Raw genomic sequence first — 62,689 nt, 5'->3', positions numbered from 1 at the left:
CTGGCCTGGAGTCAGGAAGACGAGAGTTCAAATCTGACCTCGGTCACTTACTAGCTATGTGACCCTGGGCAATCCATTTGAACCCTGTTTGCCTCATCTGTAAAATTTTCTAGAGAAAGAAATGGCAAATCATTCCCATATGTTTGCCAAGAAAACCTGAAAAGGGGTCATGGAGAGTCAGACATGATTGAAAAATGACTGAAAATTAATAAGAACAATGGAGCTTGAGATATCTTAATATGAGAGATGGAAGAAGAAAAAAAGGATGGTTAGAGAAAATGTCAAAAATAATTAACTGAAATAAAAAGGAAACCCAGCACAAAGTTACCAAGCCATCTATGATTTAATTTGCAAATATGCAAATATACACTAGCATATTAAATCAGGTCACCTGATTCCTCAGAGGTCAGTGACAAGGAGTGATTTGCAGAGTTGATTTTTAAAACAAAAAAGAGTAATAAAAAATACAGAAATGCAATTCAACTGGACAGGGCAGGTAACGTGTCTAATTAGCTTCTCCCGGCTTTCTTTTTTTTTTTTTTTTAATGCAATTTATTTATTTAACATATTTGGTTTTCAGCATTGATTTTCACAACAGTTTGAATTACAAATTTTCTCCCCATTTCTGCCCTCCCCCCCACTCCAAGATGGCGTATATTCTGGTTGCCCTGTTCCCCAGTCAGCCCTCCCCTCTATCACCCCCCTCCCCTCTCATCCCCTTTTCCCTTCCTTTCTTGTAGGGCAAGATAAATTTCTACGCCCCATTGCCTGTGTATCTTATTTTTTAGTTGCATACAAAAAGTTTTTTTGTTTTTGAACATCTGATTTTAAAACTTTGAGTTCCAAATTCCCTTCCCTCTTCCCTTCCCACCCACCCTCCCTAAGAAGTTGAGCAATTCAACCTAGGCCACACATGTATTATTATGTATAACCCTTCCACAATATTCATGTTGTGAAAGGCTAACTACATTTTGCTCCTTCCCAACCCATCCCGCTTTATTGAATTTTCTTCCTTGACCCTGTCCCCTTTCCAAAGTGTTTGTTTTGATTACCTCCACCCCCATCTGCCCTCCACTCCATCATCCCCCTGCCTTTTATTTTTTTTTTTATCTTCCTCCCTCTTCTTTCCTGTGGGGTAAGATACCCAACTGAGTATGTATGGTATTCCCCCTCAGGCCAAATCTGATGAGAGCAAGGTTCACTCATTCCCCCCTCACCTGCCCACTCCCCTCCTCTCCTAGAACTGCTTCCTCTTGCCACCTTTATGGGAGATAATCCACCCCATTCTATCTCTCCCTATCTCCCTCTCTCAGTAAGTTACTCTCTCATCCCTTAATTTCATTTTATTTCTTTTAGCTATCTTCCCTTCATCCTCAACTCACCCTGTGTCTGCTCTCTTTCTTTTACATATATATATATATATATACACATACATACATATACACATAGATACATGCATACATACACATTCACTTATATATATACATAAACATATATATATGCATATATATATATGCATATTCCCTTCAACTACCCTAATACTGAGGTCTCATGAATCATACTCATCATCTTTCCATGTAGGAATGTAAACAAAACAGTTCAACTTTAGTAAGTCCCTTGCAATTTCCGTTTCTTGATTACCTTTTCATGCTTCTCTTGATTCTTGTGTTTGAAAGTCAAATTTTCTATTCAGTTCTGGTCTTTTCACTGAGAAAGCTTGAAAGTCCTCCATTTTATTGAAAGTCCATATTTTGCCTTGGAACATGATACTCAGTTTTGCTGGGTAGGTGATTCTAGGTTTTAATCCTAGCTCCATTGACCTCTGGAATATCGCATTCCACGCCCTTCGATCTCTTAATGTAGAAGCTGCCAGGTCTTGGGTTATTCTGATTGGGTTTCCACAATATTCAAATTGTTTCTTTCTGGCTGCTTGCAGTATTTTCTCCTTGATCTGGGAGCTCTGGAATTTGGCAACAATATTCCTAGGAGATTTCTTTTTGGGATCTATTTGCGGAGGCGATCGATGGATTCTTTCAATTTCTATTTTGCCCTGTGGCTCTAGAATATCAGGGCAGTTCTCCTTGATAATTTCCTGAAAGATGGTATCTAGGCTCTTTTTTTGATCATGGCTTTCAGGTAGTCCAGTAATTTTTAAATTATCTCTCCTGGATCTATTTTCCAGGTCAGTGGTTTTTCCAAGGAGATATTTCACATTGTCTTCCATTTTTTCATTCCTCTGGTTCTGTTTTATAATATCCTGATTTCTCATAAAGTCACTAGCTTCCACTTGCTCCAATCTAATTTTTAAAGTAGTATTTTCTTCAGTGGTCTTTTGGACCTCCTTTTCCATTTGGCTAATTCTGCCTTTCAAGGAATTCTTCTCCTCATTGGCTTTTTGGAGCTCTTTTGCCATTTGAGTTAGTCTATTTTGTAAGGTGTTGTTTTCTTCAGTGTATTTTTCAGTATTTTTTTGGGTCTCCTTTAGCAAGTCATTGACTTGTTTTTCATGGTTTTCTCGCATCCTTCTCATTTCTCTTCCCAATTTTTCCTCTACTTCTCTAACTTGCTTTTCCAAATCCTTTTTGAGTTCTTCTATGGTCTGGGGCCAGTTCATGTTTTTCTTGGAGGCTTTGGTTGTAGGCTCTATGACTTTGCTGTCTTCTTTAGGCTGTATGTTTTGGTCTTCTTTGTCACCAAAGAAAGAATCCAAAGTCTGAGACTGGATCTGGGCGCGTTTTCGCGTCCTGGCCATATTCCCAACCAACTAACTTGACCCTTGAGCTTTTCAGTGGGGTATGACTGCTTGTAGATTACAGAGTTCTATGTTCTACGTTTGGGGGGGAGGTGCCAGCTCTGTCAGAGCCGCACTCCTCCTTCCCCAAGGACCCCCAGTCCAGACTGGGCTCAGATCTTCGGCAGGCTGTGCACCCCTGCTGTGATCCACCACTTAATTCCCCCCACCAGGTGGGCCTGGAGCCGGAAGTAACAACAGCTGTAGCTGCCCCACCTCCGCTGCCCCCGGGGCTGGAAGCCGAACCCCGAACTCCTTCCACTCCCGCAGCTTTTCCCACTAACCTTCTCCGCAGTCTTTGGTGTTTGTGGGTCGAGGGGTCTGGTAACTGCTCACGTATTCAGGGCGCTAGGGCCCCCTCCGCCCGGCTTCCGGTCTGGATCGTCCACGCCGCTCAGGCTGGGCTCTGCTCCACTCCGTTCCCAGCTCCCAGCTCCCAGCTCCGTGTGGAATAGAGCTCACCCAGAGACCATCCGGGCTGTCCTGGGCTGGAGCCCTGCTTCCCTCTGCTGTTCTGTGGGTTCTGCCGTTCTAGAATTGGTTCAGAGCCATTTTTATAGGTTTTTGGAGGGACTCGGGTACGGAGCTCACTCTAGTCCGTGCTTACCAGCCGCCATCTTGGCTCCGCCCTTCTCCCGGCTTTCTAAATCCTAGCCTTACAACTGGTGCTTTTTTGTAAACAGAAAGCATTTTGGGAAAGATGAACTTGTTATCAGTAATTAGTAGTCACCTTCCATCTTCCTTAGAATATTCCATTACTCAACTTGGACTCTAGCACAAGAAAAAAAAGGGAGCTGATCCACTAAGACTGGGAAGAGGAACTGCCTTTCCTCCAGCTTCCAGAAAGGGGAACTTGGCCTCTAGTCAACCCTGCTTTCTGCTAGAAAGAGAAACTTGGCCTTTCAAAAAAAACATAACCTTACAATTATTTTATTCTTCTAAATTATCTGCTACTAAGTGATAACATCTCAATCCATTCACTAAATCTATAGGTAACCTAGACTGAAGAGACTATCTCTTTTGATATGGCTTAGCAGTTAGGGCTAGCTTTTCCTAAAGAAGCAGGTTAATGTTATAATTAAACTAAAATATTGACATTGTGTTATATACTTTTCTTGTGTTGTCACCGTTATATTGTTGTGTAAAGTTCTGTTGATACCAGTTATCCCAAAATTCCCATTGTCCTATGTAATGGATAAGAAAGATCTTGGGGCTGAATGTAGTAGTGTATTGGTAATTAAGGAGGGATTTTAGCACTTATTCAATCAAGTGCCCTTAAAGAGTTTGGCCTTTGTTTCCTTGATTAAATTAGGAGTCTTTGATGACCTCCTTGCCTCAAGGGAAAGCCTAGTTTACATGGGTTTGAGTGACATGTTTGTGACATCAGGGGCTTTTAGACCACGTGGGTTTAAGTTGCATTTTTGTGATGCTTTTAGGTCATGTGGGTGAGTGGCATGTGTGACTCACCTTTGACCCTGAACAAGATATACAAACCCAGAGGTTGGCATTCTCCCTGGGGGCTCTCACTCTTGGAGGAGTACTGATGTGGAAACTCTAGGCAGCTGTAGTTAAGAGCCCCCCAGCTTGTAAACCTGGATGTTTGGACTTTGTTAAACCCTGGTAACTATGAATTGAGATTTGAAATCAGACAAGGTCAATCTGTTGATGGTTGTAATTTGTTTGTATGTTCGATTGAAATAAGTCTGTCAACCCCTTAATGTTGCTTTCCTTAGTAAAGCAGATCAAAAGAACCTGTGCTGGCAGTGTTCTTGTTTTTGGGCTTGTGTTGGTTTTTCACCCCAACAGCAGCTGCTAGCCAAATTGTTGAAACAAGTAGCAATTTAGATTTGAAGATCTTTCCCACCCATTAATAGCCCATGTGACCTGCTTACATCACAGGAAGCCTGTCATGTGTGGTGGGAGGAGCTTCCTGACAGGAAAAGGAAGTTATGTAACAGGAAATGAAGAGAGAGAGAAAGAGACAGCAGTTATGGCTGCTAATAGCAGCCAATGGCTGCCGTCGTGATAGTTAGAGCCGAAGAGGCTGACTTAGCTATACTGTGAGTTTGTTTTTGGGAAGATCACAGCAGAGGGTTGGAGAGGTTTTGGGATTGTGAGGCTCCATGTTGTAATATCATGTTTTAAGTTCCTTGATGTTATGATAAAGTAGGCTAACTGGCTGTGGGATCTGAACATTTGGTTATGGAATATGGTTCTCTGATGTCTGAATAAATGGTTTATTCTTCTACTTTCTATATGGAGAGTCTTGTATAATTTGAGATTCAGAACTATATAGCCATTTTGACAATTATCATCTACATTGTTATTATACATGATTTGGCATCACGAACAGGATCATAAGGTATAAGATCTCTATTTAGAGGTAGAAGGGCTTTAGAAGAAGAAATGGTTATCCCAAGATGGGAGGATGTAACTAGGGGAATGTCCTGAACTTTATGCTGCTGGAAAGGGAGACCAGGCAGCTGGAACTACAGGGAGACTGTCCCTCTATTCACTACAATATACATCTGATACATTCTGGACCCTTTGTGCTGGGCACAGATACTGATTTTGCATTCATCTCTGCAATGATATTTCTGTTGCTGGCTTCTGTCCATTTAGAGGTTAAACTGGCCATTTTTATTCTGAACCAATGTTATTCATTATAAGACCCTACATAAAACATGGATAGTTGTCCCTCTCAGTAAAATTAAGGGGTTAGCCTAAACAAGGAATTCTTAATTATTTTTTTATGTCTTGGATCCCTTTGGCAATCTGATGAATTGTTTCCTCCTCACAATATTGTTTTAAAATTCATAGATTAAAATATATCGGATAAGAAAGGAAAATCAATTATATTAGAAACAATTATTAAATACTTTTAAAAACAAATTCATGGACCCCAGGTTAAGAACCCCTGGCCCAGATGATCCCTAAGTCGATTTCATCACTTTATCCTTTGTGATGGATAATGTGGGAATTTGTTTTGCTGAACTATGTAGGTATGTATTGAGGCTATTTTATTTTTCAATTTGCTTATTGGGAGGAGGGTATGAATGGGACAGAAAAAAATTTAAAAACTTGTTATTAAAGAAATTTAAAAAAAAGAAATACAAATTCTATGCTAGATGAGAAATGAGTAAGACAGTTCTCTTTGACTTCTTCCCCCGTTTCCCGCTGAAGGCATTTATGAAGAGCCCAGTGAGCTTAGAATGCTTTTCCTTGAGTGTTCTCCCCATCTCATATAGAGCAATGTTGTTAGACCAGATAACAGCTACAGCTAAGCATTTCTGGTGCCCTTGGTATGATGCTCATGGTGCCAGTGCAGTAAATCTGTATCCTTCCCATTGTCTGATTTGTTCTAATTATTCTTCAGGGAATTTTTTGAGTTTGACCAGAAATCTTTCAAGAAATATGTCAAAATGTGGGGGTAATTATAAATATAAAAGATAGCCCCTGTCCTCATAGGGTTCACATCTAAGATGTAAACAGAGATAAAAATCTAACACAATATTACTGTCTAAATTCACTGGAGAGTCACACAGACAGCACTGTGTGAAAGACAAGGAGACATGTTGTGGTTTTTATAGGTTGGCAGGAAGGCAAGGAAAAGGTGATATTTTGGTTTCTCCTTAAGAGATAAGAAGGAATTCAATAAACAGATTATGCAGCTATAGAATGGCATTGTTGAAAAAGCACTGGATTTGAAGTCAGGCCCTTGGTTTGAATCCCAGCTCTATGTCTCATTGCCTGCATGACCATGGATAAGTGAACAGTCATTTACTCTCACTAGGCCTCAGTTTCCTGCTCTGTAAAATAAGAGAGTTTGACTAGATTCTCTCTGAGAACCCATCCATTGCTAAATCCTATGACTTATATCAGGGCTGTCCAAAATGTGGCCTGCATGATGCATGCGGCCCACGGTGTAATTTGTGGCTTGCCTACAAGCATAGAAATTTACATAAATGCTTTAGTAAACAAGCTGAGCTACCGCAAAGCTCTCACTAAAATGGCAAACCAAAATATACTGTCTATTGTTTCAATAAAAACCTAAGGTTGGACATCCCTGACTTATATGTTACAGGTGGAGACAGAGAGTATTTCTATATTAGTAAGAGACTTTAATCTTCCCCTCTCAGAACTAGATAAATCTAACTAAAAATTAGAAAAAAGTCACAGAAGCGAATAGAATTTTAAATAAGCTAGTTATGATAGATATTTTGAGAGAATTGAATAGGATTAGAAAAAATACCATTTTTTCCCAGTGGTTTACAGTAGTTTACAAAGATTGATCATATGTTAGGGCTTAAGAATTTTATAGTTAAAAGCAGAAATATTTAAAGCACCCTTTTCAGATCACAATGCAAAAAATATATGTTTAATAAGGGACCACAGAACACAGATTAAAAATTAAATACAGATTTAACAACCTAATCTTAAAGAATTAGTGGATAAAACAACAAATCATAGAAACAATCAATAACTTCATTAAAGAGAATGACAACAATAAGAGAATACATCAAAAGCTATGGGATACAGCAAAAACAGCCATCAGAGGAATATCTATGTCTCTAAACGTTTACATCAATAAAATAATGAAAGCTAGACCAATGAATTGAGTATGCAGTTTTAAAAAAACTAGAAAAAATACTTAAAATCTCCAATTTTGAACTAAGTTGTAAATCTTAGAAATTAAAGGGGAGATTAATAAAATTTATTGTAAAAATATCGAACTAATAAATAAATCTAAGAGTTGGTTTTATGAAGAAAAACACAAAAATAGATACACCATTAATTAATTTGATTAAAAAAGGGAGAGAGAAGAAAAACAAGTCAGTTGTATTACATAGAGAAAACCTTAATATACTATTAATGAACAAGAAACTAAAGCAATTGAGTTATTCTGCCAAATTATATGCCAATATATGTAAAAATTTAAGTGAAATGAAAGATTATTTATAAAAATTATAAATTGCCTAGATTAGCAGAAGAAATAGAATATCTAAATAGACCTATTTTAGAAAAAGAAATTGAACTGACCATCAATGAGCTTCCTAAGAGAAAAGGACAAGGAACAGATGGATTTACAAATTTATTTCATCAAACATTTAATGATCAACTAATTCCAATATTAAACCAATTATTTGGAATAATAGGTAAAAAAGGGATTGTACCCAACTCTTTTCATGAAACAAATATGATACTGATACCTAAACCAGGAAGAGTAAAAACAGAAAAAGAAGATTATAGACCAATTTCATTAACAAATATGGATGCCAAAATCCTAAATCAAATACTAACTGAAAGATTACAACAATATATTGTAAATATTATGCATTATGATCAAGTGGGATTTATGCAGGGATGATTTGACATAGAGAAAACTATTAACCTAATTGATTATATCAATAATAAAAATCATATGATTATATCCATAGATGCAGAAAAAAAATTTGAGTAAGTATAGCACTCATTTTTATTTAGAAAAGCACCTTAAAGTTTTTGGTATAAATGGATTTTTCATTACATTAATCAAAAGTATATACCTAAAACCATAAGCAAGTATTATTTGTAATGGGGATAAGCTAGAAGCCTTCCAAGTATGATCAGGTGGAAAACAAGGCCTAGTGGCACTGATCTTATTCAATAGTGTTTTGGAAATCTTAGCAATAGCAATTAATAGAAATAGAAGGCATCGAATAGGGAATGAGGTAATAAAATTCTCTCTTTTTGAAGACAGTATGATAATATACTTAAAAAGTCCCAAAGAATCAACTGAAACATTAGATGAAACAATTAATAATTTTAGCAAAGTAGCATGATATAAAGTAAATCCATACAAATCATCAACATATCTATATATCACAAACAAAATCTTGCAAAAAGAAATAGTAAGAGATACCATTTTGAAATAACTCTCAAGATTATTTGGGAGTACACCTTCCAAAAGAAACCCAGGAGTGACATGAAGAAAATTATAAAAAAAGGTCTTTTATTCAAATAAAATCAGATTAAAATAATTGGAACAATATTAAATGTTCATAGGTAGGCAGGGTGAATATAATACAAATGACAATTTTACCTAAATGAATTTACATGTTCAATGCCATACCAATTAATATATACAAAATTTTACTGAATTAGAAAAAAAAATTAATTTAGAAAAACTAAAAGTCAAAAATATAAAAGGAAAAATAAAAAAAATGAAGGAAGGAGGTTTGGCAGTTTTGAATTTTAAACTATAATATAGGGCTGCAATTATCAAAACTATCTGATACTTGCTAAGAAATAGTAAGGTTGATCAGTGGAACAGAGTAGAAATACAATTTATAGCAGTAAATTAACAAAATAACCTTGCATTTGACAAATGTAAAGAATAACGTTTTGGGGATAACAATTCATTATTTGGTAAAACTTATTGAGAAAACTGGAAAGCAGTCTGGTAGAAATTAGGCATTTGACAATATCTTAAACCATTTATCAAATAAGATAAAAGGAATATATGACCTAGAGATAAAAAGAGATATTACAAGAAAATTTGAAGAAAAAGGAATATATTACCTATCAGACTTATGGACAGGCAAACAATTTATGAATATACATGAGACAGAAAGAAGTGTGATGTATAAAATGAATAATTTCAATTACATTAAATTCAAAAGCTTTTTTAAAAATAAAATAAATGTAATCAAAATCAGAAGGAAAGCAGAAAATGGGGGGAAATTTTGTAGACAAACTCTCAGATTATGGTTTTGTATCTCAAATATAAAGAACTTTGTCAAATCTATGAGAATATAAGTCATTACCCAATTGATAAATGATCAAAGGATAGGAATGAGTAGTTTTCTAAGGAAGAAATCAAAATAATTTTTAATCACATAAAAATGTTCTAATTCATTATTGATTAGAGAAATGCAAATGAAAACTACTTTGAGATACATTTTTATACCTATCAGATTTTCTAATATGATTGAAGGGGAAAATGACAAATGTTGGAGGGAATGTGGAAAAATTGGGACACTAATTCACTGTTGGTGGAACTGTGAACTGATCCAACCATTTTGGAAAACAATCTGGAATTGTGCCTAAAGAATTATCAAATTGCCTATACCCTTTGACCCAGCAGTATCACTACTAAGCCTGTTTCCTAAGATGATTAGGAATAAAGGAAAAGAACCGCTATATTTTAAAAGATTTATAGTAGCTCTCTTTCTGGTTTCAAAGAACTGGAAATTGTGAGGATGCCTTCCGACAGAGGAATAGCTGAACAAGTTTTAGTATATGATTGTGATGGAATGCTACTGTGTCATAAGAAATGATAAGCTCGATAATCTTAGAAAAATATGGATACACTTGCACTAAATCATAAAGAGCAAAAAAGCAGAACCAAGAGAAAACATTGTAGACAGTAGCAACAATACTGTTTTATGAAGAAGTTTGAATGACTAAATCATTGTGATTATTACAAACCGCCAAATTAACTACAAAGGACAGATGAAGGAAGTCATCTGCTTCTAGAGAAAGTACTGATAAATAGAAGCACGCGCGGGCGTGTGTGTGTGTGTGTGTGCGTGTACGTATACACACATACATACATATCCATATTTTTGTCCAATGGTAGCCATTTCCAGGGCTGGGGGAACAAAAAGGGGAGGGAAGCAAGTTACATGGTAATTTTATTATAAATTTAAAAGGAATAGCAAGTTGTACATAATAGATTTGCAATTTCATATACGATCACCCTTTTTTTCCTCTTCTACCATGTTATGGAAGGCCAAGCAAAATGCACTGTGGAAGAAGGAAGGGCTCCAGGCAGAGATGAGGAGAGATGCCATTAGTTATGCCAACAAGTGAGGAGCCCTTACTGAGAACCACCACTTTGACTGGAACACAAATATTTCAGCAAAGGCCAGTTTTTATCTTTTAAAAAATGATTACACTTTGACTATAGCTCCATATCATCAGCCTGCCTTTGGTTGTGTTGCCTTTGCTGATGGAATGTACATTTTCTATAGCTCCCTGTACAGAGAAAATAAAATATCTTCAAAGCTAGAGTAAATTTTCAGAGATGTGTGCTGAGAAGTGCATGTAACCGGAGGTCAAAGAGTGCAAACTTATGGCAGAAACAGACAATAAGAATAAAAAGCACCAGCTAGCTATGGTCCTAGATATTTTCCAGGCTACCTGATTACCTCTGAAATACCCTCTGGAGTCATGGTAATTTTTAATAGGATCACTCAATTAATCAACAAGCATTTATCAGGTCCCCACTATGTGCCAGGCACTGGAGAAAACAACCAAAAAACAGGAATTGTAACCCCTGCCTTTGAGAACTTACATTTTTATCAATTTTAGGTTAATAGACTTGAAATTGGAATGATTCTCAGAGCTTATCTGGTCCAATCTCTTCATTTTACAGATGACAAAACAGACCCAGAGAGGTTAAGTAACTTGCACAAAGTAACACAGCTAATTAGTGTTAGAGTCAGAATTTGAACCTAGGTTAATCCCCTGACTTAAGTTCAAACACTCCTTCTGTGTCATCAATTTGAGGGCACCACCTCCATCTTTGGCATATCCTTTATAAGCAGTGGGGGAGTCCAGGCTCTAACTCTTACTAGTAAAGTGAGCCATGAACAAGTCCCTTTCCATTTTGCACCCTAATTTCTTCATCTGGAAAATAGGAATATTAGAGCTTTAATCACCTACTTCACAGGCTTCATGAAATCATAGATTTAGAGCCAGGAGAGACCTTATAGGTTATCTAGTCCAACTTACTAATTTTACAAATGAGGATCCACTTGCCAAAGATCATACAACTAGTATCATCAGAGATGAGATTTGAATTCAAGTCTTGTTACTCTTATGTTCAGGCCTTTTTTGTTTTTTTGAAACCTTAAAGGACTATGGGAATGAGAGCTATTTTTCTCTTAGAGTAGAGGGTTCTTAGCCTTTTTTTCCCATGGACCCCTTTAGCAGTCTGGTAAAGCCTATGAACCTTTTCTCATAAAAACATTTTTAAATGCATAAAATAAAATGCATGGATTGCAAAGGAATACAATTATACTGAAATACTGAAAAATTTTAAAATATGAAAATATTAAAAAAAAACAAATTAACAGAACTTAGGTTAAAAACCCTTTGGTTTAGAGGTCAACATGTGTGGTCATGGAAACAGAATTGAATCAGGGACTATGAGTTATGGACTCCTTCTGCTGATGACTATCGCCGAGCATTTGTAGTCTAGACTTCAAGCACCACAGTTCAGCAAGAACTGAAGGGGTTACAAGTAGAAAATATTTAAGAAGTCTTGGTCTACAGTTTGTAGTTTATTAGTCCATTCTAGTGTGTTAGAGTTGCCCTGGATGAAAAAAATCATCACCTGATAGCCAGTTCTTTGGTAACAGATAACAACGGTAACAACAATACTGTTTTATGAACAACTTTGGATGACTAAGTCATTTTGACTATTATAAACAGCCAACTTAACTACAAAGGGGATTTGACAGTGCCTGCATGTTGCTAGTAGTACAATTTGTCAGGAGCCTAGAGTTACCTTCACATAATGATGAAGATTAGTTGAATTATTATCATTACAGTATGGAGACATTGTGTACAGTGGAAAGAGAACTGGCTTCAGAGAATTCAGAGGATCTGGTTTCCACTCCTGCCTTTGAAGCATACTACTTCTTTGGCTTCAGGAAGTCAATTAATATATCTTTGCCTGAATTTCTTCATTCATAAAATTCAGGGGATTAGATTAGATGGCCTTTTTCTGAGTTTATTTCTAGCTCTAGAACTATGATCGTAAAATACATACTGGGACTGGGGTAGAAAGGAGGAAGGGGAGGGAAAGGGTAGTGGTGGTAGCTATTTTATCATCTAGCTCCAAGGGGATTGAGCATTCCAAAGGTAGATATTGTGATCTGTTGACTTAAGAAGCCCTCTTTCTGTGCAGATCTCTGAAATAAACTTTTAATTTTTTTCTATCTTGATGCTCTCAGTAGGCTTTATGATGGCAGACTGCCAATCTTAGCCATTCTCGATTCAGTTTTCATCAAAATAGTTCTAGTGAAAGAGTTTTGCACACTCTTTACTAACCATTGGGTAAGTTACTAGTGGGCAGAGGTACATCTGGATGCTTCTGGGCTTGATGTCATTCAAAAACCCTCTAGCCTGTTTTCGAATTCTTAGTGAAACCTTGGTGACTTTGCTTCAAAATCTTCTTTTTTTATTGTGTTGGCTGCATTACTTAAAGAGTAAAGACTGATCATGGTCTTGGGTGACTGAAGGGATCAATTATCAAAGTCCTTTCTAAACAGTTATATCTTACTCTAGTGGCTTGATCCACCATAAAGAACATGGCCAAATACTTTAAAAGGAAGCCAGAATTAGAGCTTGTGCAGCAGCATTTGGGAACTAGCAAATTTTTAGAAAGTAAAGCATGTCCTTATATCTATATTACAAAACAATATTCAGGTATGGAAAGAATGTCAGTATTTTGGTGAAAATAACGACTTCTACTGACTAGAGCAGGTTACATGATAAAGGTAACACAATTGAATCAGCTTAATGTGAGGGTTCCATGGCCAAGGCGTCATCACTTTTTAAAAGATAAAAATTGACCCTTGTCCAAGTACTTATGCCACAACACAAGTGTTGTTAAGTCATTCTACCCATGATGCTCTTCAAGACATAGTACCCATATATCATAGTCTGTTGGGCACCAGGAAGGTTATCTTCTCCCATTTACTGAATATCTTTCCTCATGCCTCCTACATCAATGTCCAACATTCTATCATTTATGATTTATGATTATTTCCTTCTGGTCTTGAAGGCCTTTCCATTTTCCAGAGGGTCTCTATTAAGATTCACAAACTGCTGCTGGAACAGTGGAATACCTGAAGCCATATCAGTTAATAACTTATTGAGGATTGATTGGCAGCTAGCTAAAATAAAGACCCAGTAGAAATTGGACAGAGTATCAGTGCCTGAGGGAGAGAAGAATACTGAGTTGAGAGTGAGGAAGGTACTACAGAGAAAATTTTCTGTACTTTGTAATTTTGCCCTGGGCCAGCCCTACATGTGATAGAAACATTAAACAGACTTTGAAAAATTTTGGATGCTGAATTATTTTCTAGAGAGTTTAACCCATGCAAAATTTATCAGTTTTTTGCTCAGCTGTCTTCCTTGTGGTCCAGTGAAAAGAATGCTGGGTGGGAGTCAGGAAACCTGTGTTTCTGTCTCTGCTCTTTGAGACCTTTGGACACTTATATAATCTCTCTCTGTCTCAGTTTTGTCCAACGGAGATAGTTATACTAAGTCTACATTGCAATGGTGGAAAGAACATTCGAATATCCGGGGATACTGGAAACTCTTATAACAATGTAAATTGTCCTACAAAATTAAAGTCAGATATATGTTAAAGATAACGAGATACTTGATGGTTTTCAAACTGCATCAATAAGCATTAACTGAACACTCACTATTTCCTGACTGCCAAGGATACAAAAACAAAATTTAACCATTTCCTGGCCTCAAGGAGCAGCTATTATATGGGGGAAACAACGTGTTTACATTTAAATATATACAATGGAAACTCATGGTAATTGGCAGGGTTTGGGAGTGGGAGGAGGCATGATCAGCAAAGGAGATTAGAAAAAGTCATTCAAGACTCATTCTAATTGGATGTTTATGAGTCTGTCAATAAGCATTTTTAAGTTGCCTTCTGAGTATTAGTCTCCTTGCTAACCACTGGGGATACAAAGAAAGGCAAAAGACAGTACCTACTCTCGAGGAACTTACAATCTAATGGGTATCCCTATGATAAGACGAAAAGATAAATCTTATTCATATTTTTTGAAAGGCTGTGTGGTGTAGTGGAAAGATCATCAGACTTGCAGTCAAGAAAGAGCCAGTCTTAAGTCCTACCCAGAACTCTAGTAGTGTGATTGTAAGTGTCACTTTTCTCCTTTCAGCACCTGTTTCCTCATCTCTTTTTCAGTCTTTCAGTCACGTCTGACTCTTTGTGACCCCATTTGGGTTTTGTTGCCAAAGAGACTGCAGTGGTTTGCCCTTTCCTTTGCTAGCTCATTTTACAGATGAGGAACTGAGGCAAACAGGCTTAAGTGACTTGCCCAGGGTCACACAGCTAGTAAGTGTCTGAGGCTAGATTTGAACTCAGAAAGATGAGTCTTCCTGATACCATGCTCAGTATTCTATCCCCTGTACCATCTTGCTGCCCTTTTCTCATCTGTAAAATGGGGGTTGCATACAATGTTAAAAATTTATATCCAAGGATGATCCTTAAAACCCAAGGTTTGGTGAGAGTTTTAAATAAGATGAAGAATGTAAAGTGCTGTATAAACCTTAAAGCCTACATAAATATCTATCTATTTATCGTCATCATCATTACTCATAGGTTTATTCACAGGTTCAAGTGTCCTCTTGGCAATAGTTCAGTCCTCCTTCTATATCCTAGGCCCTTTTTATGTTGATAACTGGGCCTTTCTTTCAGGGGATTTCTTTAGAAAAAATTTTTTGAGTTTTTTTTTGTTTTGTTTTTTAATCAACTTTACTTTCAGATCTATTTCCTTCCTCCCAACCTCCTTCCCTATCCAGTGTGACTATGAGGGATAGGCCTAGAACAAAGACATGAAACCTTAGGAAATAGCTTCTTAACCTAAGGTATGTGGGGCATTGATAGGTTTCAGGTGATTAATGGACTTGAGAGAATTTAAAAAAAAATTTCAATGTTGGGGGCAGAGACAAGATGGGAACTTGCTTAAGCTTTTCTGAAGGTCCCTCCAAACACCTATAAAAATAGCTCTGAAAAAATTGTAGAGCTGCAGAACCCATGAAATAGCACAATGAAGCAAGGCTCCAGCCCAGGATAGCCTGGATGGTCACTGGGAAGGGTCTATTGCACAGAGCTGGGAGTGGAGCGGACCAGACCAGGAGCCAGGCAGAACAAGCCATAGGGCCCTGAGTCATTGAGCTGTGGCAGTTACCAGACTTTTCAACCCACAAACGCCAGAGACAACAGAGCAGGTTAATGGGAAAAACTTCTGGGACAGAGTGAAAGGAGTTCGTGGTCAGCAGTAGAAGTGGTGCAGCTCTGAGGTGACTTCCAGAGCTAGAGCTGCAGTTGCTTCCAGCCCCAGGCCCACCTGGTGGGAAGAATTAAGCAGCAGATTAGAGCAGGAATGCAAAGCCAGCTATGCCCTGCCCACATCTAGGCCACAATCCTGGTTGTCAGTTCTTGGGGGAGAAGCAGTGCTGGTGTGGCAGAGCTTGCTGTGTAGAAGTAGCTTTGAAAATAGCAGCATAGCCCTTCAAGCTTGGGACAAAGCACTCTATACTCTACAAGGAGTAATACCTGGTCAAAAAGCTTAAGGGTCAAGTAGTTGGCTGGGAACACGGCCAGGCAGTGAAAAGGGTCTGAGATTCAGACTCAGACTTCGGAATATTTTTTTTGGTGACAAAGAAGATCAAAACATAGAGCCAGAAGAAGGCAACACAGTCAAAGAGGCTACATCAAACCCTCTAAGAAAAATATGAATTGGTCTCAGGCCATGGAAGAGCTCAAAAAGAATTTTCAAAAGCAAGTTAGAGAAGTAGAGGAAAAATTGGGAAGAGAAATGAAAGTGATGCAAGAAAACCTTGAAAAACAAATCAATGACTGGCTAAAGGAGACCCAAAAAAATACTGAAGAAAATAACACCTTAAAAAATAGACTAACTCAAATGGCAAAAGAGCTTCAAAAAGCCAATGAGGAGAAGAATGCCTTGAAAGGCAGAATTAGTCAAATGGAAAAGGAGATCCAAAAGACCACTGAAGAAAATATTACCTTAAAAATTAGCTCGGAGCAAGTGGAAGCCAGTGACTTTATGAGAAATCAAGATATTATAAAACAGAACCAAAGGAATGAAAAAGTGGAAGACAATGTGAAATATCTCATTGGGAAAATCCACTGACCTGGAAAATAGATCCAGGAGAGATAATTTAAAAATTATTGGACTACCTGAAAGCCATGATCAAGAAAAGAGCCTAGACATCATCTTTCAAGAAATTACTAAGGAAAACTGCCCTGATATTCTAGAACATGAGGGTAAAATAGAAATTGAAAGAATCCACAGATCACCTCCTGAAAAAGATCCCAAAAAGAAAACTCCTAGGAATATTGTCACCAAATTCCAGAGCTCCCAGATCAAGAAGAAAATACTGCAAGCAGCCAGAAAGAAACAATTTGAGTACTGTGGAAACACAATCAGAATAATACAAGATCTAGCAGCTTCAACATTAAGGGACTGAAAGGCTTGGAATGTGATATTCTGGAGGTCCATGGAGCTAGGATTAAAACCAAGAATCACCTACCCAGCAAAACTGAGTATCATGCTTCAAGACAAAATATGGATTTTCAATTAAAATAGAGGACTTTCAAGCTTTCTCATTGAAATGACCAGAGCTGAAGAGAAAATTTGACTTTCAAACAGAAGAATCAAGAGAAGCATGAAAAGGTAAACAAGAAAGAGAACTTGTAAGGGACTTAATAAAGTTAAACTGTTTTGTTTACATTCCTACATGGAAAGATGATGTGTGTAATTCATGAGACCTCAGTATTAGGGTAGCTGAAGGGAATATTTGTAGACAGAGGGCACAGGGCAAGTTGAATATGAAGGGATGATATCTAAAAAAATAAAATCAAATTAAGGGATGAGAAAGGAATATATTGAGAGAGGGAGAAAGGGAGAGATAGAATGGGGCACATTATGTCACATACAAGTTGCAAGAACGAGCAGTTCTGTAGGAAGGGAAGAGGGGGCAGGTGAGGGGGGATGAGTGAATCTTGCTCACATTGGATTTGACCTGAGGAGCGAATAACATACACACTCAATTTGGTATCTTACCCCACAGGAAAGAAGGAGGCAGGATATAAAAAATGGGGGAGATAGAAGGGAGGGCAGATAAGGGGAGGAGGCAATCAAAAGCAAATACTTTCAAAAAGAGACAGGGTCAAGGGAGAAAATTGAATAAAGAGGGATAGGATAGGAAGGAGCAAAATATAGTTAGTCTTTCACAACATGAGTTTTGTGGAAGGGTTTTGCCTATGTTAAATTGCTTGCCTTCTTAGGGAGGGTGGGTGTGGAAGGAACAGGAGAGAGAATTTGGAACTCAAAGCTTTAAAAACAGATGTTCAAAAAAGTTTTTGTGTGCAACTAGAAAATAAGATATACAGGCAATGGGGTATAGAAATCTGTCTTGCCCTACAAGAAAGTAAGGGAAAAGGGGATGGAGGGGAGTGGGGTGACAGAAGGGAAGGCTGACTGGGGAATAGGGCAATCAGAATATATGCCATCTAGAAATGGGGGGAGAGTCGAAATGTGGAAAAAATGTGTATTTCAAACTCTTGTGAAAATCAATGAGGAAAACTAAAAATATTAAATAAATAAATAATAAAAATGCTCAGAAGAAAAAAAAGTGGCAAGAAAAAGCAGTTCTGTTGGAAGGGAAGAGGAGGCAGGTGAGGGGGAATGAGTGAATCTTGCTCTCATGAGATTTGACTTGAGGAGGGAATAACATACACACTCAGTTGGGTATCTTACCCCACAGGAAAAAGGGAGGAAGGGGATAAAAATGGGGGGATGATAGAAGGAGGGCAGATAGGGGGAGGAGGTGATCAAAAGCAAACATTTTTGAAAAGGGACAGAGTCAAGGGAGAAAACTGAATAAAAGGGGACAGGATAGGAAGGAGCAAAATATAGTTAGTCTTTTACAACATGAGTATTGTGGAAAGGTTTTGCATAATGATAAGCATGTGGCCTATGTTGAATTGCTTGCTTTCCTAGGGCAGGTGGGTAGGGAGGGAAGAGGAGGGAGAATTTGGAACTCAAAGATTTAAAAGCAGATGTTCAAAAAAAAAGTTGTTTTTGTATGCAACTGGGAAATAAGATATATAGGCAATGGGGCATAGGAATCTATCTTGACCTACAAGGAAGTAAGGGAAAAGGAGATGCAGGGAGTGGTGTGACAGAAGGGAGGGCTGACTGGGGAACAGAGCAATCAGAATATATGCCATCTTGGAGTTGGGGGGGAAGGTAGAAATGGGGAGAAAATTTGTAATTTAAAATTTTGTGGAAATCAGTGCTGAAAACTAAAATTATTAAATAAATAATAAAATTTAAAATAAAATAAAATAAATTTCAATGTCATTGGTTTCCTTTGTAATCTTACGTATTCTAGGAAAGGGTCCATAGGTTTCACTAGACTATCTATCTGATACATGACACACATGCAAAGATGAAAAACCCCTGCCCTAAAGTATTATGTTCAAAATGTTGAAGCCTAGAATCATTGCCTACCACCATCTTACTACCTAGTCTCCTCCTATACCTCTAACGATTCTTCTGAGAGAAAAAAATTTCTATTTTTGGTATTTATTGGAATTTTAAAATTTGTTCATTTTCTATTCTTTTGTTTTAAAAGAATCTAGAAATATAAAATTTCCCCTAAATACTGCTTTTGCTGAATTCTCCCAATTATTGTATTTTCTCATTGTTTTCATTATCTTTGATTAAATTAGCTATTGTGTCTATGATTTGTTCTTTTAACCACCAATTCTTTAGGATTATGTTATTTTGTCTCCAATTAACTTCTAACTTTTTCCTCAGTGGCGTTATGTTGAATATAATTTTGATTTCAATATGACCAGTAAATGATTTATTTATTGCTTCTGCTTTTCTACATTTGTTTATGACTGGCCCTCACCCCAATATCTGCTAAATTTTTATAAGGGTACCATAAAATACTGAGGATTTGTATACCTTTTTCCTTATCCATTCAGTAATCACCACAATTTATCATATCTGGTTTTTCTAAAGCTTTTTTGGAGGTCTTTAATTTCTTTATTGTCTATTTTTTGTTAGATTTATTTGATTTTGAAAGGAGTACATTTAGGTTCCCCATTATTATATTCTTACTTCCTATTTCTTCCAATAACTAGTTTCATTTCACCATTCAGTATATATGTGAGGTCGGTGTGGGTGTGGGTGTGTATCATCTAGGTGGCACAGTGAACAAAGTGCTGAGCCTGGAGTCAGGAAGAGTCACTTTTTTGAGTTCAAATCTAACCTCAGACACTTACTGGCTGTGAGACCATCGGGCAAGTCACTTAACCCTGTTTGCCTCACTTTCATCATCTGAAAAACAAGCTGGAGAAGGACATGACAAACTATTGTAGTATCTCTGCCAAGAAAACCCCAAGTGGTATCATTAAGACTGAAAAACAGCTAAAATGCATGTTTATGTGTGTGTATGTACTGATATTAATTTTCTATGGTACCTGTAAACATAATACTACTCTGCTGTCTCTTTTAATCAAGTCTGCTTTTATTGCTGCTTCATCTGAGACCATGTTTACTGCAACAGCTTTTTTCTTAGTTCATCTGAAACAAAATAGATTTTGCTCTATCTCCTTATTTTAACTATGAGTAAATCTTTAAGTTTCAAGTGTGGTTCTGTAAACAACATATTGTTCGATTCTACTATTCCTATTCTCTTTTTTATGGGTGAGTTCATCTAATTGACATTCATAATTATGATCATTTATTGTGTATTTCCCTCCATTCTATTTTCTTATACATTTTCCTCTTTTTCCTTCATGCTCTCTCATTAAAAAAAAAAGATGGGGAAAAAGGTGTACACTCAGTACCAATCGTATGTGCTTAACGAAGTTTGGTTGCCCTCCCCTGACCGTTTTCTCACCTCTTTATCTAGACCCCATTCATAAGGGTGATAAAGAGATGCTCAATATATGGTAAAGAACTCAAATTTATTTCTTGAATTAGGACTCTGCACACTTCCAGAAGGAATACTATGGTTTTGATGTATATTATTTAGGACCTGCTTCTTTTTTCTCTGGGCATTTGTAACAACAATGCTACTTGCAGCTGCTGTGGAAGTGTAAGACCAATAACACTAGCACACAGAAGGGCTGCTAGCACAGGTTCTTTGATCTGCTTTTCTAAAGGAAAGCCACTTTAAGGGGGTCAACAATCTACTTTAATTAAGCATATATATCATTCACTTAGTTCAGGCAAAAAGTCAGTACCCTGAACTTCAGAGAAAATACAAACAGAAATTACAAGTAGAAAAAATGCAAACAGAAAAAATAGAACATATCAACAGACAAGGATTCTATCCGTCTGAGAAGTTAGTACAGCTCAACAGACATATCCAACTGTCTGACTAAGGCAATGCAGACATAGTTACCAGAGAGGGAAGCACCATCATCGAGGTTTTCAAAGCTGTGTGTGGTGGGGTCCTCCTTAACAACTACCCAGAGTCTCATCGGGCCAAATTACATGAACACTCTTCTAACAAGTGAGCCCCAAAGCAAAATGCTATCCTCAGAGTATGTATACACTTCTCAGAGTCAGAGGGCATCAAAATCCTCCTGACCCAGTGCCTAATTAGAAATCAGCAAAAAGTGTGAGTCTTCCTACAAAACAAGCCTTCTCTAATCAAGCTTCCCTTATTGAGCTCTACATGAGGCCTATTAATAGGCAGGGAAGATCTTCAATCACATTAACAGTAAATTCAGCCCCAAGATCTTTCATGTCCATTAAATAGGCGACTTGTATCTGAATAGGCATTAATATCTCTTAAGTAAACACAACATAATTCCCACAAAATAAATACAACATGAACTTCACATTTGCAAAATAGATAACAACTCATTACCAGAATGGCCTTAAATAAACACAAAGGTATATACAGAACATAACATCACATCATTCTTTGGGGGTCAAAATCTTTGGGGGGTGAGCAAACAACTCCTCCTTCCTCAATCCAAAACAAAAATGTCCAAATAAATTCCTTCTTGGGGTGTGTCCTTCTCCCCACACTACTCCAGCCCCTGCTTCCAAGCCCTGAGGGGTGACTGGGCAGCAAAGCCAACAGGGTAGGTCCACAAGGGTCCACAGCACTTCTTCCCATCCTCCATAGAACATTGAGTATTCAGTTCTTCAACAATTTCAGGGTCAATTCAGGTCAGAGAACCACAAAATTTAGGAGGCCCTAAGTAGTCTTAATTAGGAAGGAGCCTCATATCACCGCCTTTCTAGACTTAGCTTTGTAATTTTCTAAATCTGTCTTAGGTCTGGGAAACAACTGTGAGCCTGCTCATGGTTTTAACTGCAGTAGACAGCTGCAGTCTCAGCAGGAAAGTATACTTAGACTTTTTGTAGAGATTTGTAAGGATAAGAACTGAAACAAAGGTGGCCTTCTGGGTCCTTAAAGACAATTAATGAAAACATCTTCCTCATTCTATTAAGAATAACTTCTCTTTTCTTTAATATAGTGAATTCAGATTCATTGCAAGATAAACCCAAGTGCCTAGCATCATCAGAGCTTTGTGCCCTACTGTACACTCTAGTAGTTATGGATTGTTGACTTTGGGCAGTTTTTCAGATGTTTCCTATTATCAGACTTTGTGGAGATGTTCTGATACAAAACATGAAGAAGAGAGTGGCCAAAGATGAGTCTCTGTGTGTGAAGGAGTAAGTATGATCATCCAGGGTTTGCAAGAAAAAACATAAACAAAAAACAAAACAATTGCCATTGCAAGATTTTAGTGGGCTAGATTAAGGGATTCAGGTTGAAGACCCTTCTCTTTGAATAAAATAGAGTTTAAGCTAATGTAGGCATGGGTCTAGAAAGTCCACCTCAGAGTCATGAAGACCATGGTTCAAATCTTGCCTCTGATGTCTACTGACTCTATGACCTTTGACAACTCACTTAACCTCATATATCCAAAGACAACTAATTGACAATTTGTCAGTAGAGAGAGTTTCCTCATTTGAATTCCCTCCACCAATGAAGTCTTAGGTCTAGGAGAGAGAGAGAGAGAGAGAGAGAGAGAGAGACACACACAGAGAGACAGAGATAGAGACAGATAGAGAGAGAGAGAGAGACAGAGACAGAGACACAGAGAGAGAGACAGAGAGAGAGACAGAAACAGAGAGTCAGAGAATGGCAGACATAGAGATAGAGACAGACGTATGTCTTTCCCTAGACATGTAGACTACCCAAAGCCTATAGGCCCAGAGTTCACATTAAATTGGAGTGGATTTAAAAAAGACATTAGGAAGAATTTTACTGTGAGAGATAATAGGATCATTGTCCTCAACTACAAAGAAGGCAGCATGGCATGAAGGATGTAAGCTGGCTGCAGTGCCAAGAAGACATAGGTTCAAGTCTTGCTCCCCGTATATATTTTCTCTGTGACACTGGGCACCTTAATTAATCTCCTAATGTTCCAGGAAAAATTTAGAAAAGTTGCCATTTGCATTGGAAAAAAATGTCCACTTAGGCCCAAATAAAGATCTTTACCAAAAAAAAAAAAAAATAATGGAACTTCAGCTGTAAGGGAAGCCTCTACCTACTTAGCCACAATCTCTTCTACAAAATCCCTGCTGATTTCACCAGTAGCCCACATCATTATTTGTACTAAGTGTGATAAGGCTTGGAAGCAGGGCTTCCTTATGAATCAGATCTTTCAGTTGTGTTAGCAAATTTCTTCTTCAATATCCTCCACTCTCCCCCTGCCCCCAATAATCATAAAATTGTGTTTATTGACTTAAATTCTACTTAAAACCCCTCAATCTTATAACTTAAGGCTTTGATCCAAATTAGAATGAAATCTGCCTGGAAGAGGCAACTAACTTATGAACAGTCATTCTTCATCTACTGAAAGATTGGGCTTTGACTAGGTAAACCAGAGTCTCCTTACAGCTCTAAAATTACACTTTCAGGTTCAAATACTGACTCTTCCCACTTACTAACTATGTGACCTTGGCAAGGCTTCTTTGGACATTGGTTTCTTTGTTTCTAAAATGAAGTGGTTGGATTAGGTTAGTAATTCTTAATCTAGTGTACACGAATCCTTAAGAGGACTGGGGCTAACTTTAGAGGGGTCCATGACTGTGGCTGTAAAATGATTATATTTTTACTTTCACTAATGCCCCACTGAAATTTACCATTATGAAAATGAGCATTATGAATGAAGGCAACAAGCATTATTTTAAATTGGGATCTATAAGTTTCAACCAGACTGCCAAAAACATTCATCACAAACAAAAGGGTAAGCACCCTGGACTAGGTGTCTCCTAAAGTCCCTTCAGCTATATATCTAAATATTTGATTCCATGAAATGACCAACTTCATTATTTGATCCATAAGAAGGAAGAGCGTTAGGCTGACTAGGAGTTAGGATGACAAGGTTTTTCACTCTGATTTGACCAGTTATATTTAGGGTGTTTGACTCTGGGCAAGTCATTCCATTGATCAAAGATCCCATTTCCTCATCTGTAAAATGATAATAATGCTTTACCTCACAGGACTTTTGTGAGAAAATCTTTTTGAACCTTTCTTGTAAACTTCAAGCTGCTATATAATTACTGGCTATTCTTATGATGTGTGAAAATATTTTTGTAATGGTAAAGTAATGGGCAAATATAAGTTCGTTGTATTATTGGCATGGGGAACTCCCCATATCATGATAGTTTGTAGATTAATAAATGAGTCAGAGAGAGTTACAATGGACAGACATAATAGAGGTCAAGTAACTTGCCCAGAGTTACACAGTGTCTGAGTTAGAATTTGAACCCAGGCCTTTGAATTTTTAAGCGCAGCATCATATTCAAGGCAACAGGGTTGTCTCTGACCTCAAGTAGCAGAAAAAACTTATCCTTGCAAAGACTTTTTCAGTCTTCAGAGAATGGAGCAAAGTGGCTGTTTTTTTTTAAATTTTCTTTTGTTTCCTCTCAGGAATGGACACAGCAGTATGATTAAGAACACATAGGGCATCCCTTTTTGTGGTTTTTCACAGCTTTAAGACTGAAAACATTTTCATCTGTGAGCATGCCTGGAGGTTCTTAGGACAGGGTGGTTGTCTTAGAAATCAAGTGACTCTACACAATTCCAATCTCAAAAACATGTCCACCTTAATGAAGCTTTTTAGCAGAGACATGTTTTGGTATATTTCAGAGAATTTTTTATGGCCCAGCAGAAATGGATATCATAGACAGGCTGGAGTGGGAGTGGAAAGACCACTGAGACTGCAGTCAAACTAGACATAAGTTTGAGTTTCAATCACTTCTCTGACAATTCCTAGTTGTGTGACCCTAGACAAGTCACCTAACCTCTCTAAACTTCACTTTCCCCACCTGTAAATTAGGCATAATATTATTTGTAGTGTCTAACTTTCAGGGTTGTCATATGGGTCAAATAAGATAAGATATAGTATATACTTTGCAAACCTTAAAACAATATAACAATTTCATCTGCAGTTATTATTACTCTAAAAGGCTATGAATTCATATGCTCCAAATCGATTTCTTGAAATTTAAGACACATTTATGAAGGAAATATACACCTAATCAGCAACATTCTGTAACAGCATGGGAAAGAAAAGTACAGCATTTTATAGGAGAAGGGGAAGGGAAAGAGGGGCATCAACCAGGGGAAAAGAGGGATTATTTGGAATGCGTGTGTCAGGATCTGTTAATGGAATAAAAAAACATCCTTTGTTCAAGGGCAGGAGACAAGAGGAAGAGAACAAATACTTTTACATGTCTAGAAGAAGGTTTTTTTTTACAATAGTGAAGGAACTCCTTTTTTAAAAAAATATTTTATTATTTCATAATTTTAGTTTTCAACATCGATTTCCACAAGATTTTGAGTTACAAATTTTCTCCCCATTTCTACCCTCCCCCCACTTCAAGATGGCATATATTCTGATTGCCCTGTTCTCCAGTCAGCCCTCCCCTCTGTCAACCCACTCCCCCCCCCATCCCCTGTCCCTTTACTTTCTTGTAGGGCAAGATAGAGTTCTATACCCCATTGCCTGTATATTTTATTCCCCAGTTGTATGCAAAGACAACTTTTTGAGCATCTACTTTTAAAACTTTGAGTTCCAAATTCTCTTCCCTCTTCCCTCCCCACCCACCCTCCCTAAGAAGGCAAGCAATTCAACACAGGCCACATATGAATCGTTATGCAAACCACTTCCACAATGCTAATGTTGTGAAAGACTAACTATATTTCCCTCCATCCTATCCTGTCCACCTTTATTCAATTTTCTCCCTCAACCCTGTCCTTTTTCAAAAGTGTTTGCTTTTGATTACCTACTCCCCCTATCTGCCCTCCCTTCTGTCATCCCTCCTTTCTTATCCCCTTCCCCCTACTTTCCTGTGGGGTAAGATACCCAATTGAGTGTATATGTTATTCACTCCTCAAATCAAATCTGGTGAAAGCAAAATTCACTCATTCCCCCTCACCTGCCTCCTCTTCCCCTCCAACAGAACTGCTTTTTCTTGCCACTTTTATGTGAGATAATTTATCCCATTTTATCTCTCCCTTTCTCCCTCTTTTAATATATTTCTCTCTCATCCCTTAATTTTATTTTATTTAGATATCATCCCTTCATATTCAACTCACCCTGTGCCCTCTGTATATATATATATATATATATATATATATATATACATATATATATACATATATATATGTATGTATGTATGTATGTATATTCCCTTCAACTACCCTAATACTGAGAAAGGTCTCATGAACCACAAACATCATCTTTCCTTGTATGAATGTAAACAAAACATTCAACTTGAGTGTCCGTTATGATTTCTCTTTCTTGTTTACATTTTCATCCTTCTTTTGATTCTTGTGTTTGAAAGTCAAATTTTCTATTCAGCTCTGGTCTTTTCACTGAGAAGGCTTGAAAGTCCTCTTTTTTATTGAAAATCCATATTTTGCCTTGAAGCATTATACTCAGTTTTTAAAATTTTTTCGTTTGTTTTTTTATTTTTTCATTATACTCAGTTTTGCTGGGTAGGTGATTCTTGGTTTTAATTATAGCTCCTTTGACCTCTGCAATATCATATTCCAAGCCCTTCACTCCCTTAATGCAGAAGCTGCTAGACCTTGTGTCATCCTGATCGTGTTTCTGCAATACTCAGATTGTTTCTTTCTGGCTACTTGCAGTATTTTCTCCTTAATCTGGGAATTCTGGAATTTGGTGACAATATTCTTAGGAGTTTTCTTTTTGGGATCTTTTTCAAGAAGCTATTGGTGGATTCTTTCAATTCTATTCTATCCTCTGGTTCTAGAATACTAGAGCTGTTTTCCTTGATAATTTCTTGAAAGGTGAGGTTGAGGCTCTTTTTTTGATGATGGCTTTCAGGTAGTTCAATAATTTTTAAATTATCTCTCCTTCTCCAGGTCAGTGGTTTTTCCAATGAGATATTTCACATTGTCTTCCATTTTTCATTCCTTTGATTCTGTTTTATAATTCCTTAATTTCTCATAAAGTCACTAGCTTCCACTTGCTCCAATCTAATTTTTAAGGTGGCATTTTCTTCAGTGGTTTTTTGGATCTCCTTTTCCATTTGGCTAATTCTGCCTTTCAAGGCATTCTTCTCCTCATTGGTTTTTTGGAGCTCTTTTGCCATTTGAGTTAGTCTATTTTTAAGGTGTTATTTTCTTCAGTATTTTTTAGTATTTCAGTATTTTTTAGGTCTCCTTTAGCAAGTTGTTGACTTGTTTTTCATGATTTTCTTTTATCACTCTCACTTCTCTTCCCAACTTTTCCTCTACTTCTCTTACTTGCTTTTCCAAATCCTCTTTGAGCTCTTCCATGGCTTGAGACCAATTCATATTTTTCTTAGAGGCTTTTGATGTGGGCTCTTTGACTTTATTGACTTCTCCTAGCTGTATATTTTGATCTTGGCACCAAAAAAGATTCTATACTCTGAATCTGAGTCTGAGTCCTTTTTTGGTGCCTAGTCATGTTCCCAGACAACTATTTGACCTTTAAGCTTTTTTTCAGGGTATGACTGCTTGTAGAGTAGAGAGTACTATGTCCTAAGCTTTAGGGGCTGGAGCGGAGCCAAGATGGCCACATAAAAACTGCAACTTACTGGAGCTCTCTCACAAGTTCTGTCAGATTCCTATAAAAAAAGTGAATTTGAGCAGATTTGAGAGAGTTAGAAACCACGAGCAGTCTGAGTGGGGCACATTTCCCAGCCAGGAGAGTCGGAAAGGCCGAAGGAATGAATCTGTGGGCTAGGAGAGGGCTTGGCATGTGGAGCTGCTCCAGATGGCACCAAAGCGGGAGTGATTGGCAGGAAGACCCATGTGGGAGACAGCTGGGCGCCCAAAACCAGTGGAGATCCCCAGCCTCCCAACATAGGATGCCAGTTTGTGGAAGCAACGAGAGGCAGAGCAATGCCACTGGCTGTGAGACATCAACTCCTGAGGCTTGCAGCCCAAAGGTATGAAACATGGCTTCTTGAACTTCCAGGAGACATAATAGCCAGGTAAACGGCTCTAATCCCTCCCCTTCCCACCCAGAGAATTCCTCAGAAAAAAAACAAAAACAAAAACAAAAACGCTGGAATAGAGGAGACAGAAGTGAGGCTTCAGTGGCTGAGTAGTGGGAGTACCTGAGTCCCAGAGGGGCAGAGCCAGCAGGGGTCAACACCAGGAGCCCAGATGTACTCTTGCTCCCCCAGGGGAAGGGCCAGACTCCAGCTCAAACAACACAGAGCTGAGACCATTGCTGAAGAGCAACAGTGCTGGAGAGCAACCCCAGGGCAAGAGGAGATTTCGGGCAGCCAGGCCCCCTCCTCCACACCTCAGGAAACTGAAGGCTATAATTCACAAAGCCAACAACTAGACTCACAATCCCCAGAATAAGAAAGCTGGGACAGAGAGCGCTGAACCCCAAAAGCAGAAATTTATTGTAAAGACAGGAAAAGGCTAACCAACATGAAGAACACACACACACACACACACACACACACACACACACACACACACACAAAAACCGAGGACCATTGATTCTTTTTATGGAGACAGGCATGATCAAAATACCAATTTGGAAGAGGATAACAATGACACTATACCAACATCTGATACCTCAAAAGGTAGTGTGAACTGGTCTCAAGCCCAAAAAGCATTACTGGAAGAGCTAAAGGAGGATTTTAAAACCCAAATTAGGGAGGTAAAAGAAAAAATGGAAAAAAAAATGGAAAAAAAATGTAAAAAAATCCACTGATGAAATCAAGTCCCTAAAGAATAAGCTTTAGGGGCTGTGCTGCTCTTTTCAGAGCTACTTCTATTCCACTGTCACTGCAAGCTGTGCCACACCCACACTCTTCCTCCCACAAGAACTGCCAACCAGGACCATGACCCAGATCCAAACAGTGCAAAGCAAGACAACCCTGCCTCTGCACCAGCAAAATGCTCCCTGCACTCCTGCTCCAATCTGCCACTCAATTTCTCCCACTGTGTGGGCCAGAGCCTCTGGAAGCAGCTGACACTGGATCTCTGGAAGTAGCCACAGGAGCTTTCTGCTGTTGCCACCATGCTACCTCCACTTCCCCCCCTCCACCCTGGGCTGGGGCCAGACCATGCACCTCTCCTTCTCCAATTCCAGCAGTTTTCCCACTAACTTTCTCCATTGTCTTTGGTGTCTGTAGGTTTAGAAGTCTGGCAATTGCCACGGCTCAGTGATTCACGGCCCTACAGCCTGCTCCACCCAACTTCTGGTCTGGTTGGTCCTGGTGCAGTCCATGCTGGGCTGTGGTCCACTCCCATCATGGTGCCATAGACCCTTCCCAGTGACCATTCACTCTGTCCTGGGCTGGAGTCTTGCTTCCCTCTGCTATTTCATGGGTTCTGCAGCTCTAGAATTTGTTCAGCCATTTTTTCCAGGTGTTTGGAGGGACCTGGGGGAGAGCTTAAGCGAGTCCCTGCTTTCCAGCTGCCATCTTGGCTCTGCCCTCAGGAACTCTTCTCCAAGGTGAAAAATTGGTTGTTGAGACCAACTGCTTAACTGTGTCCTTACATAGCTTTATGATATTTTATTTTATCTAACTTTCCAGTATTATGCCACCAGTGGTCAGGTGATTTCTACATTATTAGGTCATTAAGGTGCTGCAAAATAATTGTAGCTCCTACTTTTCTTCTACATATCTATAGTACCTTGTAAGCTATATCACAGAATCATAAAATCCTGGAATGTCAGACATGGAAGAAACTTTAGGCAACACAGAGTTAAAATGGGAAGGAAACCTCAGGACCATTGAGTTTATACTTCTCATTTTCCAGATTACGAAACTCAAGCTCAGAATGGAGAAGTGACTTTTTTAATGCCGCTCAGCTAAACAGTGACAGAACTAGTACTGGAACCTGAGCCTCTTGATTCTTAGTCCCTTTGGATCAATATAAATTTTGTGATCAAGCCATCAATAGTTACTCTTGTTTTTATCTCCCATAGTTCCTAGCACAGAAATGAGTATAGAGTGAGTGCTTAAGAACAACTTGAGAGATCATCTGAGAATATTTAATTCCTGCCAACTTTTGGTTTTTTAATCAAAGTTCTTTTTCTCTCTGAAGTTCTCTGGGGCCTATAGGCTGGATGTCATCACCACCACTTTTTTTTGGCTTGGACATTGACTCCATTAACAACCCCAATGACTCCTCTCTTATCCACATGAAGAAACTACTGCTCTCTTTCAACTCTTTGAACCCTTTGCATATGTATAGGATCTATCCCTCATCAAAACACCTATATCAGTGGTCACTCCCAACTTTAGGCTTTTTGTAATTCCACAATAATAAATCAATTTCTCAAGATTGGGAAAGGACTATATTTCATGCTCCAATATTTAAATAAAATTAAAGACATTTGAGGGCACTGTCCCAAGCAAAAAGGACAGAATATATTTTTCATGTCAGGGAATAATCCTCAATTTCCTGAGCCAGCTGGTTGGCTCAGTGGAGTGACCAGAGTGCTGAACCTGTGGTGAAGAAAAACTGATTTCAAATTCTGACTCAGACTACCTGGGTATGTCAACCTAAGTTTCCATCTATGTAAAATGGTGTATCAGCAAGGCAATAATCACAACATTGATGATAATTGTAAATATGCCTGTGTAGTTCTGTGTGACAAAATATAAGAGACTCTCCATATAAAACATAGAAGAAGTAAAACATTTATTCAGACACCAGAGAACCAAATCCCTAAACCAGTAAGTCCACTTTATCATAACAGCAAGGAACTTAAGACACAACATTACACCATGGAGCCTCACCATCCCATTAGCCTTCCCCCCTGTTGGGGCCTTCCCACAAACCCTCACAAATCCTAGCTCACTCTTTGCCTTCTCCTCCCATGGTTCTAACTTGCTCTGAGCATTTCCTGCTCCACCCTTCCAGTTCCACTTGTTCAGCAAGCTCCTCCTACTGTATGTGACTTAGGCTTCCTGTGACATAAGCAGGTCACATTGGCCTATTGATGGGTGGGAAGGATCTTCAAATTTACATTACCATTACAAATGGTTACAATAATAGCCCCTAGGGCTATTGTGAGAATCAAATGATAAATATATGCAAAGTACTTTGCAAGTCTTAAAGCACTATGTACCTGCTAGCTATTATTATTATTATAAAGCTGTATTTTGGTAGAACATTGGGACTGACAAATTGGGATATTAATCCAATCTAATAAACATTATTAAAGGTCTACTGTGCAAGGCACTATGGGAGGTGTTGTGGATATAAGGACAAAACCAAACTAAACAAAAAAAGTCTCTACCTTCGAGGAACTTTCATTCTACAAAGGACTGTTGTTATTTTTCAGTCATGTCTGACTCTCTGTGACCCCATGTGGTGTTTCCTTGGCAATGGTTTGCTATTTCCTTGTCCAATTCATTTTACAGATGAGGAAACTCTATTTTAGGTCCTTAATAGCTTGTTGAATGAATATGCATGATGAGAGGCAAGGGAGACCACTCACACATGTGGCAGAGTGATCAGAAGAGGATTTACATAGGAGATGGAATATAAATTGAGCCTTGAAGGAAGCTAAGGATTTTCAGAAATTGAAATGAGGAGGAAGTGAATTCTGGGAACCAAGGGACATACGGGCATGGAAGTGGGAGACGGGGTGCCAAAATTTAGAAAATGGATTGAAATCCAGGCTAGTTTGACTAGAACTTTGGACCCACAAACCACTCAAAACCAGGGCCATGGTTTTGCAACCATCATTCCCTTTTAGAAGAGATACCCCATATAGAGAAAGAAAGAATTCGGGGATGGTAGATAGGCTCATTGGAAAAATCATCTGCTGGACCTTGGATCACTTTATAGATGAGGAAATGGGTCCAAGGACTGGAAATGAGTTATCTAAGGACACAAAGGAATAAAAGTCAGGATTTTCTGATTCCAAATTCAGTGCTCACCATGATGATTCACTAACATTTAGAACCTGATAGAGTCATTTTGCAAGCTTATAGAATATTTCACTCCTTGTCCTTCTCTAGCTTAACTCTCCAAGGGTTATTTCTTTTTCTCTTTAGGTACAGTTAGGTCTCTCTTAGCCTAAAAACTTGAGACCCCCAGGCATGCTTCCATCATTTTTCTTTGCTAAACTCCAAGCCGACATTCACTTTCTCATCATGTACTTGCTTATCAGCACATTGTAAAGAAGCTTCACTGGGATTCTTCTCAACCAGGGTCTCCCTTTGAATTCTTGAGAGCTCTGTACTTCTCACACACACTGCTATACTTTACTTAGAGCTATAGTGATTTCTGTAAATCTGATATCTCCCCTACTCCCCTTAAGATTCTTCAGTGCATTTCAATTCCCATATTAAGCACCTGTAGTATAAGGCTTTCTCCTAGACTCTGAGGGACATTTGAAGTGTCTATGAGTTATTTACCCTGCCTTTATGTAACTTACCATCTAATTGGGACATAAGATACACATACAGTATAACACAACAATCACTAACAAGATATAAAACAAAGTAATATGTATGGTCTGAAGGGAACAATTTTTATTGCTTGGGAATAAAAGGAAAGATTTCCTGAAAGAAGTAACATTCGAGTTGGACTTTAATGGGTGGATAGGAATTTAACTAGGGAAGGAAAAAGACAGGATGTTACAGGCAGAGCCAAGGTATCATGGCAAATCACATAAAGGAGGAATAGCACACAGTGTATTCAGGGGATAGCAAACAGTCTAGTTTGGTTAGTAAATTAGGTTTGTAGAGGGAAGTTGCATAACAGATAAGCTGTATAGGTGACAGATTATGGAGGGCATCAGATGTTAGGTAGAAGATTTGGAATCTGTAAGCAGTTGGGAGACACTAGAGAGGTTTGAGCTGAGGAGTGACCAGGATACAAGGAAAATTACCTTAGCAGCAATGGGAAAGATGAATTAGAAGATGGGGAGGTAGAATGAAGGTGGAAATACTTATTGGGAGACTACTCCAGTAGTCCAGATGCTATGTCTTATTCTTCTTTGTACTCCTATAGACTAGAAATTCTTCATATGGTGTCCATGAACTTTGTTGTCATTGTGGTTCAGTTAATCAGTCATATCTGATTCTTCATGACCCCATGGACAAACTGTTCATGTGATTTGTTTGTCTTAGATACTGGAGTGGTTTGACATTTCCTCCTCCAGTGGATTCAATGGATCCTTTTTTTCAGACAATCAGAGGTGAAGCGACTTGCCCAGAGTTACACATCTGGGTTGTGTGTGATGCTGGATTTGAATTCAGATTTTCATGACTCCAGGCCCAGTGCTTTATGCACTGACCTACCAGGTGCATCATGGACTTCATTTAAAACAATTGATAACTACATTTCAATATAATTAGTTTCCCTTATTTTAATTTTATACATTAAAAATATTATTTTGAAAAAGACTTGTAGGTTTCACCGGACTGTCCAAGGGGTCCATGACACAAACAAAGTTAAGAACCCCTGCTGTAGATGCTTAACAGGGAAAAGGCACCATAAATGTTTTTTCCATTGAATAGTATCTCATTCAAAGTCAGTCCAGTAATTCACCAAATTTCATGGAATTAAAAGATTTCTTAATAGTCATACATACTGACATAAGTCAGAGGATTCTAGGATCATGGATTTGGAGCTGGAAGGGACCACAAAGGCCATCTAGTCCAACACCTTCATTTTACAGAAAAGAACCTGAAACCCAAAGGGGAAAATGAGTTATCCAAGGTCACAGAGGCAGTAAGCATCAGAGGCAAGATTAGAACCCAGGTCCAGAACCACTGCTCTTCTTCTATACTGTGCTCCTATAGTATTAAATGACTTTGGATTTGGACCAGGATTGGTCTCATAATAATAATCTCCCTAGTGTTTTCTCCCACTTCCTATTCAGCGCCATGTCTCATCATTGTCCCTAGGAAGGAACTCTGAAAAGCTTCCTTCTCCCTTTTTATATTATACTGATAAGTTTCTTTTGCCTTTTTCTCTCATGGTGGTTGCTTCTCTTGTGCCTATATTGGAAAAAAAATAATGTCTCTTCCCTAAAAATATTCAAACCTTCTTGTGAATGCAACATGGCATGTTGTGGCAGGCTGGCAAAAAGCAACAGCAGGGTAGGTCTAACCATAGAGTAAATGGATCCAGCTTTGCTGAAATTTAGGCCTGAGAAAATATCCTGGTCAAAAAATAAATTTTGTTTGTTTTTCATAGGATCCTTATTTTAGAGCTTGAAGGAGACTAAGGATTTATCTAATCTAATTCTTTCTCTCTCTTTTTTTTTTACAGCTGAGGAAAGTGAAGCAGTGAATTTAAATGATTTGCCCCATGTCAGAGTGGTGGAGGCATTCAGTAAATGTATTTCAGATCTGGTATTCAAGGCAGCATTCATATACCTGTTTAGGTTTTGGAGTTTAGAAGAACTGAGGTTGTATATGTAGTTTTGGTGGCCTTACAATGTAAAAGACAGGAGTCAGGTGACCTGGGTTGTGTCCTGCATCCTGCCAATAAATAGCTACCTATGTGACCTTGGGCAAATTACCTAGTTTCTCTGGAGCCTGGTTTTCTCATCTGGAAAAGGGGAGGTGGGGGATTGAATGAAATTATCCCAAAGTCTCTTTCTAACTTTAACATCTGATGATTATGTGCAATGTGTTTGTGTGCCTGTATATGTGAGTGTGTGCATGTGTGTGTGTGTATGTGTGTGTGTGAGAGAGAGAGGGCGGGGGAGAGAAAGAGAGAGAGAATATCTTCTTCATTGGACTCTGCTGTCAATTAAACTTAACACTCCAACACTCTACTAGTCAGAAGCATAAAGCAAAGGACAGAAGGGAGACAGAAAGGTCTTTAAACTATTAGTCCTGAAAGTCCTTTGTAGTCCCTTCCAGACCTGATACCAATCCCAGCCATGTCTTTTTCATAATCAGAGTCTTGATTCAATATCTGGGGCTCACTACACATCTCAAGGTTTTGCATGAGGTGCAAACATAAGAGAATAACTTAGCAAAGTTATTCTCTTAGGGAATGATTTATGAGGAGAATAACGAGGAGTACCTTTCTCAGATCCTGTTATTGCCATCCAAAATCACACCTTTAGAGATTCATTCTTAAGCTAGTAGTTTTGTCCTATTGTTGATTAATAAACAATTAATTTTTTACTATCTCCTTCCTCTGGACTGGAACAACAACAACAAAAAAGAAAACAAAAAACCCTTGTGACAAATATTCACAGCCAAGAGAACAAATCTTGATATTGTCCATGTCCAAAACCACATGTATCTTTCTATACATAGAATCATGGTTGATCATGGCATTGATCAGGGTTTTTAAGGCTCTAATGGTTGTTCATTTTTTTCCAGTGTTGGTGTTATAGTAGAAAGACTAATATGTAGTAGAAATTCTTCTGGTTTTCCTCACTTCACTCTGCATCGTCAAACTGCAACCTATTCAAGGCCAAGTGTGAACTATTTGTAAAAGTAATAATTGTAAAGCTTTTAGTACAGTGCCTTGGCACATAGTAGGCACTTACTAAATCCTTGTTCTCTTACCCTTTCTCCTCCTTTGCCTTCTGAATGTGAGCAACAGAGCTGTCCAGACTCCTGCCTCTTGGTTGCATTTCTCTCACTTTTCAATTATTTGCTCCACAAAACTATGGTTGAAAAGGAGATTTCTGCCCAGGCTATTACTTTCCTTTTTGCTGGCTACAAAATTACGAGCATGTTCTTCAACTTCATCACTTGCAATTGGACCACCCCTTCCTTGGAAGAGTAATCAGTTGTTGACACTTCAACGTGAATTAGTTCATTCGATCTTTTCCAGCATAAAAGTCGGTTGAGCATATTTTGAAAACTTGTATAAGAGAGCGTGAAGTCTTGGAGAGGAACTAGAAGGAGGGGAGCTGAAAATCAAGACTTCTCTACACTACAACGGTTTTGCCTAGAGCCAGCTCAGTGTGGTTAGTGTTATGAGGATATGACTCAACAGAGGATCAAACCTGGGAAAATCTATTATGTGTTAGGGAGGTGGGGAGAGACGAGGAGAGCACCCTCTCCCTGTGAAGTTTTAGTGAATTCTCAAGGTTTTTTTTTTAATCACATATTAAAAATCTCTAAGAAATATTGGCCTCCTTTTCTACCAGTCTTTTCAATATGAAAATTTTATGATTAAGCCATAGAAAAAGATGGAGTTCACAAAAAGAATGATGTAGCTTATGTGACTTTAGTCATTTCCACCTGATTTTCACCTTTCTTAACCTGGCTCTGTTCCCAAGATTGGATGGATTTCCTACTATTAATGATTGATTCCAAGGCTATGAGTGACCTGGATATAAAGAGAGGAGTAACTCTCTAAAAGGCAATGATGTAATGAGAGTGGCTGAATATCAGCAGAAGCATAAACTCAACAATTCTAATGATGGTCCATCATAGTCAAATCATGATTTCAAAAGAAATATTATTGATACAAAATCAGAGACAAAAGAATTTTTCCAAAGAATATGGACTGTAGAGTTTAGAGACTTGGTTCCTAATCCTAGATTTATGAGTAGCTGTGTGACCTTGGACTACTTACTTAAATATTCTGACCCCCAGTCTCTTCCTCTATAAATGGGTATGTTGGTCCCATTCAGATTAAAAGTTTTACAATTTTTTTAATACTGTCCTCCCATAAAAAAATACTTACCAGGCAATTATTGTAATGCTGTACTCAACTGAATGACTTTATAAAATATCTGTGCACAATGGGATTTGGCTTCCAACTAATTTCATCTATGTCAGATGGACATTTCATAAGGACTAGAGAGAAACAGTAAACTTAACATGACATTTTGCTTTTATTAGTCAATGACCAATGCTGCTCTCATCCAAGACCAGAGTGAAATATTTTCTTTTGGCTATGAATTTGGGTACTATCCAGAGTCCTGGCCATTGATTTTTTTTCTCACATGTATAGCTTGGTTCTCTCCCTAAAGCTCTGACTGAAATGGAGATTGTTTCTCAGGTGGTTTTCTTTCTTCTTGCTGGCTATAGTTCTACAAGCTCAACCCTCACCTTCACCTCTTATAACTTGGCCACTCATCCTGAAACCCAGAAGAAATTCCATGAGGAGATAGAGAGCACTCTACCAAACAAGGTAAAAGGGCAAATAATGTTTATTTGCTCAATTTAATCAATTAATTCAATCTAATAAATGTTTAGTAACCAACATGTTTACTGTTGTTCATTTACCCAGAATGAAAACTATCTTTCTCTCTGTGTCTCTCTGTGTCTCTGTCTCTGTCTCTGTCTCTCTCTCTCTCCCTCTCTCTGACAATGGGAAGATAAGGTCATTAGTACAGAAATGGGAAGGCACTTCTTTTCAGCCCACCCCCATGTCTTCAAGGCCAATAGTACTGACAGATTCTCCCAAAAGTTAATACTGTTTATTATGTCCTAACATTGGACTCAGTCTAAGCAAGGGAAGGATGAGGAGTGAACCTGTCATTTCAATGGTACACTACTAGTGAATAGAGATTCTAGGAGGGAACTTCCTCTACCCATGTAGATCATTACCATCACTACAAATCATAGTCATGGATTGCTGCCTAAAGCTTTGAGAGGTTAAATAAATTGCCCAGGGTCCCACAGCCAGTGTGTGTCAGGCTGGCTACTTGAATTCCGGTCTTTATATCATCAAAATCTATTCTACAGAAAATTTGCCATGATGCCTCTAAAGCCTATGTATACTGTATAACATAGGGTTTCCCAAGCCTGGAAATAGGTGAGATATGTTTATGCTATCAGCAGACAAAAGGAATCAATTAACACCATCCAATAAATATTTACTAATCAAGGAGTCTTTATTGAAGGTCACTATGGATCAGAAATGGTGAGAGAAACAAGGAAGAACAAACAAAAACTAAGTGTCATTACACAGACCACAGGAGATATGAACCCATAAAGGGTGGAGGACAATCAAGTACATGCCAGAAATAAAGCAAACATTCCTGGAAAAGCAACACTTCTGGAAGTTGCTGCAAGAGAGATAGAGGAATCAGCCAAAAGTTCTCTTGTGCTCCAAGTAAGAACCTCCCAATACAATACTATCTGCCATGGTAAATATATAGCACCAATGTTGTCTGTTTAACCCAAAGCAGTCAGGCCTTACTGATTCAGACCAAGGGGTCCAAAAATCAATCTGAATGCCTATTTTCCAAGAAGTATTAGTTTATTCTTTTGCCATGAATGTAGCAACTGCTAATAAGCTAGCAATTTTGTCCAGTGAAGGTCCTAGGAGGGAATGTTTAATGACCAGATAATGATTCATAATTAGCACAGCAATTGTAAGTGAATGAGGGCTTTTAAATTACTTGAAAACTGTTTATTCTTTCCAGCCATTGCAAGCATTTTCTTTATAAACTCTTTTACACCATTCATTTGCTTAGGAACCCCTTCCTTCACAGACAGCTTACAGATAAGCTGTGTCTCTACTCTTTGTCCAAAGTATCACAAACTCCAAATTGCATCTGAATTGATGACATTTTATAGCACAGTGGCTTGAAACTTGCAACTTGTTGCGAAAACAGTCCCTCAAAGCTGATGGAATGGATGGTTTCAGAATTTCATCATCTCTCCATCCACATAAATACTCAAGATTTGCTTTTGATTGAAGGACAAGAATGAATGGATGACCAATGAATCAATAAAAGAACTACGAATGAATGAATGAATGCATGAATGTCTTGTGGGATCCATCTGCCATATTCGTGTTGTGCTATTATACTTGCACTGAGGTTAGAAGTAAATATCTATTCTAGCAGGGAAAAGCCAGTATTTAGCATTAATTTTACTAATTTGGTAATGATCATGTATTCATATATAATATACATATATGTATATGTATTCTTATATATGATTCATATATTCTAGAATAATATTTTGAAATACTTAGTGTCTCCCAAAGCATGGACCCTAAACCTGAGCTCATGGTATGCTCTTGCTTCCTAAATAGCTAGGTCTCATATATATATAGCACTTTAGGTCTTGCAAAATTCCTTACAAATAGTATATAATTTTGTCCTGGTGATAATGTGAGAGGTTGATGCTATTTTTAATCATCATTTTCTAGATGATGAAGCTGGGGCATATAGAGGTTAAGTGCCTTGTTAGGAGGTGTCTGAGACTGGATTTGAAATCAGATCTTCCTGACTCCAGGTCAATGACCTGGCTGTCAAATGAGTCATTGTTTATCAAAAATGATTAGTCTGGATTATTCATTTGGGTTCCCATCATTTCTCCTAGAGCACTGCCTTACATGTAGTAAGCATTTGAGAGACATTTGCTGATGGATTTCATTTCTGCCAATAATGACTTCTCTCCTTAGGTAGCCCCCACCTATGACATCATCTTCTAGATGGTGATGAATGAGACGTTCACTCTCTTCCCTAGAGGAGGACACCTAGAGAGAATGCTCTAAAAAACCAAAAAGATCAATGGGATAACCATTCTCAAGGGGACAGCAGTGATGATCTCTGTCTATACTCTGCATCATGACCCAGAGTACTGGCCAGAACCTGCAGAATTCCATCCTGAAAAGTATGTGAAGGGGAGACAATGGGCTGGTTAACTTTAGAGGGCCACTTGTTGAGACTATCAGGAAAAGGTAATCAGGATGCTTCCATGGGATATGGATCATAGACACTTAGCCGTCGCATCTCCAACCAGGGAGCCTTTATGATATGGGGCCATATACTGTGCATGGAATTTAATTAACTGCATTGAAGAAAATGACAATGAGACTAGCTTTGAGCAGCTGTAACACAGAGGGGTTTATAGCCAGATATTAAAACCAGAGCCATGGGGATACTGGCCCAGAGCCAGGCAAATCAGCAACGAGAAGGGCAAAGATAAGTTGAAAATAAAATTTAACTTCCCAGCTGTGGTTATGAGCAAGTCTTATTCTGGCATCACTGTCGGGTCAAAACCTGACAAATGAGGCAGGAACCAGTGATGGCATTAGAGACTTTGGCAGCAGGGAGCTGAGAAAGATTTAGAAGCCACAGGTGTGAGTTGTAGTAGTAGTATTAAGTGTACCTTGAGTCAGGGACAAGCCCTCAAGGTTGGGAAAATGTCAGTATCTTTTCTGTACAAATCCATCTGTTAGCAATAGTGATCATGGTGATACTAAAGATGGGGACTGGACCTTTGACTTCACTGAGATAAAGAACTGCCTCTATCAATGCAGGTAGGCATCTCCTCTGCAATCTAATGTCTTAGAGTGCCTAGAGCTTTGAGATGTTTAAAGACTTGCTCAGTCATACAACCAATGTGTGAGAAGAGCAATTTACACTTGGGTTTTCCTGGCTTTGAGGCCAGCCCTCTATTCTCTATGCCAGGCTGATTAATAAGAATAAATAATAATGATAATGATGATGATGGTGGTGGTGATGTTGCTGTTTTTGTTATAAATTAATGAAAAGAAATCAGCCTGTGTTTCCCTCAAACAGAGTTTTTCACTCAACACATTCATGGGGGATAAATAAACAGCAGAGCCTGAGTGCACAGCAAATTCTGAAAGGAATTCTCGCCTCCCAAGATAGCTGAATCATGACCCACCTCCCTCTGCTTAACAGCCAAGTCTATACCTAGAACTAACCCAGGTTGCATTATGACAGGTGGCAATGGCATTGAGTGCCTGCCCTATGGTATGTAACTAGGGGAATTGTCCTGAACTTTATGCTGCTGAAAAGGGAGACCAGGTGGCTGGAACTACAGGGAGACCACAAGATTTAGAGAAGGAGGTAGTGGCATCAGCTGGTGCTAAGACCTGAGGTGCTTATATACATATATATATATATATATGTATATATGTATATATATATATATATATGTATGTATATGTATATGTATGTATATATACATGTATATATGTATATATATGTATGTATATGTGTGTATATATATACATATATATATATATATATATATATATATATATATATATATATATATATATATATACACACGTACACACACACATATATATGTATGACCATATTTCAAAGGGGGGCACAAGAGTCTGCTTTCTGGTTGCCTGCTCCATCTCCATTTATATACCTTGCATCCCTTCTCCTTCCCCTCAAGTTACGTGCAGTACCAATGTCTTCTCTCCTTCAAGATTGTTCTGATGTTCATTTTAACTCAATTTTCAACTATTTTTTTAAGTGACAACATGGACATTGCTGTCTGCAATCACAGAGACTGCCTGTCTTGGAGGGAGAGCTGGTTGTTTCCTGCTCTACTCACCAATAACAATCCAGGGAGCTTCATGCTTATGTGACCCCAAGAACCTCTTCTGAATACAATCCATAGCAAAATGGAAAGAATGCTGGGTTTGGAGTCAGAAGATCTGGGTTTGAATCCAGGCCCTGTCACTTACGAGGTTGTATTAGGAGGGCAGAGTTTATAATCTCAAAGAGGATCATAAACATGTCTGAAAGGTTCGGAACCGCCGGATATAAGAAACTCTCAAAGTAGAAGGCAGAAGAATCAAAACATATATTTAGGCTCCACAGTAACCAACCCATGAACCAGCAACCCCATTTTGATATATTGATCAAAAGCTTCCAGGCCTAATAAGTACGCCTTGAAAGAGTAACCAGGAGGCTACAGAGAAGCATGATTGCATAAAGCAAAATCATGCTTCCCCCTCTATGGTAAAAAGATTACCCACTGGCCTGAAGTCCTTGTTCAGCTTCCTCCCATAGGTCAGCTCTGCCACTGGCAGCTCCTGCTTCGGCTGTGGCTGTGGCTGTGGCTGTAGCTGTGGCTGTGGCTGTGGCTGTGGCTGTGGCTGTGGCTGTGGCTGTGGCTGTGGCTATAGCAGCCTCTGGCTCCAACGGGAGCTGCTTTTAACCATCCGGCTTCTGCGGGGGTGTAAGGTATGCCGGGGAAAGCACAGGTTCTTTCAATCTGCTTAAGCAAGGTGAAGAGGTTGACCAGGAAAGCACAGGTTCTTTCCATCAGCTTAAGCAAGGGAAGCAAGGTGAAGGGGCCAACAAGCTTACTCCAGTCCAACATACAAACAGCATTCAGTTCAGGGGAAAAAGCCAAACTAGTCAAGGACACTTGTTGACTAAGTGCTAAGGAGCCCATTTTTGGTTGCCAACACAGAGGTGTAAACCTTAGACAAGTCATTTAACTCAGAGTGGGGCTATAAAATGAGCTGGTTGGATTGGATGACCTGTTAGGTCCCTTCCAGTTCAGACATCCTATGATTTATGTATATATGACCACTAAGTATGTGGTGTCTTGATTAAACCTACTGGGAATTAAAATTTGACATATGTAGTCTGAGAGACTGACAGCCTTCTCCCCTTTTATTCATTTTCCTTGGAAAGAGTATACTGAAACACAACTTGTCTGTAATGAACTCTGCATTTCCCATACCAGTGGCCCAATGTGACCTTTCTCACTCCATACTTAGGCTCTGAAGCCTCCCAAGCTCAGGGACCAGTCTTCCATAAATTAATTACCACATTAGCCAGTCTTACACATACTGCCTTGGGTGAGCATCACTTCAAGATTGGATTCTCAGTAAACTTCCATCTCCCAGAACATGGGTTTGGTATTGTTGATGAATCCTCTAAATGTGGAGGGTAACAGAAAAGAGAAAGTGGGAACGATAGAGGAAAAATCCATGGAGTATGAATGCAATTCAAAGAGCAAGTAAGTTTTTACCTTTCTCTTGTTTCTTCTCTTCAACTTATTCTTTGGGACCAGGTTTGATCAAGAAGAAAAAAAAATCCATTGACCTATATGCTTTCCTTCTCTTTGGAGCTGGTCCACAAAACTGCATTGGAATGAAGTTTGTTATGCGGACTATGATGACTGCCTTGATCATGCTTGTACAGAATTTCTCCTGAGAGCCCTGCAAAGTAACCCCAGTGAGAGAAATCTTGATCCATCTTTGCAAGTGAATTTTTGAGGGGCTTTGACTCAAGATCTCTGGACTTCATTTTTAATATGCTAAGTCAGTATAGCGAGTTTTGTTTTCATATTAAATTCATCTCCAAATATATCCCACCATCCAGTGAACATTCCTTTGTAGCAAAGATTGAAGGTAGGGGCAAAAACAGTTCAGCAAAAACACTGACATCGATCACATCTGACCATGTATGCAACATTCCATATTTATAGCTCCCCGCCTTTTCAGTGGAAGAAGGGAAGTGCTTTTCTCTCAGTCATTATAATTACTCACTATTCAATCGTCTCATTGTTGGTTGGAAGGGAAATTTGCATGTTATTTCTCCTTATTTTATATTCTGAATTATAGAAGCTATTAAGGCTATTGTTAAATAGTCAGTAGCAAATCCACTTTGGTGGCACCCCTCTGCCTACTAAACTGACCTTCAAGGCCCTCAATATGGCATCATTCTGTCTTTCCAGACCTTTCATTCACTAGTCCTCTATTCTCTAATCAAATATGATTAATTGACATTCCTGGATGCCCTCCTGTGTTTTCCCACTTCTGTGTCTTTGTTTCGTATCCTTTTTATCCTTTTTACCTGTAATTCCCTTGTCCTGGCCCCTTGACCCAGAGCCCCATCTGTGGAAATGACACAAATATTTCAAGGCTTCTCAACCAAATACCTCGTTTATGAAGCCTTTTCTGATAACCACACCCTTCATACACATACACACCTGCACACATATACACACTAATGATTTTGTTTGTATTGCTCTCATGGTGCTTATCCCATAGTGTCTTAGAGTAATGTGTTTATAATTGTGTTGTCCTGTGTATTAGATTGTTCTTGGTGGAGAGGGAGTAGTCATCATCTTTGGGTGCCCCATAAGTGCCTAGCACTATGCCATATGCATCGTAAGCACTCAACTAAATATTTATTGGATTGAATTGAATGGAAATTTAGAACTACAGGGAACCTTTAAAACCACAGTCACAGATTGTTCACATGAAACCTTCTCTTATTCTTTCATCAGAGTCCCTAAGCTGGGCTCTATTGACTGGGGAGAGCAGTGTTCAAGTCAGAGAGGGATTTGGAGCATAGATGTCAACACAAGGTCCATGCAACCTGCAACACTCCTTCTGAATATCAGATTAGAGAATGTACTTGGGAAATATTTGACAAAATAAATAAAATATGTATAAACTTCAGACCAAAACACACTCAGAAATTATTTAACTCAGATTAAAATGTAATCGGGAAATATTTAACAAAATAAAATATATGTGTATGTGTGTATATATATGTATATACACACATATGTGTGTATATGTGCATGTACACACACACAGACACAAACACATATATGTCATGAATTAAAAAGTACCTGGGAAATATTTAGCAAAATAAATAAAAATGCAATAAAGCATAAATCATATTATAGCTATGGTTTAGTTTCTTTTTTAATTTGACCATGCTGGTTCAGAGGTAGAAGGAACCTTAGGCAAGAATGTCATGAGAGTCAAATTAAAGGGTAGTTCTTAAGCATTTTGCAAACCTTAAAATGCTATGTAAATGTCAATTGTAATCATTATCATTGTTATGTATGTAATATATAATGTATGACAACATGTGATCATCATAATAATTATGATTATTATAGTTAGCCTATAGTCACTAGGCCTCCAATCTGGTGATGATTTTATTCCCTGAGCCCTCTACTACACACTGCTTACTCAAGTCACATTTGTACAACAAAAGAGGGGCATACTGCGAAATGTTTAATAACTGGGTGGGAACAGGAGGCAGAATATATGCACATCATTTTCAAGTTTAATCTTCATTATTAACACTTTCATAAATCTCTAGACCATCCCCAAAATAATAAATCAAGTCCTGATTGGTAGCAACTGCTGATTGCTGAGGTGTAAATTCTCACACTGAAAATTTCACAATCATCAGAGCCAGTGAGAGCAGGCTCACAAACCCTTGCTCAGGCTATCAACCACATGCTATTTCTCATCCCTGATATGCACAACCTCTTCAACTCTACCTCTTAGAATCCCTAGATTCTTTCCAGGTTTATCTCAAATGATATTCTTATTTGAGGGCATTCCTAATCCCCCTCCTCAAATTGTTTGTGCTCTCTTTACCATCGGAATTAGTTCACATTTTCTTCCTGTCTGTCCGGACACATAAATATATTTGTATTTACTTTTCTGTGTACACATTTCCCTTCAATAGGGTGAAAACTCCTTGAGGGCAGGGACTGTTAAACTTTGGTCTTTGAATTCCCTAGCTCTTAGCATATCTCGTCATCCTAGGGCCTTGCATATAGTTGGTAAGCACTTAATAAATGTTTGTTGAATGAATCAAGTAATTCAGTACATTCTCTTTGTTTTTCTCCACAGATTCCCTCAGAATAAGACACAAAGAAGCCAGTAATTCTAAAGCTTGTTCATGGACCAAGAAGAGATGCTGAGGAATAGAACCAGGCACCTAATGACATAGGAAGAAGATTTCACTCTCCCTTACCCTCTTATCACTCTCCCAAATTGATTAAAAAAAGAGTAAGAATTGGAAATTTTTTTATGAAAATGCATATAAAATTATACCATTTGAAAAGCTATATGCCACAGCACATACAATGCTGTGTTCAAATCCTGCCTCTCACACTTACTAGTTACGTGATCATGTGCAACTCATAACTTCCCCAATTCTTAGATTTCTCATTGTGAAATGGGAATGTTATTACCTGTAGTACACATCTCACAAAGCTTTTGTGAAATTCAGATGAGTCAATGTATAGATGTGTAGTATTAATGTGATCAGCAGATCTTCCCCACCCACTCAATAGGCCTCAGGTAGGCCTAGGAGGGAAAGCTTGATTATATCTTTGCTTGTAAGTAGGCTGAAAGCCCTTACTAGGTGCTAAGCCAATGTGGGTGTGAAGCCCTCAGGACCCTAAGGGGAGTTGCCTAGACTAGAGCCAATGGTATGCGCACTGAGTTCTAGTCAATCATGACTTTAGCCAATCAGAGACCTGAGTTCTAGCCAATCAAATGCTGGCTAGGACTATATAAAAGGAGTGCCCAGAATTGGAGAAGAGCAGAATTGGAGAAGACCAGAAATGGAGAGGAGAAGAATTGAAGAGAAAGAGAATTGAAGAGGAAAAAAGAATTGAAGAGGAACAGAATTGAGAGCAGCAGAACTGAGAGCACCAGAACTAAAAGGAAGACATTGAGGCAGCAGACATCAAGAGGGTGCTGAAGAACAGACATTGAGAGAACCAGTATAGGCAGAGCTGTGGAAGAAAGTACTGAGCAGAGAGTTGGGATTCATGACTATTTGTTTACAGGAAGGCCCTAGCAGGGGGGGGAAGGTTACAGAATGACTTGGTTCCTTGCTATAATACTGTGTTATAATTTTCTTTGTTTCTACATTGAGGTGGGCTTACTGGTTTTGGAATATAATTACTACCATATTGAATAGGGGGTATTGGTTCTCAGATCTGACCCCCTGGAGTCTAAATAAATGTTATATTTCCTCTGCCTTCTACAGAGAGAGTTTTTCATACTTTGCAATTCTGAACCATTCAGACATGTTCATGTTCATACTCAAGGTTATAAATCTTGCCTTAATGATATAAGATAATTGTTTTTTTTTTCCCCACAGTCCTATTAGAGTCACATAATCAAGTCAGGGTAAAGAGAGCCTTTTATTGTATCTCAAATTCTGTCTTCAGTCTTTGGGTACCTCTCTCTCCGTCCTCCCTTTTCAAAACCATATAAACACAAAAGTCAATGCAGAACTTTAAGGGTTCAATTCTTCCCACTGGCCAATTGCATATTTTCTAGGATTTTCTGAATAAGCCATCATATTATCTGCAAAACAGGACCATTTTATCTCCTCTTTGGCAATATGTATGCTTTTAACTCAATTTTATTTTCTTATTGCTATCATTAGTCTTTCCAGCACTATGTAAAATAATACTAGGGAGAATTCTAACCAACTGCCTTCACCCATTCCATCCCATCCCATCCCAAGGGTCAGTCTAAAATATCCTAACTTCTAAGGCCTTTGTATTTTTCTGTCCAACCTTACCTTACTTAATCTGTAAATTCCATCAGGCAGATGAAGTGTCTTGTCAGGCCTCTTACACAGTGCTCAGTGCTCAGCACCTTGCACAACTTGTGTGCTTAATAATGTTAGCTAATTCTAATAGTGATCAATTCCACCATCTCTTAATTTATATTTTGATACCTGACCTGAAAAAAAGATAAAAATTACACATATGTCCATGTAAGGGACAGTAATGCTGGGACAAACTCTACCCAAGATTCCAAAAGGATTAAAAGAAGCCAGACACATTAACGCTCTACAAAGGCATTCTGTTCTTTAAGGCTTGGTCCTGGCAGAATGCAACACATGGGAATCCTTTGTGCTTTCTTGTGACTCCCTCCACTGTGAGTCTTGATCCTAGAAAAATCCCATGGCAACTCCATAGAGATTTTACTCACCTGACCCAGATAAATGAAGGGAAAGGAGAAATGGTGAGGCTTCCTTATACTACTATTATAGATGTCTTCTTTTGACATTTCTATAGAGTGCTTGTGGAGTTAGAGGACCTGAGTTCAAATTCCACTTCTGGTTCTTACCATTTGTATGACTTTGTGCAAATTATTTAAACTTTCTGGGTCTCAGTTTCCTCATTTACAAAATGAAAGGGATGGGCATGATCCTATGATTTCTTCCTCAAATGACTAGATTTTTTTTAACTTTGTTCTAAAGAGGGAGAATAACAAGAGATGGGAAGTCTAGAAAACTCTTATCCAAGATATTTTAGGATAATTTTAAATGAGGGAACTTGTATTGGTAATTAAGATGGGGCTTTTTTTTTTTTTTTTTTACTGTTTTCTCTTTTGGAGCACTTAGGTAATCAAGTGCCATTGATGAGTTGGGCCTTTGTTTCTTTGATTAAATTGGGAGTCTGGGAGTCTTTAGTGACCTGTTTATGTGAAGGGAAAGCCTAGTTCACATAAGTTTGAGTCGCATGGCTGTGATGTCTGAAGAAGCATCACACAGTTTTGAGTCACATGGTTGTGGCACCCTTTAACCCTGAACAGGGTATGTAAACTCAGAGGTTAGCGTTTTGCTTGGGGCTTTCACTCACTGGAAGAGTGTTGTGTGATTTGACCAGATGAAACTCTGGGTAGCTGTTGTTTAGGAGTGCCTTGCCCCCTGTCCCCTGCCCCCAGCTTGAAAACTCAGATGGTGGTGCTTCCCTGGTAACTATATACACCGATATATTGGACAGAAAGCTAGAAACCAGTCTGCTGGTTTGTGTTATTTAATCCTTTGGTATTTTCTGTTTGTTATTTGATCCTTTGGTATTTTCTGTATGTAACTGCTGTTTGTATTTGCTCTGAAGTTCAGGTGCTGGCTTATCCCCTAGAACTAAGTGAATTATATATGTATGTTTGATTAAAGTGAGATTGTTAACCCCTTAAGATTGCTTTCCTTAGAAAAGCAGATCAAAGAACCTGTTCTGGCAGCTCTTCTGTGTGCTGGTCTTGTTGGCCTTACACCCCCACAGCAGCAGCTGCCTGACCTGCCAATCATAAGAGGTCAGATCAGGCAGGAGTAGTTAGAAGAACTTAAGATAAAGAAAAGTAATATTAAAATATCCCTTTCTTTGGGGAGTATTATTTCTATGATTTAATGTCTAAGGGAGAAACCTTAAAGGCCATTTTGTCCAACCTCATTTGACATAAGGAAACTGAAACCAAAAGTAGTGAAATGATGTGTCTGAGGTCATACCCATAACTAGTAGCAGAAGCAGGATTTGAACCCAAATCCTCCAAATCCATATCCATCACCTGATTACCATTAGAAATGTCATAGAGGTGGGTCATAACCATTTAATATTCACTCATTCAGGGTTGCCAAACTGAGTAACTGAATGGCAGATCTTGGTTAACTAATAAAAACATTATACACCAATATTTGAATTGATTGCACTCTCCACATTCCTCTACTACTATTAATACATCATTCTCCTCTGCAAAAATCTTTCTGTGGCTTCCCATTGGCCATCCAATAAAGGACACATTCCTCATCTTGATAATTTGGCTCCAGCCTCACTTTTAGCGTTATCGTATATTATTCCTCTTTTGCTCATTCTTTGTTTTAGTTAAAACAGTCTAACATTCCCTATTCTCATCCTGCCACCTCCTGGTCTTTGTATTTTTGCTCAGGTTGTCTCCCATGATGAGAATAGCATCCTCCCTTGCCCTCACTGTTATCCTAATTATTGCTATTAGGTAAATGATTTCTTCCTTTTTCGTAGCAGCTTATAATATTTTTTCCTTATCATTGTAGATGAAGGTCAACAATAACATGTCTAGGTATATTAAATCCTGGATGTTTCCCCATTAGTGCCACATGGAATCTTTTATGAGAGATAATATGGTAAAATGGGGAATAAAAATGCTGGACTTGGAATCAGATAAAACTTGGTTTTGTATGTAGCTGTGTAACCACGAACAAATTACAACTTCTCTGAGCTTCTGTTTCCTCACCATTAGAATGGGGATAAAAATATCTATAATATTATCTCTGAGTGTTGTGAGAATCAAATGAGAAAATTTATAATCCTCATTCTGCAAATCTTGATTGTATAGGCATATCAGCTACTACCATGATTGTTTCTTCCTCTGTTTTCACAAATTCTGGGAAAATTTCTTTCATCTTCTGAAATGCAGGGTAGCCACCCCCCACCCCTGTTTTAGTGCAGTTTCAAGCTACCAGAACTCATAAATGCACTAACACTTTTGGAGCACCCTGTATTGTTATATTTTCTAAGTAACTTTGGGTCATCAGTAGTCTCAAGATGGTTATGCGATGATTGTAATCCAAATAGCTCATTTGGGTTAGCATGTTTTGAAATAGTTTGGATAATTCAGTGGTGGAGTTTTGAGCCTCCATTTCCAGACTCTCTGTTTTGTTTGCAGTTCTGTTTTCTACTACAGAAAGTCTCTTTCGTTCTTTCTTTTATATTTTCTTAAGTGGTTATTCCACCCCCACATTATTTCCTCTACTTTTTATGTCTTTTAGTTACAATTAAATTTGTGTGTGGGGGATTGCTTTTGCTGCAAGCTTTCTTCAAGCTCTTATGCCATCTTTTGATTTTCTTAGCATTATTAATTTTTGCTTAATTTCTTTAAATGTGTCAATTATGCTCTTGAGAACACCTTTTGGGATATGTTGCAAGGCTTTTTTTTATGTAGCCTTTGACTTGGATGCAGAAGAATACTTAGATCTATGTTTGAATACTGGTTCTGGCACTTAAAAGCTATGTGACCAAGAGAAAGTCACTTTACTTTTCTCTAAGCATTAAGAAAATGAAGATAATGATAATCGTTCTTGTGCTCTCTACTACACTGGATTCTTGTAGTGACAGTTCCCTGAGACTAGCTAATTGTCAAATTTCAGCTCTCATTATTTTCCCTCTCATTGAGTAGGGTGGTAAGGGGGGAGGGGGTAAATAATGTCAGGAAGTCTAGCCACCAGGACTAATATTTATTCAGGGTCAAGTATCCAATGATACAGAAAGCCCATGGGCAGACTCCACTAGGTTCATTCCTGGAGAGATGGGAATAACTGCTAATAGCTGAACCATTTCTCAGCAAATGGTTGAACCTGCCCTCACACTTTGGAAGCCATTCACCATATGGGTAATTGCATATCCCAAGAGATATGCCAGCAATACAACCTCTTCATTTAAAATGTTTTCAATGTACTTTCCCTATTCATTATCTCAGTTCATTCTTATGACACTCCTGTGGGATAAATGATGCAGCTTCTAATTTTATAGGTGAGGTAGACGAGTTTCAAAAAGGTTAAGTGACTTTTCCAGGCCCCCACAGCCACTAAATGGTGGTGTGAGAACTAGAGCTCAGAACTCCTGATTTCAATCCCACTGTACCATTATGATTCTGAAACTTTGTACGTATTAAGAGATTTTAAGACTCTATGCCCCTATTCTGAGCAAAAGGACCACCTCACCCTTTCCTGATAAAAATTTTAAGTGATAGAGAGAGGCAGAGAATTCTCTTTCTCACTGATTCATTCTTATTGTTTGCTGAGGTGATGTTTGAAACACTTTAATAGTGATTGCCAGTATCTGGCTCTTTTAAAGAAACAAAACAAGATTTGGTAATACCTAAAATAAACAAATTAATCTTAAATTTAGTATTTTACTCCATTTTCAGTTCGCTTCCTGTCTTTGACTTCAAAATCATGCCCTCTCTACCACTGGCTCATCCTATTCTTGTTCGTCCTTCATTCTGGAAGAGGACCAATGATATCACAAATGTAATTTCTTGACTTGTATGTGAATTGAGGCAGAGCTGCAAAAAAGTCATTATCCTCACTCTCTCCTACTAACTCATGGGAGTCCAATGGTAAGACCAAGATCAAGACATTGGGGATAACCCAGGATGTAGGTCTTTCTAAACTAAGGTCTTTCCTAGGTCTCAGCTCATCCCAAACTTCCCAAGGAGCTTTAAGTCTTCTGACCCTAGAATACTCTACCACCTCTGCAGCCTACACACCCTAGTATACTCCTCCACAAGCCCCATTCTCCCTTTTCCCACTGGTGAGTTCCTTCTAGAGCATCCATTTGTATGGAAGATCTCAGACCAGGCTGCCTTTATTCTCCCAGCCTTGTCCTTGCCTTTACCCTGGGGACATTCCTTTTCTCTCATTCCCATTTTTCTTTCCTTAGGTGTGTTATCTTCCCCTATTGGAATATAATATTGCTCAAGGCAAGACTTTCTTTCTTTTTGCTTATATTGGTGTACTCAGTGCTTATCACAGTGCCTGGCACATGGTGAATGCTTAACCTTGGCTTGTTGCTGTTTGTTTTTCATGGTCTGCCTCTGTTTCAAGTCACTGATCCTAATTTGAACAATGCAACCTTACGCTACAAAACACCAGTCCAGGTCACAGGGAGTCACACTATACCTGGAGTTTGTGCTTAATTCTGGATGCTACAATAACAAACCACAGGATATCTTGAGGATAATCATTATGGTGAAGGGTCTCTAGTTACATAAAGAATAGTTGAAGGAGTTGGAGGCATTTAACCTGGAGAAAGAGAAGACAGAAGAAAATATTGCAGCTTTCTTTAAATACATCTGAAGGACTGCCATGCAGAAGAGAATGGAGACTTGCTCTATATTCTCAGGAAAGCATAGGACCATAGAGTTAGAGCTGGAAGGGACCCTTTAAGGTTGCAAATCCAACTCCTTCACTTTACAAATGAGGAAACTAAGTCTCAGAGAGGTGAAAAGATTTGTCCAGGGTCACACATATAGGAAATATCTTTAGCAGGATGAAGCTAGTTCTTCCTATTTCCTAGTAGATCAATCTTGCCGTTGTGCAGCCTAGAGTTGGAGGTCAAGTGGAGGCTGAATGACTATTTCCAGGTGCCGAATAAATTCCTGCAGATGTGTGCATTAGGTTATATGGCTCCCAAGGTCTTGTGCAACTTGGAGATTTTGTGAATTGGAATTAATGGATGAAAATTATAGAGGCAGAGGCAAAGACCTACCACAATCCCTTTCACATACTTAGTGATTGAATTGAATGGAATTTTGGCTCAATAAAAAGGTTGAACTTTTTAGGAAGTAATTTGGGCTGCCCCATAAAGAAATGGAATTCCCTCCACCGAAGACATTCAAACAGAGGATGACTGAGCATCTCTGCAGGATATTGTAGAAGAGCCCATGAGACCATAGATCTAAAACTGCAAAAGATCTCTATAGTCTCTGGTCCAATCCCCTCATTTTACAGATGAGGAAACTGAGGCCCAGGGAGGTCAAATGAAATGTCTGATATCACAAAGGTAGCAACAGAAGTAAGATTTGAATCCAGGTCCTCAAGAGTTAGGAGTCTTTCTACTGGAAGGAACAGTATATGTTTACCCTAAAGAAAAGACATACGGGGAAGTAATATTTGTCTTCAAGGATTTTAGTCAGTCAACCAATATCTATTAAGCACACATTATATGGTGTGCACTGTGCTAAGTGCTAGGGATATGAGGAAAGGGGAAAAATAGTCCCTGCTCTCAAGGAGCTCACAATCTGATTGGGGGAACAATATGCATACAACTATGTACAAGCAAGGTATATACATGAAAAATTGGAGGTAATCTCAGGGAAGGGGGAGACAGTAGCATTAAAGGGGAACAGGAAAAGCTTCTTATAGGTGGGATTTTAGCTGGAACTTGAAAGGTAGTCATATGGAAAGGGGTTAACATTTCTCTGCTTGGTTTTAGAGGGTAGAACAATGAGCAAAATTGGATTTGAACCCAGATCATCTGACTCCAGAGTCAGCACTGTTTCCAGTACATCATGCTGCATTGTTTGGGAGTTTGGTTTGGTCAACACACAAGGATCCTATGAATCTATAATCAATTTGTCTTGAATCAAACCCCAAAATGGATCTCTCCTTACTTTGGACTCTTGTGGCACCTGTCTGTACTTTTCTATTATTCTACTCTTCACTTTCTACCTTGTATTCTAGTTATGGACATTGTGTCATCTCAGGTTTTCCATTATAGTTTCCTTGAGTGCAAGGCAAGTGTTGTAACTTGTAACTCATTTTTGTGCATCCTGTTGTGCCTAGCACATTGCCTTCATCTAATAGGAATAATGCTGAATCCCCAAATGTTGAATGACTCAATTAGAAAGTGGTTTGGTGATGGATCTAAGCATCTGATCAGTCACCACCTGGCATCTCTGCTGTCCTCTGATACCAGAATATCATTGCATTCATTCTTCCTAGCCATTATTTTCTAAAAGCTCTCCCAAAGCTCTCAAGCTTGGTAAGATCAAAAGCTGCGTTACTACATGATTGAACCTAGTTCACATCTCATGGGTGATAACTAATGGAGTCAGGACCCAGAGAATAGCAGCTACCATCTATTAGCTGTTGCTAATGCTATTTGGCCAAGTAGTAAAACCCTGAAGATAGAATCACAGAATGTTCATTTTAGAAGAATCAACCTACATTTTACAAAGAGGAGAAACTGACTTCCAAAGAAGTGAAAATATTTGCCTGAGATCACACACCTAGTTATTGGCTTCTCCGGAGTAGAGCACAGGCCTCCTTCTCCCAGTTCACTGATCTTTCCACTTAATCTAAGCTTCCTCCATTCTTATCAGTTCAGAAGTCATTAATTTTCAGCATTTTCCATTGGAATGGATGTATTTTTAATGTATTAATCTGCTATTAATAATGTATTTTTATATCCTATCTTTTCATTCTGTCTACTGAGGAGTTTTAAATCAGAGTTCTTGATATTTTTCAAGGCACAGCACTTTGAAAAGTTATGTATGTAAAAAGCCAAATTTGCTGAGCATACCATGCTGATGCAATACTTGCTCCATAATATATTTGTGTTTTAAATCTTCTTAATAACCACTCATTAATAATAATAAATAATAGCTCACATTTATTTAAAGGTTTATGGTTTTAGAGTGTTTTATATACATTACTTCATTTTATCTTCACATTGACCCTGTGATCCATATAGTGCATATATTACCATCATCATCATCATCATCATCCCAATTTTGTAGCTGAGAAAACTCAGGTTCAGAAAGGTTTAAGTGACTCGTACCAAGGTTGTACTGCTGCCAAGTGGCTGGGGCTAATGCTTGACCTCAGCACACTTCCCATCCTACCATACTGTATAATTAATAAAATATATTTGAAAGAGTTCTAGACCTTCCATTATTAGGTATATCCGTGAGCAAATCTAGTATTCAGCCAGAACACAGATGAATTCCTTACTATGCCTGAGAAATAGTTTTGTTTCAGACATCACAAATTGAGGCATGCTTTTCTTTAATATTTGGAGTATAAAAATCTCTTTTTTAATATTTTGGGGAAAATGTTTTTTATCTTGACACCATTAGGGAGGGGAATAAACATTTATTAAGTGCCTACTATATGCCAGTGGTAAGCATGTTTTTACAAATATTATTTTATTTGATCCTTACATCAACCCTAAGAGGCAGGTGCTATCATTATCCTCATTTTACAGTTGAAGAAATTGAGGCAGACAGAGGTTATTGCTTTGTGACCTTGCATAGGGTCACATAGCTAGGAAGTGTCCAAGGTCATATTTGAACTCATGTCTTCCTGAGTCCAGGCTCAGTTCTCTAGGCACTGTGCCACCTAGCTGCCCCTCATCATTGAGCTACTGCCTGATAAGCCCTTTAAAAATTATTGATATATTAGGTTTTTACAACATCTCCATTTCCAAATACATTTCTCCTTCTTCTCTTTCCCAGAGAGTCATACCTTGTCACAATTTATAAAAGAAAGAGTGGGAAAGAATTCAGATCAACAAAACAACATGTGCAATATTACACACTGCTAGTCCCCTACCTCTGCCAAAAAAGAGGGAACTGTATTTGGAGAAGGTTTTTTTTGGTTCTTTAGTGAAACCTCCAGGAAAACAGAAAACTATGTCAATGATTCAATGAGTTTCCACTTCTGGGTCAATCATTTCTTTGCTTATTTCCAAGGGACACCAGCCTAGAAATCTATTTCTCATTAATTAAAAGTCTCCTTAGATTCTTTTTCAAAAATGAAAGTGTTCATATACTGGTGAAATCCCCAGTGGGTAATAGCTGCTTTGCTGTTCATGAAATAACAGTGGAATTTGGGAGGTTGTTTTTTCAACTACCAGGCTTGTTCTTGTTTGTTTCCTCCAAATGAGGGCCAATGAAGTGAAATTGGCTTTTATTGTTGTTACTGATTTGTTCTTCACCTTTAAATGGAGCACAGGAACTGGAAGGCTAGACTATGAAGAAAACTCTTAAGATCCTCCTCCACTGAAGTAACTTTGAGTGAGTCATTGCTGAGGGAAAGGAAGCAAAATTGGTGGAGAGCTCCATTCTTTCTACCCTCTTCCCCTTGAATAGAAGAAAAACTAAAAATGATGATAAGAGGTTCTTTAATTAGCTCCTGCCATCCATTTTTAAGCCAGTTTGTAACCCTTTCAAAAGAAGGTAGAACCCTTTGGAATTTCAATGACCTGTGACTTAATTAGTATGCCTTTCCCCTCCAATGGTGCAGATCATAGACTCTCCAAGCCCTAGTAGTTGATTTCATGAGTTCCTGTTCCTGAAGAAATTTGTCACTGAGTATTCTAACTGCTAGCAGCCAGGTGGCACAGCGGACAGAGTGCTGGGCCTGGAGTCAGGAAGACCTGAGTTCAACTTCAGCTTCAGATACTTACTATCTGTGTAACCCTGGGCAAGTCACTTAACCTTGTTTGCCTCAGTTTCCCCATCTGTAAAATGAGCTGGAGAAGGAAATGGCAAACCACTCCAGTATCTTTGCCAAGAAAACCCAGAATCAGGTCACAAAGTGTCTGACACACCAAAATGACTGAACAACAACCATAATGACAAGAACAACACTCCACTGCTGGTCTCAAGTTTCTGTGTACTTAATAGGCTAGTCCTGCTAAGTTTGGGTGACCAAAACACAGTCTTTCATTAGGCCTCTACTGAGACAGACAGTAAACATATAATCATTAAGCACTTATTGTGTTCCCTCAAGTCTTTCCAGTTTGGCAGGGCTTTGTGAAACTTCTTTTCCACTTCCTTAGCTTTCAAGTATTCCAAGGTCACCTGCACACTATGGTGAGGCAGCAAAGGAAGAAAGAGTGTGTATGTGTGAGGGGGAATCACTCCCTTCAGCACTGCCCATTTGGACAGCTCAATGACAGAGTTGCACTGGACCTGAAGTAGGAAGATCTGGTTTCAAATGGCACCTTTGATGCTTAAGTACACATGGAACCTTCAGTGAATCACGACCTCCCTAGGATTCAGTTTCTTTATCTGTAAAATGAGAGGATTGAACTAAATATACTCTGAGGTAACTTCCAGTTCCAGATCTATGATTCTTTGACATAACTACCCCCTCCCAAGGTAATAAGATTCTTGGAAAGGTGCCTACACTTCAGTGATACTTGCTACCATAGAATCACAGAGTTAGGAGGGCCTTAAAGATGACCCTTACTCTAAATCATGCCTAAGACACAAATCTCCTTTATAGCATGACAGTCAATCATCCATTCACTGCTTGAAAGCCTCTAGGGTCAGAAAATCTTACTACCTTCTGAGATAACTCATACCATTGTTGGAGAGCTATGATATTAGATTTGGTTCACAGTTAAGAGTGCTGGACTTGGAGTAAGGAAGACCCGAGTTTGAATCTTTTCTCAGATATTAATTAGCTGGATGGCTTTAGGCAAGTCACTTAACTCCTCTGCATCTCTGTTTTTCATCTGTAAAATAGGTGCAATAAAACCATTTACCTCACAGGGATGTTTTGAGGATCAAATGAGAAAACATACGTAAAGCATATTATAAACCTTAAAGTGCTGTATGAGTGCTGGCTATTACTATCATTTTCATTATATAATCATTACATTATATATTATATAATCATATTATATAATCACAGTTGGGCACTGTGGCAAAATATTGTATGATGGGTAGAAGACCATCCTTGGAGCCAGGAGGACCTAGGTTCAAATCCCACTTCTGTGTAACCCTGGGCAAATCACTTAATGTCTCATTGCCCCCAGACAACTTTCTGAGACAAATGGCAGAACAGGTGATCTATATTGGAGGAGAGCATTCCCCACTGGAAATTCATAGGTCTGATTCACAAAGATTCTAAAGGTACGAATGATATGCTAGGGCCTGAGGGAGATTTCCTGACACTTTGACAGATCCATCATCTTAGTTTTTCTGCTTTACAGATTGCTCTCTCTCTATGCCTTCTCATCCTGTGCTTTTCTCATTTACATCCTCCTATAAATCTTTCACAGAAGTCAACCTAATGTGTTGGATGCCTTCCTCTGTTTCTTTGAATGTGTAGCACTTGGAGTGTGCATCTATTGTTGGCCATTCTCTATATCTGATCAGCATACTTTCTTGTCTAGCCCAGCATATCCTCTGGGATATCTTTTATGCTTCTTGCACATATATTGTGTTTGGTAACAGAGTGCAGCGTGCTCACACCTATGCCATGCCTCTCCATTGCCCTTTGGATAATTCACAATTTTGATTCTTGTGAAACCATGATATTTTAAGATCCATGGTTGTAGAGAACAGAGGGTCAAAGAGATGAGTTTTGTATGGCATGATGGAGAAAGAACCTGGGTTTGAGTCAGGAAGACCTGAGCTCAGATTTCTTTTTGGGATCTTTTTCAGGAGGTGATCAGTGGATCTTTCAATTTCTATCTTACCCTCTGGCTCTAGAATATCAGGGCATTCTTGAAAGATGATATCTAGGCTCTTTTTTTGATCATGGCTTTAAGGTAGTCCAATAATTTTTAAATTATCTCTCCTGGATCTATTTTCTAGGTCAGTGGTTATTCCAATGAGATATTTCACACTGTCTTCCACGTTTTCATTCATTTGGTTCTGTTTTATAATATCTTAATTTCTCATAAAATCACCAGCTTCCACTTGCTCCAATCTAATTTTTAAGGTAGTATTTTCTTCAGTGGTCTTTTGGACCTCCTTTTCCATTTGGCTAATTCTGCCTTTCAAGGCATTCTTCTCGTCATTGAATTTTGGAGCTCTTTTGCCATTTGAGTTAATCTATTTTTTAAGATGTTATTTTCTTCAATATCTTTTTGCATCTCCTTTAGCAAGTCATTGACTTATTTTTCATGGTTTTCTCACATAATTCTCATTTCTCTTCCCAATTTTTCCTCTACTTCTCTAATTTGCTTTTCCAAATCCTTTTTGAGCTCTTCCATGACCTGAGACCAGTTCATGTTTTTCTTGTAGGCTTTTGATGTAGGCTCTTTGACTTTGTTGACTTCTTCTGGCTGTATATTTTGGTCTTTTTGTCACCAAAGAAAGATTCCAAAGTCCGAGACTGAATCTGAGTCCATTTTCACTGCCTGGCCATGTTCCCAGCCAATTTATTTGACCCTTGAGTTTTTTTTATCAGGGTATGACTGCTTGTAGAGTAAAGAGTACTTTGTTCCAAGCTTGAGGGGATGTGCTGTTGATTTCAGAGCTATTTCTATACAGCCAGCTTTGCCACACCAGCACTCCTCCTTCCCCAAGAACCGCCAACCTGGACCTGACTCAGATCTCAAGCAGGCTCTGCACTCCTGCTCTGATCTGCCACTTAATTCCTCCCATCAGGTGGGCCTGGGGCCAGAAGCAACTGCAGCTGTAGTTCTGTTGCTGCACCACCTCCCCTGCCCCTGGGGCAGTGGCTGAACTGCGAACTCCTTTCACTTTGTCCCCGCAGTTTTTTCCCACTAACCTTCTCTGTTGTCTTTGATGTTTGTGGGTTGAGAAGTCTGGTAACTGCCACAGCTCATTGATTCAGGGCACTAGGGCCTGTTCTGCCCAGCTCCCAGTCTGGTTGGTCTGGGTGCAGCCCACACTGGGCTCTGCTCCTCTCTGCTCCCAGGTCTGTGCAATAGCCCTTACCCTACAACCACCCAGGCTGTCCTGGGATGGAGCCCTGCTTCCCTCTGCTATTTCGTGGGTTCTGCAGTTCTAGAATTTGTTCAGAGCCATTTTATAGGTGTTTGGAGGGTCCTGGGGGAGAGCTTTAGGCCAGTCCCTGTTTTCCAGCCACCATCTTGGCTCTACCCTCCCAGATTTCACCTTACATATGTACTAGTTACATGACTGGGTGATTAATTTGCTTCACCTCCCTGTGCCTCCATTCTTTCATCTGTAAAATGAGAAGGTTGCATTTATTCTCAAATGTGCCTTCTAGCTCTAAATGTTTGCATTTATTTGTCTTTGTTCATTTTATATGTGCTATACACATTTATAGATGCACCTGCCTTCTCCATTACAATGCAAGCTTCTTGGGAGCAAGGATTGTTTCATTCTCTGGACTTGTCTCCCCAGTGCCTACCACTGCCTGGCACATAGTAGGTGTTTAATTAATGCTTTTTGAGAGAATGAGAATGAACAACAGTAAATGGATAAATGAAGGGCTACATAGGTACCAAGAAGAGAAACAGTGAAACTTCCTCAGGGAATTTGATGACTGACCTCTAGACGATTTGTGGAAAGCTGTGGGAGAAAAAAAAAATCACACATGATAGGAGGTAGAGGGTTTTCAATCCAGTTCTTAATAATAACAATAAGAACAACGAGGATGATGATGACAACAAAACAAATACAACAGCTAGTGGTTATATGGTATCTCAATATTTGCACAGTGCTTTACAACTATTATTTCATTTGATCCTTGGAACAACCATGCTCTAATGATCCCATGATCTTTTGAAGCATGTTGTAGTTTTCCACATCTATCTACCCTCATATCCTCCTCCATCTAGAATCTATGTCCATCTTCAGTCCCTGACGAGATATATATTAACAACAACAGCAACAGTCATTGGCTTTCATAGAAGGTAAATTGGGTGCATTGGTTCATGTTGCCGAACTGATTTACCTAATGTCCTTCCATTATTATTTACCCTGAAGGGAGAGAGGACAACCAATGATGATGTATGGAGCAAGGTGTACAAATGCAAAAGTACCCTCTATGGATGCCTATGTTCCCCATTAAAGAGTGTTTGAAAGCATGTGAAGTACTTTACAGATATCTCATTTGGTCCTCACAACCACTCTATGAGGTAGGTACCATTATTGTCCTGTTTTCCAGATGAGAAAACAGAGGCCAAGAGACTCTAAGTACTTGCCCAGGATTACCCAACTAATAAATGTCCAAGGCAGAATTTGAACCCAAGTCTTCTTAACTCTTAAGTCCAGTGCTCTGTCTACTTATTATGCTATGCTGTCCTTTAATATGCATGAGTGCATATGGGTATGCTGATATACTAACTCAGTGCATTGATTGACAAGCTGCATGTTAGGCAATGAGTGTTTTTATACTTTTAATTGTGGAGACAAATTTAACTCTTCGAAATAATTATTGATCTCACTGAGGAAGCTTATAGTGTTATGTGGTTTAATGAAATTTTCAGAGTTATCGTTTATTAGGAGCATTTGGTGAGCCTTGCCACCCATACAGAATCATTCTTGTGTTTGGATTCTTCATAGGAAATCTTCTATGAAACTGATAAATACCTTAGGTGAGCATATATCTCCCAGTTTTGTGCCTGAGTATCTATTAATGTTCAGTGAATTTCTGAACAAAGCTATTTCTGTCAAATCTATCCTAAATTTTTATATTATTTTAACATAAGTATAAGAGAAATTTTGTTTAAGGGGAGCTTCTAAGGTTACATTTTGTTCTATCAAGTGAAATGCTTTTAGGAAACCAACTTATAATAGACAGACCAGAATCCTACATTTTCTACACTTCAGTTAATTGTGTGACTATACATATTCTGTCTGCTATAGAAATTCATCTCTGAAAATCTGCCTGTTCCCTTGTCATGTTTTCTTCAAGAATGCATTCAGTGAGTCCATAGACCATTCTGACAAAGATAGAGATGTAAAATGGGGGTGATAATAGATAATAGATGTAGAGTGCTTTGAAAACTTTTAAGTGCTACATAGTTCTAAAAACTGTTGGGGAGTGGAGTGGAACTGAGTGGCTGCAGCCAGACAGCCTTAGAAGAAACCTGTGATCTGGAATGAGATCTTTCAGCATGAGTCAACAAGGTTACATCGTTACTCCTCCATACTCCCAACCCCAGCCTGGGGTGGGGGAGCTCTTCTTCGTGGACATTATGGTGACCCATCACACTCAGCCTCTCCATCAGGCATAATGAAGACAGCTAGGCCTTTGGGACCAACTGTACCTGTTGGATTGGTGCCTCCTAGACCTCTAATTCTGGGGCCCATCAATTTGGCCAAAATGGTCCTAACATCTCAGGGTATCCCCAGCAGAGGTTTCCAGGCCCTCCACCTATCAACAATGCTGCCCCCTCCCTACCCACCATCTTCTTAATTGCTACCAGCATCCTATCCCAGTCCTAGGTCCATGTCTGCCACCATGCAATTGGGCCATCAACTCAGTGCCATGCAAATTCACAATTATGGTCCTGGAATGGCTTTGGACTCCCTGGATATCCTGGCCTCACCCTTGGCAGCCTCTTTCCAAGGGCCTCCACAGCTGGCCTAGTCATCTATTCTACAACCAGGCCCCCTGATGCTCCTGCCCCTACTGAGTGGGCACAACAGCCTTGGGGCTGCACCCTCATTGCTACCAGCAGGTAGACAGGATGGATTCCCTGGAATCTGATCCTTCCACTGCTAATTTTCCATCTCTGCCTCTTCCAGGATAACCTCTGGACCCTGGATATCCTCCTCAGCAAGGGGCTAACTATGGCCCTCCCCAGATGCCTGGAGCTCAGCTGACTTCCCTGGCTGGATTTCCTGGTAGTCCTGCACACATGGCTGGGCCAACACAAGCCTCCAAAAAAAGCTTGATCTGGATTCTACCCCAAGCCCAATTCAGGTGATTGAGAATGACAGAGCCACCAGAAGTGGTTAAGTCTATGCTACCAACATGAGAGGCCAAGTTCC

The 62,689-nt window shown here is 38.8% G+C and overlaps 1 pseudogene; it reads left to right on the top strand.

The window, feature by feature from the left end:
- Window positions 1-22,261: 22,261 nt before the first annotated feature.
- Window positions 22,262-45,532, top strand: LOC118841298 (annotated as a pseudogene).
- The last annotated feature ends 17,157 nt before the right edge of the window (window positions 45,533-62,689 follow it).

This window comes from Trichosurus vulpecula, chromosome 1 (genome assembly GCF_011100635.1).
Source record: "Trichosurus vulpecula isolate mTriVul1 chromosome 1, mTriVul1.pri, whole genome shotgun sequence".
Classification (NCBI taxonomy): Eukaryota; Metazoa; Chordata; class Mammalia; order Diprotodontia; family Phalangeridae; genus Trichosurus; species Trichosurus vulpecula.
Note: the sequence above shows the minus strand (reverse complement) of the source record. Positions and strands in the feature narration are given on the sequence as shown.